The 72,089-nt window shown below is 44.6% G+C and overlaps 2 protein-coding genes across 2 annotated transcripts in view; both read left to right on the forward strand.

Moving 5' to 3' along the window:
• LOC143775521 (tropomodulin-3-like) overlaps positions 1-586 on the forward strand; it is a 57,347-nt gene extending 56,761 nt beyond the window's left edge. The window contains exon 10 of the mRNA XM_077263756.1: positions 1-586. This exon is cut by the window's left edge and continues 1,261 nt beyond it. The gene's annotated coding sequence lies outside the window, so the exon portion shown is untranslated.
• Positions 587-20,869: 20,283 nt separating this feature from the next.
• Positions 20,870-52,918, forward strand: LEO1 (LEO1 component of Paf1/RNA polymerase II complex). Its single transcript, XM_077263754.1, has 12 exons — positions 20,870-21,243; positions 23,200-24,288; positions 24,395-24,502; positions 35,947-36,044; positions 36,439-36,584; positions 49,474-49,558; positions 49,977-50,071; positions 50,151-50,285; positions 51,331-51,466; positions 51,792-51,975; positions 52,260-52,360; positions 52,733-52,918. The coding sequence occupies exons 1-12, from the start codon at positions 21,180-21,182 to the stop codon at positions 52,838-52,840; spliced, it is 2,349 nt and encodes a 782-aa protein (XP_077119869.1). The 5' UTR covers positions 20,870-21,179; the 3' UTR covers positions 52,841-52,918.
• Positions 52,919-72,089: the final 19,171 nt, after the last annotated feature.

A 72,089-nucleotide genomic window follows, 5' to 3' on the forward strand; every position in this document is an offset into this window, starting at 1 on the left:
TATAGAGGTATTTAGTATGTCTGTAGTAGGATATTTCGAGGCATGTGAGAATATTCCAGGGATTTTTTAGAGGTACTTAGTATGTCTTGCCACTTATGCCTCCAAATATCCAGGGAAATATAGAACGGGGGTCTTTGGGATCCCATGGACAAGGGAATACTTTGTACTTCACAACCTTCTGTGCCTCCAAATATCCCATCCAAGTAAACTATACTCGCAGGGTTGTGGAGGGGATTGGGGGAATCTTAACCTTTTTTACATGTCTTACTATGTGACGCCCCTCTAAGATTTAAAAAAAAGAAAATATCTTGAATAAAAGGATAGCAATACGTAATGTAGCCTTTTAGCCATGTAGATCATTGTAACATTACTCCATGTTTATCTTCGGGCCACATTTTACTTTACCATTCCTGACTTACATGCTGTATTGTATTATTTCTTTTTGTTATAGTGTACACATCATTAAAGGGTGCCAAACACTGTACTATGGCGGTATATATATATTTGTATGTAATATACATATTACTTGTTAAAGAGCCCTTCAGATTTTCAGCATTTATAAATAAAGTTTGTTTTTCAAATTGTCTGTACTGACTGATAATTGATCCGCTACCGAAACCTCCCCCCACTCCCTCCGGCATAATATCATCGAAAAAGAAATGAATTAATCTTGGTACTTGATTCATACATAGTAAAATGAGTTGTCTGCCCAAGTAACCAAGTCGGTCCTCCTCCCATCCATCAGCATTCAGAGCAGTGCTGGTCGGTAATAACACTATTGTCCTGTATCCTACAACAGCAGTTCCTCCCTCCTATCGCTTAGGTCACAGCAGGGCCTATCCTATGTCATAGCACGGTGTCCTCATTTATATAGTCCACTCCAGCAATGAGTCCTCAGCTGGTCACAATTTAATGCTTTTATTATTTTGTGAAAGACCTCTTCAACTTGCCTTGTTTAGTTAAAATAAGATTTGCCTTTTATTTTTTGGGAGGGGGAAATGTGAAAGGCGCACGCCAGCCATGCATGTGTTCCAACAATACTGTTCACCTAGTAACAAAAGATCCTTTACTTTATCGAGACCTACAATAATTGTATCATGGAGAAACAAAGTAGAAGAAAATATCTTTAGAGATGGAGCCTCCTACTTATTGTCTCAAACATTACCATACCATGTAGGTCCAGAAGTATATGGACAGTGACACAAGTTTTGATATTTGAGCTGCTTACCAAAAAATATTTGAGATAGTTGTATAATCAATATAGGCTTAAAGAGCAGACTCTCTGATTTAATTTGAGTATGAGTAAGTGTTTAGGAATTACATCTCTTTAATATGTAGCTGCTAGTGATGAGCGAGTGTACTCGTTGCTCGGGTTTTCCAGAGCACGCTCGGGTGACCTCCGAGTATTTGACTGCTCCGAGATTTAGTTTTCATCGCCGCAGCTGAATGATTTACAGCTATTAGCCAGGCTGAGTACATGTGGGGGTTGTCTGGTTGCTAGGGAATCCCCACATGTAATCAAGCAGGCTAATAGCTGTAAATCATTCAGCTGCGGCGATGAAAACTAAATCTCCGAGCACTAAAAAATACTCGGAGGTCACCCGAGCGTGCTCTGGAGAACCCGAGCAACGAGTACACTCGCTCATCACTAGTAGCTGCCTCTTTTTAAAAGAACCAAAAGTAGTTGGACGATTATTTCAAAAGCTCTTTAACCCCTTTCTGATGTCGGATGGGATAGTACTGTACGTCCGATGTCAGAAGCCCCGCTTTGAGGTAGTTAAATGCCGCTGCCAAACTCTGACAGAGGCATTTAAATGGCACTTCTGGCTATTGGGCTGGAAATACGTGCACCGCTGACCCCCGTCGTGTGATCAGGGATCAGCGGTGCATCGGCATGACAACCAGAGATCTTCTTGAGACCTCTATGGTTGTTGATGCTGGATTGCTAGGAGCACCACCAAGTGGTTGGTGCTCATAGCAATGCAGTAATTCTGCTGCATAGGGGCGATCTGAGCATCGCCTGTATGTAGCAGAACCGATCGAGTTGTGGCACCTTCTAGCCTCCCATGAAGGCTATTGAAGCATGCCAAAAGTAATAAAAAAAAAGTGATTAAAAATATGAAAAAAAAATAAGTTCAAATCACCCCCTTTCGACCCATTCAAAATAAAACAATAAAAATAAAATCAAACCAACACATATTTGGTATTGTCGCGTTCAGAATCGACCGATCTATCAATAAAAAAAGGATTAACCTGATAGCTAAACAGCGTAGAGAAGTCAAAAAGCCAAAATTACATGTTTTTGGTCGCCGCGACATTGCATTAAAATGCAATAATGGGCGATCAAAAGATCATATCTGCACAAAAATGGTATCATTAAAAACGTCAGCTCGGCGCGCAAAAAATAAGCACTCACCCAACCTGAGATCATGAAAAATGGAGACGCTACGGGTATCGGAAAATGGCGCAAAATGATTCAATCAATCAACAATCAAGCAGGTGAGAGGACTGGAGCTGATTCAATGTGTGGCATTTCCTTTTGGAAGCTGCTGTTGTAAAAAAAAAAAAAAAAAATCCATCAGAGAAATTGCAGAAATCAACAGTTTGGTACCGCCTACAAAAGAGTGCTCTGATAAGCTTGGGAATTTTAAAAGGCATGGAAGACAACAGTGGGGGAATACTTTCCATACTGAGGAAAAACCCCTTCATAACACCCACCCAAGTAAAGAAAATGCTCCAGAAAGTAGGTGTTTCAGTATCTGTCTATCCTAAAGAGAAGACTTCATGAGCACAAATACAGAGGGTTCACCACAAGGTGCAAACCATTAACCAGACCTAAAAATACTAGGCTTGATCAGATATTGCTAAAAAAAAAATCTAAAGAATCTAGCCCAGATCTGGAAAAACATTCTTTGGACAGATGAAACGAAGATCAACCTGTACCAGAATGATGGGAAGAAGAAAGTATAGGCTTGGAACGGCTCATGATTCAAAGCACACCACATCCTCTGTAAAACATGGTGGAGGCAATGTGATGGCATGGCCATGCATGGCTCCCAATTGCACTGAATCACTAGTGTTTATTGATTATGTGACTGAAGACAGAAGCAGCCAGATGCATTCTGAAGTGTACAGGGTGGTACTTATGCTCAAATTCAACCAAAGGCAACAAGGGTGATAGAACGGCGCTTCAAAGTACAGATGGAAAATTATACAAAACATGCTTTGAAGGCAAATAAGTGAAATATTCTGCAATGGTTGAGTCAATCACCAGATATCAACCCCATCGAGCAGCATTTTGCATGCTTAAGATAAATTTTAAGGCAGAAAGACCCACAAACGGGCAACAAATGAAGTCAGCTACAGTAAAGGTCTGTCAAAGTATAACAAAGGAGGAAACCCAGTGTTGATGTCCAAGGCTCCCAGATTTCAGGCTGTCATTGCCTACAAAAGATTATCTGCAAAATATTAGAAATGAACATTTTATTTATGGTAAAGTTAATTTGTCCAATTACTTATGAGCCCCTGAAATGAGGCTTTGTAGAAAAATGGTTGAAATTCCAAAATGTTTCACTGGGTATTTTTGTTAAACCCCTTTAATCCCTTCGTGCCATGCGCCGTACTAGTACGGCGCTGCCGGCACTGCATTAGTGCCAGCCGCAGTACTAGTATGGCGCATCGATCACCGCGGTCTCGCGCTGAGCGCCGCGGTGATCGGGTGCGGGTGTCAGCTGTATATGACAGCTGACACCCCGCAGCAATGCCCACGATCGGCGCTATCGCCGATCGCGGGCATTTAACCCCTCTGATGCCGCTGTCAATAGTGACAGCGGCATAGAGGGGGATCGTGCAGGGACGGGGGCTGTGTGTGCTGTGCACACTATCAGATCACCGATCTGTGATGTCCCCCCCCTGGGACAAAGTAAAAAAGTAAAAAAAAAAAATGTCCACATGTGTAAAAAAAAAGAAAAAAAAAATCCTAAATAAAGAAAAAAAATAAAAAAATATTCCCATAAATACATTTCTTTATCTAAATAAAAAAAAAATCACACAATAAAAGTACACATATTTAGTATCGCCGCGTCCGTAACGACCCCACCTATAAAACTATATCACTAGTTAACCCCTTCAGTGAACACCGTAAAAAAAAAAAAAAAAACGAGGCAAAAAACAGTGGAATAACACGCGATCAAAAAGACGGATATAAATAACCATGGTACCGCTGAAAACGTCATCTTGTCCCGCAAAAAAAAGCCGCCATACAGCATCATCAGCAGAAAAATAAAAAAGTTATAGCTCTCAGAATAAAGCGATGCAAAAACAATTATTTTTTATATAAAATAGTTTTTATTGTGTAAAAGCGGCAAAACATAAAAAAATTACATAAATGAGGTATCGCTGTAATCGTACTGACCCGAAGAATAAAACTGCTTTATCCTTTTTACCAAACGTGGAACGGTATAAACGCCCCCCCTAAAAGAATTTCAGGAATTGCTGGTTTTTGTTCATTCCGCCTCACAAAAATCGGAATAAAAAGTGATCAAAAAATGTCATGTGCCCGAAAATGATACCAATAAAAATGTCAACTCGTCCCACAAAAAACAAGATCTCACATGACTGTGGACCAAAATATGGAAAAATTATAGCTCTCAAAATGTGGTGATGCAAAAACTATTTTTTGCAATAAAAAGCGTCTTTTAGTGTGTGATGGCTGCCAATCATAAAAATCCGCCCAAAAAACGCTATAAAAGTAAATCAAATCCCCCTTCATCACGCCCTTAGTTAGGGAAAAATAATAAAATTTTAAAAAATATATTTATTTCCATTTTCCCGTTAGGCTACTCTCACAGTAGCGTCGGTACGGGGCCGTCGCGCTGCGTCGGCCCGACATACCGACGCATACTGTGCAAGCGCCACACAACGGGGGCAGCGGATGCTGTTTTTCCACGCATCTGCTGCCCCATTGTAAGGTGCGGGGAGGTGGGGGCGGAGTTCCAGCCGCGCATGCGCGGTCGGAAATGGTGGACCGTCGGCACAAAAAAAGTTACATGTAACGTTTTTTGCTGCCGGCGGTCCGCCACAACACGACGCACGACGGTTGCGACGTGTGTCAATACGTCGCTAATGTTAGTCTATGGGGAAAAAACGCATCCTGCAGATGACTTTGCAGGATGCGTTTTTTCGCCAAAACGACTCATTGCGACGTATGCAAAAAACCGCTAGTGTGAAAGTAGCGCTAGGGTTACGACTAGGGTTAGGGCTAGGGTTGGGGTTAGGGTTAAGGCTGGGGTTAGGGTTAGGGCTGGGGTTAGGGTTGGGGTTAGGGTTTCAGTTAGAATTGGGGAGTTTCCACTGTTTAGGCACATCAGGGGCTCTCCAAACGCGACATGGCGTCCGATCTCAATTCCAGCCAATTCTGCTTTGAAAAACTAAAACAGTGCTCCTTCCCTTCCGAGTTCTCCTGTGCGCCCAAACAGTGGTTCCCCCCAACATATGGTGTATCAGCGTTCTCAGGACAAGTTGGACAACAACTTTTGGGGTCCAATTTGTCCTGTTACCCTTGGGAAAATAAAAACGTGGGGGCTAAAATATAATTTTCTTGGAAAAAATATATTTTTTTATTTTCGTGGCTCTGCGTTATAAACTGTAGTGAAACACTTGTTGGTTCAAAGTTCTCACAACACATCTAGATAAGTTCAGTGGGGGGTCTAGTTTCCAATATGGGGTCACTTGTGGGGGGTTTCTACTGTTTAGGTACATCAGGGGCTCTGCAAATGCAACGTGACACCTGCAGACCAATCCATCTAAGTCTGCATTTCAAACGGCGCTCCTTCCCTTCCGAGCTCTGCCGTGCGCCCAAACAGTGGTTCCCCCCAATGTATGGGGTATCAGCGTACTCAGGACAAATTGGACAACAACTTTTGTTGTCCAATTTCTCCTGTTACCCTTGGGAAAATAAAAACGTGGGGGCTAAAATATAATTTTCGTGGAAAAGAAAATATTTTTTATTTTCACGGCTCTGCGTGATAAACTGTAGTGAAACACTTGTTGGTTCAAAGTTCTCACAACACATCTAGATAAGTTCCGTGGGGGGTCTAGTTTCCAATATGGGGTCACTTGTGGGGGGTTTCTACTGTTTAGGTACATCAGGGGCTCTGCAAATGCAACGTGACACCTGCAGACCAATCCATCTAACTCTGCATTTCAAACGGCGCTCCTTCCCTTCCGAGCTCTGCCGTGCGCCCAAACAGTGGTTCCCCCCAATGTATGGGGTATCAGCGTACTCAGGACAAATTGGACAATAACTTTTGTGGTCCAATTTCTCCTGTTACCCTTGGGGAAAAAAAAATTGCGGGCTAAAACATCATTTTGTGGAAAGAAAAAATGATTTTTTAATTTTCACAGCGATACATTCTAAACTTTAGTGAAACAATTGGGGGTTAAAAGTGCTCACCACACATCTAGATAAGTTCCTTAGGGGGTCTTCTTTCCAAAATGGTGTCACTTGTGGGGGTTTCCACTGTTTAGGCACGTCAGGGGCTCTCCAAACACGACATGGGTTCCGATCTCAATTCCAGCCAATTTTGCATTGAAAAGTCAAATGGCGTTCCTTCCCTTCCGAGCTCTGCCATGCGCCAAAACAGTGGTTTATCCCCATATATGAAGTATCAGCGTACTCAGGACAAATTGCACAACAACTTTTGGGGTCCAATTTATCCTGTTACCCTTGGGAAAATAAAAAATTTGGGGCAAAAATATCATTTTTTGTGAAAATTAATATGAATTTTTTTTTACGGCTCTACATTATAAACTTCTGTGAAGCACTTGGAGGTTCAAAGTGCTCACCACACATCTAGATTAGTTCCTTAGAGGGTCTACTTTCCAAAATGGTGTCACTTGTGGGGGTTTCCACTGTTTTAGGCACATCAGGGGCTCTCCAATCGCGACATGGGTTCCGATCTCAATTCCAGCAAATCTTGCATTGAAAAGTCAAATGGCGCTCCTTCCCTTCCGAGCTCTGCCATGCGCCCAAACAGTGGTTTATCCCCATATATGAAGTATCAGCGTACTCAGGACAAATTGTACAACGACTTTTTTGGTCCAATTTCTCCTGTTACCCTTGGTAAAATAAAACAAATTGGATCTTAAGTAAAAATTTTGTGAAAAAAAAAGTTAAATGTTCAATTTTTTTTAAACATTCCAAAAATTCCTGTGAAGCACCTAAAGGGTTAATAAACTTTTTGAATGTGGTTTTGAGTACCTTGAGGGGTGCAGTTTTTAGAATGGTGTCACTTTTGGGCATTTTCTGTCATATAGACCCCTCAAAGTCACTTCAAGTGTGAGGTGGTCCGTAAAAAAAATGGTTTTGCAAATTTTGTTGCAAAAATGAGAAATCGCTGGTCAACTTTTAACCCTTATAACTCCCTAACAAAAAAAAATTATGTTTCCAAAATTGTGCTGATGTAAAGCAGACATGTGGGAAATGTTGTTTATTAACTATATTATGAGATATAACTCTCTAATTTAAGGGCATAAAAACTAAAAGTTTGAAAATTGCTAAATTTTCATAATTTTCGACAAATTTTCGTTTTTTTCACAAATAAATGCAAGTCATATCGAAGAAGTTTTACCACTATCATGAAGTACAATATGTCACGAGAAAACAGTCTCAGAATCAGCAGAATCCGTTGAAGCGTTTTAGAGTTATGACCTCATAAAGTGACAGTGGTCAGAATTGTAAAAATTGGCCCTGTCACTTAGGTGAACACAGGCTTCGGGGTGAAGGGGTTAACTGAACCTGAAAGTTTACACTCCTCTCAGTTGTTTCATTTTAAATAGCGGCATGCAGAGCCGAAATCAAAGATTCGGTCACAGTTCAAATATTTCTGGACCTCACTGTATGTAATGTATTACTATTTAAATGGTGTTGAGCAGGGCTTCTATATGACCAAATATTATGCTGGTACAGGGATAATGGCATATTATCATTATAAAAGCCCTAACAAAAATTAGAATTACTTACTGGTAATTCCATTTCTAGCAACCCTCCACGACAACACCATAGGAGGATACTCCCCGCCTTTGACAAAGAGGTCAAATAGCCCCACCCCACTTCCTCTCTCCAGTGTTTATATAAAAGACTACGCAGATTTGAATGCTTCAATATTTATTAACATCTCCCAAATGAAACAACAAAACAATAGGGTGGGATTACCCCTGCTATCCTAGAGGGTTTCTAGAAATGGAATTACCGATAAGTCTGCTTCTATTTTCTCTAGTCACCCTCCACGACAGCATCATAGAAGGAATGCCAAAGAATCATTCTTTGGGGAAGGAGGGGGGACAATGGCCTAGAGAACCTTCCTTCCAAAGGCCAAATCGGTATTAGACTTTAAATCTAGTCTGTAATGTTTTGAAAAGGTATGGACTGAGGACCAGGTGGCAGCTCTGCAGATCTGCTCAATGAAGGTGCTTGCCCTCTCAGCCCATGAGACTGACACAGCTCTGGTGGAGTGTGCTGTAAACTTTTCTGGCGGTACCATTTCTTGGTTGCCGTAAGGTCCACAAATTGCCTTCTTAATCCAATTTGCAATCGTGCTCTTGGAAGCTCTCTTCCCTTTATTTTTCCCAAAGTATTGTATGAAGACATTCTGGTCCTTCCTCCGGGGTCTTGACCTTTTGAAGATAGTGAAGGACTGTTCTTCATACATCTAGAGTATGAAACTCCGTTTCCTTAGCATTAGACAGGTTCTGACAAAAAGAGCTCAGTACGATTTCTTGGGACCTATGGAACTCCGAGGAAACCTTAGGTAAAAAAAATGGATCTAGGTGGAAAATACTGCTGTCCTCTAAGGTTCTTAAGTAGGGTTCTCTGATTGAGAGGGCCTGTAGTTCACCCATTCTTCTTGCTGTTGTGATGGCCACCAGGAAAGCTGCTTTCCAAGACAATTTATCCAAGTCTATAGTCTCTATAGGTTCAAATGGAGGTATTGTGATTCCTTTGAGAACCATGTTCAGATCCCAGGCTGAGACCAAATTGGGAACCTTAGGTTGTAGACGACAGGCTGCAAACGTAAAACTCCTCACCCAGCGATGGTCAGCTTGGGTCTGATCAAAGTACGAGCTGAGGGCTTCAACTTGGACTTTTAAAGTGCTTGTCTTCAGACCTTTCTCCAGCCCGCTCTGTAAAAAATCAAGGATTTGCGCCACATTCGGATGTACTACATTTCGCAGTTTGGATCCGCACCAGGATATGAAGGTTTTCCATATTTTGTTATAGATAGAATTGGTCACTGGCTTCCTGCTCCCTTCAAGTGTCTTAACCACCTTGTGTGAGAGACCTCTAGCCTTTAGGATAATGGATTCAGAAGCCAGACTGCAAGCTGTAAGGTTTGAAGATCTGGGTGACAAATCTGTCCCTGCTGGAGAAGGTTGCTGGCTGGTGGGAGAACCAGCGGGCCATCTACCTTTCAATTGTTCAGAGTGCCGAACCAGCTTCTTTTTGGCCAATGAGGTACTACTAGTATGGTCTTTCTCTTGTCCCTCCTGATTTTTCTGCAATGTCCTTGGTAGGAGAGGAATCGGAGGGAAGGCATATACCAACTTGAAGATCCAGCAGTGGGTGAAACAATCCACCGCTATGCATGTGTCGTTCAGGTCTAGAGAGAAGTATTTGCTTAGATTTGTATTTAGACGGGTAACGAACAGGTTCTACCTCCAGGCAGCATGGTGGCTCAGTGGTTAGCACTGTAGCCTTGCAGTGCTGGAGTCCTGGGTTCAAATCTCACCAAGGACATCTGCAAGGAGTTTGTATGTTCTCCCTGTGTTTGTGTGGGTTTCCTCCGGGTACTCCGGTTTCCTCCCACAATACAAAGACATACTGATAGGTAATTTAGATTGTGAGCCCCATTGGGGACAGTGATGATAATGTGTGCAAAACTGTAAAGCGCTCCGGAATATGTTGGCGCTATATAAAAATGAAGATTATTATTATTACCGCTAGGAGACCCCACTTTTCTGTTAACACCTGAAATATTTCACCACCTAGACTCCATTCTCCTGGTTGTATCGTTTTCCTGCTGAGGAAATCTGTTTGAACTTTGGCAGACCCCTTTAGATGGAATGCAGGCAGGGAGAACAAGTGTTCTTCTGCCCAAGCAAAAATCCTGCTTTAAATTGCCTCCAGGCTTTCGTGTCTCGTGCTCCCTTGGTGTCACAGATGCGCTACTGTGGTCATATTGTCTTAATATATTTTTGAGTCCCTTTTACCAAGACTACTGCTGCTTTTAGTGCTTCTTCTACCACCTTCAACTCCCTGAAGTTGGAACAATCAAGACTGACGTCTTGGGATCATATCCCCTGGAATGTGGCATGGGAGACCGTGGCTCCCTATCCTCTTCCACTGACATCTGTTGTGACGTTTGATAGGGGATTTTGATCCCAAGCTGGAATGCAGGGGGTCATGGACTCTAGTGCTAACATTGCTGACCTGACAGATACTTTTCTTTGATTCCACAAGGCTGTTATCTTGGACCATATCATTATTTGTTTCTCCTTTGGCAGATGAAACATCTGGTCTTGCGAGTCCAACATTATTCCCAAGAAAATTCTCCTGGTCAATGGTAACAGATTGGATTTTTGACAATTACCATCCTAAAGATGTAAAAAGACCCAGAACTTCTCGTAGTTGGCCCTCAAGGACAACTTCTGATTTACTTATGAGAAGCAGGTCATTTAGTTAAGGCACAATACAGATATTTCTGTTCCGGATAGCCGCTATCACTTCTGCCATTATTTTGGTGAACACCTGTGGTGCTGAAGAAATGCTGAATGGGAGGACATTGAACTGATAGTGGTGTATCTGCCATCCCTGAGCTACTGCAAACCTCAGATATCTTCGATGCGTTGGGTGAAAGGGGATGTGATAGCAACCATCCCGAAGGTCTATGGTTGCCATTACGAAGTCTTTGCCTACCAATGGAATGGTGCTTTTTAATGATTCCATCTTGAACCTCTTGTACTTTATGTGCATATTTAGAGGTTTAAAATGTATGATGGTGTCTCCGCGGCTTTTCTACATGCATTTGCATATTTCCCTTTAGGGATGGGGGCAGTGTTCTGGATCACTGCGTTGAGAAACACGTGATGGTGTCTCCGCAGTGTTGGATGTTTTGATCTCCCCGAGGTCATTCATCCTTATGTTTATAGTCTTTCCACTAGGCACTGCTCCTAATAGCCAGTTTCCTACTCCACAATTATGAGGGGCAAATACCCCAAAACAACTGTCTGTGGGATGGATACCATGTTTTGGCATAGGTGGTTTTCCTTTATTGGATGCTGCCCTTCCCGTGGTTGTTCCTTCCCGGTGAAAGACCTGGCTATTCATTGCTTGCGTTGAGAAACACGTGATGGTGTCTCCGCGGCTTTTCTACATGCATTTCCATTTGTTTTTTGTTTTTTTATTTGTTTTTTGTTTTTTTATTAGGAACACGCGTGAAAAATATCCTGTTCCGCACTCTGTTTTCGAAACTCGGGATACCATCCTACCGAAGAGTAACTTTTGGAGACCAGTCATTAAGGCGCTTTGTAACACCTGAGATGGCAGGGAAGGTTACTCTGAATATCTATGGAGGTCTGGAGGAGGACTCGATCTTTTCCCCGGTTTGGACTGATTGTCTCATCCATTGATTGGGGGGTAAGAAGTTCCCACTGGGGGAGGAACATGGAGATCCCACCCCCTACAGATTCGACGTCATTGTTTTTCTTGATGATGTCCCTGGGAGAGCAAGATGTTTCTGCCTCTACCTCTCTTTGGATAGCTCCAGCATCTGGTTTTCCCCTATATGAGGATGGTTGATTCTGAGGGGGACGAAAGGATGTCTTGTTAGCTACTTTGGTTTCTGGCAGTACTTTCTTTTTGTCCATTGCCTTTTCCAACAATTCGTCCAGGGCTTGCCTGAACATACAGCTCTGGCAAACAAAAATTAACAGACCACTGCAAAATTTTCTGTTTGTCTCATTTTTCTCTTTATATGTATATTTTTTAGTAAAATGTGAATTGTTCTTTTATTCTGTAAACTACTGACAATATATCTCCGAAGTTCCAAGCAATTAATTTTGTATTTTCTGAAAATGAGAAATTGTCAAAATAACAAAAAATGCATTGCTTGCAGACCTCAAATAATGCAAAACAAAAACAAGTTCATAATCATTTAGAAACAACAATACTAATGTTTTAACTCGGGAAGAGTTCACAAATCAATATTTTGTGGAATAACCATGATTTTTAATCACAGCTTTCATGCGTCTTGGCATGCTTTCCTCCAGTCTTTCACACTGCTTTTGGGTGACCTTATGCCACTCCTGTTACAAAAACTTAAGCTGTTCTTCTTTGTTTTATGGCTTGTGAATAGCCATCTTCCTCTTGATTACATTCCAGGGGTTTTTAATGGGGTTCAGGTCTGAAGATTGGGCTGGCCATGACAGGGATTTGATGTGGTGGTCCTTCATCCACACCTTGATTGCACCATGCCACACAGCTAGGTCATTGTCCTGCTGGCAAAAACAGTCCTCAGAGTTGAGGAACCTTGCCTGAGCAAAAGGAATCAACTGTTTTTCCAGGATAAACCTGTATGCGGCTTGATTCATACGTCCTTCGCAAAGATTAACTTGCCTAATTCCAGCCTTGCTGAAGCATCCCTAGATCACAGGCTTGTCCTTAAAACACACTCAAAAATAACAACCACGTAAGAAAATCTGCATAACCAGACTTGGCCAAAAAACAATAGATGCACATGTAACACCCCAGGGTCCTGGTTGTTACAGTAGCATTGCTTTCCTCACGGGGAGAGTGATGTCACGCTTGGAAGTGATGAAAGATCTCTTTTATCAGGTAATCATATACACACATTGTTCGTACTCCAGGCCAGAAGGGGGAGCTCTGAACCCGGATTAAGGGCGAACTTCCCTTATATAGATTCTGGTCGGGAGGGAGTGAGTGCTGGACAGCAGACTGAAGCAGTCTGAGGCAGAGAGACGTGTTTGGGGCCGTGCAGCCAGAGTTGATGCAGCTCCAGGATTGAGATCCCGAAGGAAGAACAGTGTTAGTGAGCGTGCAGGAGAGTGGAGCACAGGAGAGAGACACCAGGGGGAGAATAGCAGCATTTGAGCTACCTCCCTGGCCGAGCGCAGATTCCGGTAGCCGGAAGACCGAGGTTGTGTCGGACTCTAAGAGGCACAGCAGAAACTGGCAGGACAGCTGGATTACATATCACCTGTTTGCTCTAATACCCTGGAGGCACAGTGACACACAGAGCTCGGGTCGTGATAGAGACCCTATAAAAAGGCTCGAGCCACCTGTCATACGGGTTTGTTTCCTAACTAGTGATGAGCGAGTGTACTCGTCGCTCGGGTGACCTCCGAGTATTTATGACTGCTCGGTGATTTAGTTTTCATCGCGGTAGCTGAATGATTTACAGCTACTAGCCAAGCTAAGTACATGTGGGGGTTGCCTGGGAAACCCACATGTAATCAAGCAGGCTAGTAGCTGTAAATTATTCAGCTGCCGCGATGAAAACTAAATCTCCGAGCAGTCATAAATACTCGGAGGTCACCCGAGCAATGAGTACACTCGCTCATCACTAGTCCTAACCTTCATGGAGGAGAGAGAGAATTGTGAGGACCTTGCCAGAAGCCACAGGCAGTAAGGGACTACAACATTACCGTGCTAATAGGAAGGCTTCTAACTCTACCTGGTAAAGGAGACTCTGAATTTGCTTCCAAGCCGGCCGGATCCTGCCTGTACCTGTAATCTGGTGCCCTGGACTGCGGTTGCCTGAAGCCTTCAGTAAACCGGGTAAAGAGACAGCAAACCTGTGGCCTCCGTTCTTTACTGCACTACTCACCATCCTCATCTATACACCGGGAGCCCTGGGGACCTACTTCACCTGTGGGAAGTTATACCATCTAGCTGCCATAACATCACCCCAGAGGACCCATTTATGCAGCGTCGGTCCTCACTGACCGAACACCACAGGTGGTGTCATGAACACAAACTTTATTCCAAATCCCCTTTAAAGACCTTCCCTTTTAAGTGCCACTGTGACATCCCCTTTAAGTACCGGACCCGGTACCGAGTATCCCACGGCCCTGGCGTGGCGACTCACACAGGTAAAAAAAGAATAGGTGAATGAGCGAATCCGCTAAGCAAGTACAACCCCTGGCAAAAATTATGGAATCACCGGCCTTGGAGGATGTTCACACAGATGTTTAATTTTGTAGAAAAAAAGCAGATCACAGACATGGCACAAAACTAAAGTCATATCAAATGGCAACTTTCTGGCTTTAAGAAACACTAAAAGAAATCAAGTACAAAAAATGTGGTGGTCCGTAATGGTTACTTTTTTAACCAAGCATAGGGGAAAAATTATGGAATCACTCAATTCTGAAGAAAAAATTATGGAATCACACTATAAATTTTCATACCCAAAAATAACACCTGCATCAAATTAGATCTGCTCGTTACTCTGCATCTAAAAAGGAATGATCACACCTTGGAGAGCTGTTGCACCAAGTGGACTGAGACAAATCATGGCTCCAACACGAGAGATGTCAACTGAAACAAAGGACAGGATTATCAAACTCTTAAGGCCTCTTTCACACTTCCGTCGGGAGTGTCACGTCCCAATGCGTCGGCGAGACGTACCGACTGATGGTAGAAAATATTGGTAAAACGTATGCAACGTTTCCAATATTTCAACGGAGGCGTCTCCAGAATTTGCATAGTGTAGAAGCAGGATTTTCTATGAGAGAGAGAGAGACTTTTCCCCAGGTTGAAATATGCTTCCAGATATGCTTCCAGGCATGCTCAGATGTAAAAACTGTTTTCTCAAAAAACGACGTATCTCGACGGGATACAAAGACGGAAGTGTGAAAGAGGCCTAAAAGAGGGTAAATCATCACAATGTTGCAAAAGATGTTGGTTGTTCACAGCTGTGTCTAAAATCTGAACCAAATACAAACAACATGGGAAGGTTGTTAAAGGCAAACATACTGGTAGACCAAGGAAGACATGAAAGCGTCAAGACCGGAAACTTAAAGCAATATGTCTCCAAAACAGGAACTGCATAACAAAACAAATGAGGAACGAATGGCTGGAAACTGGAATCAACGTCTGTGACTGAACTGTAAGAAACCGCCTAAAGGAAATGGGATTTACATACAGAAAAGCTAAACTAAAGCCATCATTAACACCTAAACAGAAAAAAACAAGGTTACAATGGGCTAAGGAGAAGCAATCGTGGACTGTGGATGACTGGATGAAAGTCATATTCAGTGATGAATCGCGAGTCTGCATTGGGCAAGGTGATGATGCTGGAACTTTTTCCTAGCAACCAGGCAACCCCCACATGTACTTATGCTGGCTATCATATGTAAATCATTCAGCTGTGGCAATAAAAACTAAAACTCCGAGCACTAAAAAATACTCGGAGGACCCCCGAGCATGCTCGAGAAATCTCGAGTAACGAGTATATTCACTCATCACTATTAGGGACCTGATCAGTTTTGAAGAGATTGTGTGTCCTATATATTGGAAACCCCCAAATGTGATACCATTTCAAACCTTTAATGTATTTAAGATTGCTTTCATGTAGTTCATTAACCCTTTGGGTGGTTTTTTAGGAGTTAATGCAAAGTGGCATAACAGGAATGAAATGTTTGTTTTTGCTACCTATAGTGGAAGTATTCAGACCCCTTTACATTTTTCACATTTTTGGTGAATTCAAAAAAGATTATTTTTTTCTCATTAATGTACACTCTGCCCCCCATCTTGACTGAAAAAAACAGAAATGTAGAAATGTTTGCATATTTATTAAAAAAGAAAAACTGAAATCACATGGTCATAAGTATTCGGACCGTTTGCTCAGACACTCATATTTGTCACATGCTGTCCATTTCCTTGTGATCCTCCTTCATTGGAGTCCAGCTGTGTTAAATTAAACTGATAGGACTTGATTTGCAAAGGCACACACCTCTCTATATAAGAGCTCACAGTGCATTCCAGACCGAAGGAGAATCATGAGCTCAAAGGAACTGGCCAAGGAGCTCAGAGACAGAATTGTGGCAAGGCACAGATCTGGTCAAGGTTACAAAAGAATTTCTGTAGTACTCAAAGTTCCTAAGAGCACAGTGGCCTCCATAATCCTTAAATGGAAGAAGTTTTGGGATCACCAGAAGTCTTCCTAGACCTGTCCGTCCAGCCAAACTGAGCAATCGTGGAAGAAGAGCCCTGGTGAGAGGTAAAGAAGAACCCCAAGATCACTATGGAAGAGCTCCAGAGATGCAGTAGATGGGAGAACCTTCCACAAAGTCAATTATCACTGCAGCCCTCCACCAGTTGGGTCTTTATGGCAGAGTGGCCCGACGGAAGCCTCTCCTCAATGCAAGACATATGAAAGCCTGCATAGAGTTTGCTGAAAAAACACATGAAGGACTCCCAGACAATGAGAAATAAGATTCTCTGGTCTGATGAGATGAAGATAGACTTTTTTGGTGATAATTCTAAGCGGTATGTGTGGAGAACACCAGGCACTGCTCATCACCTGCCCAATACAATCTCAACAGTGAAATGTGGTGGCAGCATCATGCTATGGGGATGTTTTTCAGCTGCAGGGACAGGACGACTGGTTGTCATTGAAGGAAACATGAATGCGGCCAAGTACAGATGTCCTAGATGAAAACCTCTTCCAGAATGCTCTGGTCCTCAGACTTGGCCGAAGGTTCAACCCTCCAACAAGACAATGACCCTTCGCACACAGCTAAGATAACAAATGAGTGGATCAGAACAACTCAGTGACCATTCTTGACTGGCCCAGCCAGAGCCCTGACCTAAACCCAATTGAGTATCTCTGGAGAGAACTGAAAATGGCTGTCCACCAACGTTCACCATCCAACCTGATGGAACTGGAGAGGCTCTGCAAGGAAGAATGGCAGAGGACGCCAAAATCCAGGTGTGAAAAGCTTGTTGCATCATTCTCAAGAAGACTCATGGCTCTAATAGCTCAAAAGGGTGCTTCCACTCAATACTGAGCAAAGGGTATTTCAGTTTTTGTTTTAAATAAATTTGCAAAAATTAAATTTCTGTTTTTTTTTCAGTCAAGATGGGGTGCAGAGTGTACATTAATGAGAACAAAATGAACTTTTTTGAATTTACCAAATGGCTGCAATGAAACAGAGTGAAAAATATAAAGGGGTCTGAATACTTTCCATACCCACTGTAAAATTTGATAACTTTTCAACATGCAACTATAGCTGGAAGACTTTAAGGCAGTGAACTGCCATGACAAACATCAGGTCTAGAGATGAGCGAATATGTTTGGAAAATGAGTGCCGAATCCAAATTTGCCATATTAGTGCCAAATTTATGTTTGATGATTGTTTGCGAACATATTTGCTCATCCATATTTCCATTGACTCCAATGGTGTTCAGCGAATATTGCAAATACGGCGATATTAATCCGAACCGAATATTGAAATATTCGCTTATCTATAATCAGGACTACACGATCAAGATCTCAGGGTGCCAATGGGGTTATAGAGGGCCCCCCCCAAACTGTTAACCATTTAGATGTCGTAGTCACTATTGACAGAAGCATTTAAGGGGTTAAATGACCATAGTCGGTCCCAACACTGATGCTGCCAGTTGTCAGTTATAGTGTACAGCTGATAGCTGCTGAATTGTCACCCGTCGGGGGATGCTATTCTCTTATATGGCAGGTCAGTGAAAAGTATTGGTGGTCACTAAGGGGTTAATTCAGAACTGGACTGACAAGCTCTCACATAACAGCATGCACAGAGCTGGGCCTATGGGTGTAGCAAGCTGCATCAAAATACAAGGTAAGATCTTTTCACACAAAAAAAAAACCCCTGAAGAAAATTATGAAAAAAGAGTATGCAATAGCAGAGGGGAGTAAGTGTTGGGGGGGGGGGGAGCAACAACTAGATGAAGTAGCCAGAGACAAAAAGAACAACCCCTTTTGATTTGCTCTTAGAAGGTTCAGTCATTGTGCTGTGGCCGCCTGTTTCCTGCAGCCGGCATGTGGCACAATAGTGTAACATCACCGCCTGGAATGGCGCCGCTGTGGGTCCTGAGTTGATTAATCTAGGGTTATCTATTAGTGGACAGCCCCTTTACACCCAGAAACACTTATCATAATGTGAACATATCTGAACTGGGACGTTGATGTAAATTCCTGATTATTCTGTATGCAAATTGCCTCTTCTGAGAAAAAGAGGACTTAACTCTATAAGCGCCACCTGTTGGAAGTAGCGATCCTACAAGTCACAATCAACCCTTTAACGAGTCGTGCAATATGACTTAGGATAAAAGCCAAATCAGTATCTCAATTCGCAGTCACGGTGTTCTGTAGTTATAAGTCCTCTGGGCGCTCCAGTGACTGACAATTGTAGCCATGTGCCAGGAAGGCCGTCAATGATTGATGTGACATGATTGTCCATGATGCTGGTAGAATATGGCACTAATGTACGGCATCATTATGTATGATGGAACCATTCACTTGAAGCCAACAACTGCCTCGCTGTCTATGGTATTTCTTTGCTGTCAGATGTTCTGGTTGCCTGCGGCTTCCATGCCATTCTCCCTCACTGCTCCATGAGAAAGCACATGGCTGAGGTGTCGGACGTAATCTATCCCGGTATAATATCACATGTCACCTCCCAGGTGAACAGACTGTTTTAAAAAGTCACAAATGCGTCAGGTGAAAATATGCGCAAAGGGCAAGATTAACCCCTTACCGACATCGGGCGTACATTTACACCAATGTCGGTCTCCCTCCCTTTGGTGTGGGCTCCGGCGGTGAGCAGACATCTTTCTGGGAACATGTCAGCTGTTTTTAACCAGTTAAATGATGCTGTCAAACTCTGACAACGGCATTTAAATTGCGCTTCCGGCCATCAGGCTGGAAATACGCACATTGGTGACCCCGTCACAAGATCACGTGTCACTGATGTGTTGGCATGACAACCGGTGGTCTCCTGGAGACCTCTATGGTTGTCAGTGCCGGCTTGCTGTGAGCGCCAAACAGTGGTCGGTGCTCATAGCAAGTCAGTAAATCTGCTATACAGAGGCGATCTGAATATCGCCTGTATGTAGCAGAGCCGATCGGGCTATGGCAGCTTCTAGTCTCCTATGGAGACTATTGAAGCATGCCAAAAGTAAAAACAAAAATCACGCCCCATTCAAAATAAAACAATAAAAATAAAATCAAACCTACACATATTTGGTATCATCGTGTTCAGAATTGCCCGATCATTAAAAAAAATGATTAAACTGATCGCTAAATGGTGTAGTGAGAAAAAAAGTCGAATGCCAAGATTGTTTTTTTGGTCACCACGACATTGCATTAAAATGCAATAACGGGTGAGCAAAGTATCTGCACCAAAATGGTGTCATTAAAACCATCAAACAATAGAGAAACTTGGCACTCAAAAATATCTTTAGCGTGGATAGATATTTATTCAATGTGCATCCATGGAGACAAAAGTTGAACGTTTTCAGTCCACATCTGGACCTTCATCAGAACAATTACACTGGTATACTGGGAAATACGTATATCCTGTCAAAACTGGTTCCAACAGAGTTTTCAAAAGAGCCTGGATGCGAAGAGGAATCCTGAGTGTGTCCGCGCACAAGGAGGGCGACGGGTCGCGTGGTGAGTTGCGCAGTTTTGACAGGATATACGTATTTCCCAGTATAATTGTTCTGATGAAGGTCCGGATGTGGACTGAAAACGTTCCAACTTTTGTCTCCATGGATGCACATTGAATAAATAACTATCCACGCTAAAGATACTTTTGAGTGCCAAGTTTCTCTATTGTCTGGATTGCTTTGGGCTGGATGCCCTACTTGAGCACCTAACTCGCATGATAGTATGAGTGCCGTGTTGTACCGCTACAAATTAAAAACATCAGCTCGGCATGAAAAAAATAATTCCTCACCTGACCCCAGCTCATGAGAAATGGAGACGCTACCGGTATCGGAAAATGGCGCATTTTTATTTATTTTTTTTAGCAAACTTTGGATTTTTTTTTTCACCACTTAGGCTACTTTCACACTAGCGTCGTGTGGCACTGCGTCGCTATGCGTCGTTTTGGAGAAAAAACGCATCCTGCAAAAGTGCTTGCAGGATGCGTTTTTTCTCCATTGACTTGCATTAGCGACGCAGTGCCACACGTCCCATCCGTCGTGCGACGGATGCATCGTGTTTTGGCGGACTGTCGGCACAAAAAAAGCTACATGTAACTTTTTTTGTGTGACGTGTCCGCCATTCCCGACTGCGCATGCGCGGCCGGAACTCCGCCCCCTCCTCCCCGCACCTCACAATGGGGCAGCGGATGCGATGTAAAACTGCATCTGCTGCCCCCGTTGTGCGGCGCTTTCAACGCTAGTGTCGATGCAGTGCACAACGCTAGTGTGAAAGTAGCCTTAGATAAAAGACAACCTAGACATGTTTGGTGTCTGTGAACTCGTAATGACCTGGAGAATCATAATGGCTGGTCAGTTTAGCATTTAGTGAACCTAGCAAAAAAGCCAAACAAAAAACAAGTGTGGGATTGCACTTTTTTGCAATTTCACGGCACCTGGATTTTTTTCCCCGTTTTCTAGTACACGACATGCTAAAACCAATGATGTCGTTCAAACTTGTCCCGCCAAAAATAAGCCCTCACATGGCCATATTGATGGAAAAATAAAAATGTTAGGGCTCTGGGAAGGAGGGGAGCGAAAAACGAGGACGCAAAACTGGAAAAAGCTCCGGGGGGTTAAAGCCACTAAAAGGAGCGATTCCAGAACAGGGGAGAGAAAACCACCAGGAGCAGAGACTACAGCTCCCAGCTGCCACCGCGGCTCCTAAACTAATTCCCGGCATGCTTCACTCATGTGTATGGCAGAACAGCAGGCGTAGGACGCCAGAGGCGCACAGGTCAGGTCCGCGGTCACTGTGCTGCACATGGTGACACTCACAGGGCGGAACAGCGCGGCCTAGTGAGACACTAGTCCTGCGCCGGCTCCTACGCCAGGTCCCCTGCCTCCGCCCCGCAGCGGCCAGCCACATCCGCTCCTGCGCAGTGCGCACTTCCTCTCAGACTAGTCCCGGGCAGACATGGACGCGCTGGAGGGGCTGTTCGGGAGTGATCCGGAGTCCGATAATGAGCAGAAAGGTGACGGTGAGTACCGCGCCCACAGCGGGTCCAGTAGGTGGCCGAGCAGCAGACCTGCGCTGCAGCCCTGACACGGACGGTCACTGCGCCCACCCTGCACCTCCATGTTGGAGAGCATTGCAGCAGCTCAGTGTGGGACATGACATCACTAGTCGGGACTCTCCTGTCACATGACGTGGTGTGACATCACCAGGACGCCATCCCTGCCCCACACAGTGGGTGGCCATATTGGTCTATCTCCTGGATTTTGCCCCATTAATGCTGGAGCTGCACCTCAGTCAGTAGAAGGGGGCCGGTGCTGATAATGTTCAGGGAAGGGTCCCAGCGACCATCACAGCGGTAACACCTGGTCACACGCCGTCTCTCTATTAAAGGGAGCCTGTCAGCAGGATTGTGCTCAGTAACCTACACACAGTGTCCGGTCGGCGCCGTTATACTGATTACAGTGGTACCTGGTGATGAATTCCGCCTTGTGGTTGTTGTGTAATCTGTATTTTCAGTTAATGATATGCTTGTGCTCCGGGGCGGCCTGTGGGGGGTCTTCATGAGGTGCTCTGCTTAGGTATTCATCAGTATGGCTTCTGACAGGTCACTGATCCCTCACTGACCTGCCCCCTACTTTACATAATGAATATACTATTGTGGGGTTACAAAAAAATTACTTTCATCATGCTGGCTATCTGATAAATGCTGTAGCACAGGCTCAGCTGGCGCCATTTTGGCGAGACATTTTTTTTTCTTCTAGCAAAATGGCGGTGGCGCCTGCTCAGTAGCATCTATCACGTTCTGAATTATGCTAATGACTTGTGGCCGGCACCATTTTGAGGTGTACATTTTTTTTTTTTCCTCAAAAAATGTATATGACTAAATAAAACAAATATGGATATTATAGTTCCGATCATGCTACAGCACCGCTGCCCGCATGATGAATGTAAGTTTTTTTTTCCCCCAAGCAATAAGATGTACAGTATGTAAAATAGGGGTCAGGTCAGTGAGGGGTAAATGACCTGTCAGCAGTCTGCATTATGAATACCTAATCAATTAAAATTAAGGATATACAAACCCTTTTAGAGGGGTTTCCGCCTTCAGAAAACTTTTTGCTATCAGCTGCCGTAGTTACTAAAAATCCCTCCAAAAACCATATTATTTACCCTCATCGTGGCTAATCCTGTGTCTGCCATTGCCCTGGTCTCTGTTCCTTGTGTGAAATGCTAATGTCACGTCGACAATGCTGCTGCTGATCGATGAGCTCCACATCTACACAGGCAGAGCGCCTGAACTCGGTGATGGGCTGCAGCGCTGTCAACATGATGTCCACACTGCAGACAGAAACCAGTGCAGCTTTGGATACACAGCGTTAGACCTTGGGTTCTGCAACTACCAGAGCTTATTGTTCTGAAAGGAGACAACACTTTTAAGGGGGTTGCCCACTACTAGGACAACCCAGTCTCCATGTGAATGTTTGCCTCCATTGAAATAAAAACACTTACACTCTCCTCCGGCACTGTTCCAGTGGAGTTGGCACTTGTGTTCCCGGAGCTCAGATCAAGTTTTTACATCTTGGGTTGCATGACATAAAAACCTCATGTGACGCCTCAGCGCTGGCGTCACTGTCGGACAAAATAGTCCTGGCTGTGCCTGCTCTCTGATTTCCTCTCAATGTTCGATTTGTCCGAAGGTGAGGACAATGACACCGGCGCTGATTGGGCATCATATCCTCATGGGAGCCCCGGGAACGTGAATGCCGGTACCGCTGGAATGGTACCGGCAAAGAGTATACGTTTTTATTTTAACCGAGGCAGACCTTCAGATTGGGAAAGGGTTGTCCTAGTAGTGGACAAGTGGACAACCCCTTTAAGTAGAATTTGTAGGCTGATGTAGATTACAGCTGTGGAGTTAGCACTTTCTGTGTATTGTAGAGCTGATGATGAGGTAACCTGACCTGTTATTTCCACCTTTTAGAAGTCTCACACTCTGGATCTGGCTCTGATTCGGAACCAAGGAACGCCGGCTCCGTGAGTAATGCTTCTGCTAGTGACAGTGAGCACGACGACAATGATGATGGACATTCTGCTTTAAAACCCAGCAACAGAGAACTTTTTGGTGATGATAGTGAGGATGAAGCTGGGTCCCAGCACAGTGGTAGCTACCATTCAGAAAGGTCCGATAATCAGTCTGAAGGTAACATCCCCTCTGAGCAAGAGGTAAATGATCATTCAGATGCCGAGCAGCATAGTGGCTCTGAAAACTTTCAGGATGAAGATGACGATGGAGGACACCAATCTGACAATAGCAGTCACCACTCTGAAGCCGAAGGGTCAGAAAAAGATGCCCATTCAGAGGACGAAAAATGGGGCAGAGAGGATAAAAGTGACCAATCTGACGATGAGGAGAAAATTCAAATGTCAGAGGATGAAGCACAGCATTCAGATGATGAGAGAACCATGAGATCAGATGAGGAGATGCATCAGCAGTCTGATGGAGAAGACATTGAAAATCATCAGTCTGACGAAGACGATCACAGACTTCACTCAGATGACGATGACCATGATCGGAGACATTCTGATGATGAGAGACAGCATTCAGATGGAGAAGAACAGGATCATCAACGATCAGATGATGATGAGGAGGAGGAGCCAAAGCTTCAGAATTCAGATGATGAACATGAACGGCTGCGATCAGATGATGAGCTGCAACATTCAGATGATGAAGACCAAGAGCGGCAGCATTCAGATGACGAGCATAGACAACATTCAGATGACGAGCATAGACAACATTCAGATGACGAGCATAGACAACATTCAGATGACGAGCATAGACAACATTCAGATGACGAGCATAGACAACATTCAGATGACGAGCATAGACAACATTCAGATGACGAGAGGAGGCACCATTCAGACGACGAACGGAGACAGCATTCAGACGACGAGCGGAGGCAACATTCAGACGACGAGCGGAGGCAACATTCAGATGATGACGAACTTGACAGCCATCACTCTGATGATAAGCAGCAACATTCAGGTGGTGAAGAACAAGAACACAAATCAGGTCTGTTTCACTCCTAGGTTTTATAAAACAACAACATAGTGTGTGTGTGGTACGTTACAATGACGGATTTTGTGCGAAGAGTAACATTTTCTGATTTCTTTCATAGTATCTGGAAAAGGGAGCGACAGTGAAGAGGAGATTGTACGACAGAGGCATAAGAAAAAGAAACCCCAGTCAGACTCAGAGTTAGACAGTGATGGGGAAGCACCCAAAGGTACGGGGACCTTCTATAAGACTTTTACGTTTATGCCTTTACATTAACCCGTTACCGACATCGGGCGTAATAGTAGTCCGATGTTGGTATCCCTCCCTTTGATATGGGCTCCGGAAGTGAGCCCACATCTTTTCCGGGACATGTCAGCTGTTTTGAACAGCTGACATGTGCCCGCAATAGCCGTGGGTGGAATCACGATCCACCCGCAGCTATTAACTAGTTAGATGCCGCTGTCAAACTCTTGACAGCGGCATTTAAATGGCGCTTCCGGCAATCGTGCCGGAAATAGGCACACTGGTACTGGTGACCCCTGTCACATGATTGGGGGTCATCGGTTCATCGACATGACAACCTCTGGTCTCCTGGAGACCTCTATGGTTGTCAGTGCCGGATTGCTATGAGCGCCACCCAGTGGTCGGCACTCATAGCAAGTCAGTAATTCAGCTACATACAGGCAATCTGATCATCGTCTCTATGTAGCAGAGCCAATTGAGCTATGGCAGCTTTTAGTCTCCTATGCAGGCTATTGAAGCATGCCAAAAGTTAAAGAAAAATGTTTTTAAAAAATATATAAAAGTTCAAAACACCCCCCTTTTGCCCCATTCAAAATAAAACAATAAAAAAATCAATCCTACACATATTTGGAATTGCCCGATCTAGCAATAAAAAAAAGATTAACCTGATAGTTAAACGGTGTAGCTATAAAAAAAAAAAAGTCAAAATGCCAGAATTCCTTTTTCATATCTGCACCAAAAAACGTCAGCTAGGCACGCAAAAAATAAGCCCTCACCCGACCCGAGATCCCCAAACATGGAGACGCTACGGGTCTCGGAAAATTCCATCATTATTTTTATTTAATTTTTTTTAAGCAAAGTTTGGAATTTTTTTTTCACCAGTTAGGTAAAAAATAACCTACACATGTTTGGTGTCAGAACTCGTAATGGCCGGGAGAATCACAATGGCAGGTCAGTTTTAGCATTTAGTGAACCTGGCAAAAAAAGCTAAACAAAAAACAGTGTGGGATTGCACTTTGTTTGCAGTTTCACTGCACTTGGGAATTTTTTTCCCATTTTCTGTTACACAACATGGTAAAACCAATGGTGTCGTTCCAAAGTACAATTCGTCCCTCAAAAAATAAGCCCTCACATGGCCATATTGATGGAAAAAAGTCATGGTTCTGGGAAGGAGGGGAGCGAAAACCGAAAACGCAAAACCGAAAACCGCTTTGGTCATGATGGGGTTAATATTGTTTTTCTATTCAGTTGCTGACATTGATAAGATATTAGTAACAGTGTAATTTTCCTTTCCTCGAGATATTGTATCTCCTGGCTGAACAGACTGTCTTTAACCCCTTTACCCCCAAGGGTGGTTTGCACGTTAATGACCAGGCCAACTTTTACAATTCTGACCACTGTCCCTTTATGAGGTTATAACTCTGGAACGCTTCAACGGATCCCAGTGATTCTGACATTTTCTCGTGACATATTGTACTTCATGATAGCGGTAACATTTCTTTGCTATTACCTGCGTTTATTTGTGAAAAAAAACGGAAATTTGGCGAAAATTTTGAAAATTTCGCAATTTTTTAACTTTGAATTTTTATGCAATTAAATCACAGAGATATGTCACACAAAATACTTAATAAGTAACATTCCCCACATGTCTACTTTACATCAGCACAATTTTGGAACCAAAATTTTTTTTAGTTAGGGAGTTATAAGGGTTAAAATTTGACCAGCAATTTCTCATTTTTACAACACCATTTTTTTTTTAGGGACCACATCTCATTTGAAGTCATTTTGAGGGGTCTATATGATAGAAAATAACCAAGTGTGACACCATTCTAAAAACTGCACCCCTCAAGGTGCTCAAAACCGCATTCAAGAAGTTTATTAACCCTTCAGGTGTTTCACAGGAATTTTTGGAATGTTTCAGTAAAAATGAACATTTAACTTTTTTTCACAAAAAATTTACTTCGGCTCCAATTTGTTTTATTTTACCAAGGGTAACAGGAGAAAATGGACCCCAAAAGTTGTTGTACAATTTGTCCCGAGTACGCCGATACCCCATATGTGGGGATAAACCACTGTTTGGGCGCATGGCAGAGCTCAGAAGCGAAGGAGCGCCTTTTGACTTTTCAATGCAAAATTGACTGGAATTGAGATGGGACGCCATGTTGCGTTTGTAGAGCCCCTGATGTGCCTAAACATTGAAACCCCCCACAAGTGACACCGTTTTGGAAAGTAGACCCCTTAAGGAACTTATCTAGACGTGTGGTGAGCACTTTGACCCACCAAGTGCTTCACAGAAGTTTATAATGCAGAGCCGTAAAAATAAAAAATCATATTTTTTCACAAAAATGATCTTTTCGCCCCCAATTTTTTATTTTCCCAAGGGTAAGAGAAGAAATTGGACCCCAAAAATTGTTGTGCAATTTGTCCGGAGTACGCTGATACCCCGTATGTGGGGGGGGGGGAACCTCTGTTTGGGCGCATGGCAGAGCTCGGATGGAAGGAGCGCCATTTGACTTTTCAATGCAAAATTGACTGGAATTGAGATGGGACACCATGTCGCGTTTAGAGAGCCCCTGATGTGCCTAAACATTAAAACCCCCCACAAGTGACACCATTTTGGAAAGTAGACCCCCTAAGGAACTTATCTAGATGTGTTTTGAGAGCTTTGAACCCCCAAGTGTTTCACTACAGTTTATAACGCAGAGCCGTGAAAATAAAAATTCACTTTTTTTCACAAAAATTATTTATTAGCCCCCAGTTTTGTATTTTCCCAAGGGTAACAGGAGAAATTGGACCCCAAAACTTGTTGTCCAATTTGTCCTGAGTACGCTGATATCCCATATGTGGGGGGGGGGGGGGGGGAGCTCTGTTTGGGCGCATGGCAGAGCTCGGAAGGGAAGGAGCGCCATTTGGAATGCCGACGTAGATGGATTGGTCTGCAGGCGCCACATTGCATTTGCAGAGCCCCTGATGTACCCAAACAGTAGAAACCCCCAAGAAGTGACCCCATATTGGAAACTAGACCTCCCAAGGAACTTATCTAGATGTGTTGTGAGAACTTTGAACCCCCAAGTGTTTCACTACAGTTTACAACGCAGAGCCGTGAAAATAAAAAATCTTTTTTTCTCCTTCGCCTCATTGGGGGACACAGGACCATGGGTTATGCTGCTGCCACTAGGAGGCTGACACTAAGCTGAGACAAAAAAAGGTTAGCTCCTCCCCTGCAGTATACACCCTCATGCTGGCTTCCAGAGACCCAGTTCAAGCTTATTGTCCGTAGGAGGCACACTGGTTTTTTAATTCTACCCGGACGAAGGGGGCGACGGATTCTTTCATGGTCCGATCTCCCCCGAACCAACAACAGGCGAGCACGGGAGTTTCACCTCACCGTATCCTCTCCTGCGACGAGGGAGCCACTGCCTGAGCTGACCTTTTTGGGGCGACGGTTTTTTTCCCAATAGGGCACCGATCTCCCCACTTTTGTCCAGACGAGCACTGGTGTTTACCTCCAGTACCCTCTTCTGCAGCCAGGCCTTTTTATTGCCGGACTGCCCTGTCCACCAGGTTTCACCCTCGGCTGTACAGAGGCACTAGTACCCGTGGCGTCCGTGCAGCACTCCCTGCATCACCACTGCATGCTGCTGATTCAGGTGGTGGACGGTTCCTCTCCACCTCCCTTTTTCTGGGGCTGGTGGATGGAGGCTTCCCAACACCTGCACCGTCCCTGTTTTTTTCTTCACCCCAGACACTCCTACCTCAGCCCCTGGTGCGCTGCTCCTCAGGGTAAGTGTCTTGTGGAATGGGGGGGGGGATGGCGCCGGCTCTGCGGTTCGGAGGGCTCCCCCTGTCTAGTGGCACTTTTTCCCTGGGCCCCCTTTTGTGTTCCCGGCATCGGCGGCCGCGCTCCGGGCCGAAGTCGCAAATTTAGTCCCCGGCTTCGGCCTTGCCGGCCGGGGATCTGGCGCTTCCCGATAGGCTCCGCCCCCTTTTTCGCGTCATCGCGCAGCTCCGCCTCCGGTCCTGGCGCTTCTCGCTGTGTGCGAGATCTCTTCCCCAGGTCTCGGCGGCCATCTTGGATTCTCTGCACGCCGGCAGCTCCTGGTCTTCCAACCGCAGCGTCCTCCACGTGCAGCGCTGTGCACGCCAGCGGTCGCCTAATCCTTCTGCCGCCTCTCTCTCTCTGTCTTCTTCCTCTGTGGGACACAGGACCAGGGTAAGGAGACCGTCAGCTCTCTCCTGCAGCGTCGCCCTCGCTTCCTTAGGCTAGACCCTATCTGGCATCAGTGTACACCATGTCCCACTCAAGGTCCAAAAAATCCTCTAAGGTGCATATGACCTTTTTTTCTGCGTGTACCACCTGCCAGGCCCCACTCCCTAGGCCTCAAAGCTCTCCCCTCTGCTCTGCCTGCGATGCTCCATGTGCCCAGGAGCCCACCACCGCCACCGACTCCGGCGTACCTAATCGCCCCCCGTGGGCCGTTTCTCTTTCGCAGTCCGTGGATTTTTTAGCCAACGCCATCAAATCCATTCAAAATCCTCCCGGGGAACGAGGCAATCCGTTACAGGTGTTCAGAGATCCCTCCTCAGCAGGGGAATCGTCGGCAGGCAGGGGCTGCTCTCCATTTAAAGAGGCACGGTCATCCAGAAAACGGACCCGTACTACCTCTCCTGAACGTTCACCTCGCCACTCAGACTCTGGCGGCTCCACCTCTCGCTCACCCTCTTTGGGGGCTCGCAGCGTTCATGACTCTGAACATGAGTCCGAGGTATCATGGGACCCGGAGGCTCCGGAGTTCAGAGCTACGGTTGACTCCCTCATTGTCGCAGTCAATCACGCGCTTAAGGTGGATGATGACTCTAATTCCGCTCCGGAACACGCGGTCTCTTTTACCAGAACCAAGCGTTCCCACAAAACTTTTGCCTCTCACCCAGCTTTTCTGGATATAGTCAGACGACACAGGGAGCGTCCAGATAAGCGTTTCTCGGGTAAGAAGGATCTGGTCTCAAAGTATCCCTTCTCAGCAGATCTCGTGAAAGACTGGACGGATCCCCCCATAGTAGATCCCCCGGTATCACGCTTGGCTTCCAAGACACTTCTTTCAGTCCCAGATGGAGCCTCAATTAAGAGTCCCTCTGAACGTCAGCTAGATTCTCTAGCTCGCTCAGTGTATGAAGCCTCAGGCTCTTCCCTGTCCCCCTCCTTCGCCGCGGCTTGGGTGACTAAGGCAATGGTTTCCTGGGCGGATGCTCTAGCGAAATCCATTCACGAACAGGACCTCCCGTCTGAGATGGCGGACCTGGCTAAACAGATAGCCATGGCTAGCGATTACGTGATGTACGCCTCCCTTGATGCAGCGAATTGCGCAGCATCGGCGGCTTCTAACGCCATCTCTATCAGAAGGGCTCTTTGGCTCAGAGAGTGGCGCGCAGATTCCTCCTCTAAAAAATCACTGATCTCTCTCCCTTTTCAAAGTGGGCGCCTTTTCGGCGAAAAGCTTGACCAGCTGATTTCCGACGCTACAGGGGGAAAGAGCAAGTTCCTTCCCCAACAGAGGCCCAAGGCGGCCTTCCAGCGCCAGCCTTACTTTCGTTTTCGGCCCTTTCGTACCAGCCCAGCCTGGTCCACTCCTACCGGTCTTCCCAGATCAGACCGATCCGCCCGCACAGAGACGCTCGTCCATCCTTCAGGCCGAATCCTTCCTGGCGAGGGAAGCCGAGGCAGTCCAGAACCAGAGGTTCGAGACCCCCCAGATTCCCGTCTCAATGACTCGGGAACGGCGCCAGTCGATACCACCAGAGTAGGAGGACGTCTTCTCCTTTTTCTACAAACCTGGCTCTCCGTCATTCACGACGAATGGGTCAGGGATCTGGTATCGTCTGGCTACAAAATAGAGTTCTCCTCGCCTCCTCCAACTCGGTTCTTCCCCTCCCGTCTCCCCAGCTCGGGAACTCAGTCTCGCGCCCTCCTTTGCGCCATTCACTCCCTCCGCCAAAGCGGGGTCATTGTTCCGGTCCCGGAGCACGAGAGGTTCAAAGGTTTCTACTCAAACCTCTTCGTCGTGCCAAAGAAGGACGGAAAAGTGCGCCCCATTTTGGATCTGAAGCTCCTGAACAAGTGCGTAAGAGTACGGCACTTCAGGATGGAATCGCTCAGATCGGTCATCTCGTCGATGGAACGGGGGGAATTCCTGGCATCGATAGACATCAAGGATGCCTATCTTCACGTTCCGATATTCCCGCCTCATCAGAGGTTCCTCCGCTTTGCCGTTCGAGAGGACCATTTCCAGTTCACGGCCTTACCCTTCGGTCTTGCCACAGCGCCCAGGCTATTCACAAAGGTCATGGCGGCTGTCATGGCCATCCTTCATTCTCGAGGAGTCGTCGTGTTACCTTACTTAGACGATCTCCTCATAAAGGGCCCGTCGTTTCAGGCCTGCGAGTCAAGTGTCCACATTACCCTGGATTCTCTTTCGCGTCTGGGCTGGTTGATCAACTTGGACAAGTCCTCTCCCGTTCCTGCCCGTCGGATCTCCTTTCTGGGAATTATCCTGGACACTTCAAGGGGTCTGGTCTTGCTTCCTCGGTCCAAGGCCCAAGCGCTTCAGCAGGGAGCCCGTACGCTCTGCCATCCTCGCCCGAGAACCATTCGGTTCGCCATGAAGATTCTGGGAAAGATGGTTGCAGCAATCGAAGCGGTCCCTTTCGCTCAACTCCATCTCCGCCCCTTGCAACAGGCTTTGCTGGGCAACTGGGACAGGAGCCTCCCATGTCTCGATCGCCCTTGTCCCCTGTCCCCGCGGGTCAGACAATCCCTTGTATGGTGGACCCTGGGTCAATCTCTTCTCCAGGGGAAGTCCTTCCTCCCTATCCGCTGGTTAGTGGTAACTACCGACGCCAGTCTTCTCGGCTGGGGAGCGGTGTTTCTTCACCACTCTGCCCAGGGCCGTTGGACAATTCAGGAATCCAGACTCCTCATCAACATCCTGGAGATTCGGGCTATCAGACTTGCCCTGAGTCGCTTTCACACCCTGCTCGCGGGTCACCCAATACGAGTCCAATCGGACAACGTCACGGCGGTGGCTTACATCAACCACCAGGGGGGTACCCGCAGCGGGGCGGCGATGAAGGAAGTCTCCCACATCCTTCGTTGGGCCGAAACCAACCATTCCATCATCTCTGCGGTGCACATTCCAGGAGTCGAGAACTGGGCGGCTGACTTCCTGAGCCGCCAGGGCCTTGCCTCGGGGGAGTGGGAACTCCACCCAGAGGTTTTTCGACAGATCTGTCTTCGCTGGGGGAGCCCGGACGTGGATCTGATGGCGTCCAGATTGAACACCAAGGTTCACAACTTCATTGCTCGTTCTCGGGATCCCCAGGCTATCGGAGTGGACGCGCTGATTTTCCCGTGGCATCAGTTTCAACTCCCATATGTGTTTCCTCCTCTTCCCTTACTGCCGAAGGTGATCCGAAAGATCAAGACGGAGGGGGTTCCGGTCATTCTAGTCGCCCCAGATTGGCCACGCCGCGCTTGGTACGCGGAACTCGTTCAGCTCGTAGCCGACGTCCCCTGGCGGTTACCAGACCGCCCAGACCTACTTCGCCAAGGTCCGATCTGCCACCAGAGCTCAGGGGCCCTACGTTTAACGGCGTGGCTGTTGAAACCTGGATTCTAACTCGTGCCGGTTTCTCCCAGCAGGTCATCTCCACCATGTTAAGTGCTCGAAAGGCGTCTTCCACCTCCATTTACCACCGCGTCTGGAAATCATTCTTTTCATGGTGCAGGCTCCGAGGGCTCCCTCCGCTCGTTTTCTCTATCCCTTGCATCTTGAGTTTCCTTCAGTCCGGTCTTGACTCCGGACTGGCTCTGAGTTCCCTCAAAGGCCAGATCTCAGCGTTATCCGTGCTCTTTCAGCGCAGGATCGCCGCCAACCTTCAAGTCAAGACCTTCATTCAGGGAGTCTCCCATGTGGTTCCTCCTTACAGGATGCCGTTAGAGACCTGGGATCTCAACTTGGTCCTGGGGGTTCTTCAGGAGCCTCCGTTCGAACCCCTTCAAGATGTTCCGCTCTCTGTCCTCTCATGGAAGGTTGCCTTCCTGGTAGCGGTGACGTCCATCAGAAGGGTTTCAGAGCTCGCCGCTTTGTCCTGCCGGGCACCGTTTCTGGCCTTTCATCAGGACAAAGTGGTCCTACGCCCTTCCCCGGCGTTTCTTCCGAAGGTGGTCTCATCTTTTCATCTTAACGAGGACATCATCCTTCCTTCTTTTTGTCCGCAGCCCAAGCATAGGGTCGAGAAGGCTCTCCATACTTTGGACGTGGTACGGGCCCTCAGGAGGTACATTTCCAGAACGGCTCATTTCAGGAAATCGGACGCCCTTTTCGTGCTCCCGGAGGGTCACAGAAAGGGTTTGGCTGCGTCTAAATCCACGATAGCCAGATGGATCCGATCTGCTATCCAGGAATCCTATCGGGTCAGAGGCAGTCCTATCCCGGCGGGGATTAGAGCTCATTCCACTCGGTCGATGGGTGCTTCCTGGGCCATCCGGCACCAGGCAACAGCGGAGCAGGTTTGCAAGGCCGCAACGTGGTCTAGCCTGCACACCTTCACAAAGCATTACAATGTCCACATTCACTCCTCTGCGGACGCGGCCCTTGGCAGGCGTATCCTGCAAGCGGCCGTTGCGCACCTGTAGTCAGATGGTACACGGAGTTATTTGGTTGTATTGTTTCCCTCCCAGGGACTGCTTTGGGACGTCCCATGGTCCTGTGTCCCCCAATGAGGCGAAGGAGAAATAGGGATTTTTGTGTGTACTCACCGTAAAATCCTTTTCTCCGAGCCACTCATTGGGGGACACAGCACCCACCCTGGTAGCCTTACGGCTCGTTGCCTTTTTCTTTTTGGTCTTTGACTGTTTGTTTGACATGTTATATGCTAATGTTATTTGTTATATTGTTATTATCCTACTGCTTTTGCACTGAACTGGGTCTCTGGAAGCCAGCATGATGGTGTATACTGCAGGGGAGGAGCTAACCTTTTTTTGTCTCAGCTTAGTGTCAGCCTCCTAGTGGCAGCAGCATAACCCATGGTCCTGTGTCCCCCAATGAGTGGCTCGGAGAAAAGGATTTTACGGTGAGTACACACAAAAATCCCTATTTTTTTCCCACAAAAATGATTTTTAGCCCCCCAAATTTTTATTTTCCCAAGGATAACAAGAGAACTTGGACCCCAAAAGTTGTTGTCCAATTTGTCCCGAGTACGCTGATACCCCATATGTTGGGGGTAAACCCCTGTTTGGGCGCACGGGAGAGCTCGGAAGGGAAGGAGCACTGTTTTACTTTTTCAACGCAGAATTGGCTGGAATTGAGATCGGACGCCATGTCGCGTTTAGAGAGCCCCTGATGTGCCTGAACAGTGGAAACTCCCCAATTCTACCTGAAACCCTAATCCAAACACACCCCTAACCCTAATCCCAACCCTAACCCTAACCACACCCCTAACCCTGACACACCCCTAACCCCAACCGTAAATGTAATCCAAACCCTAACTTTAGCCCCAACCCTAGCCCCAACCCTAGCCCTAATCCTAATGGGAAAATGGAAATAAATACATTTTTTTTATTTTATTATTTTTCCCTAACTAAGGGGGTAATGAAGGGGGGTTTGATTTACTTTTATAGCGTTTTTTTATATCGGATTTTTATGATTGGCAGCTGTCACACACTAAAAGACGCTTTTTATAGCAAAAAAGTTTTTGCGTCTCCACATTTTGAGACCTATAATTTTTCCATATTTTGGTCCACAGAGTCATGTGAGGTCTTGTTTTTTGCGGGACGAGTTGACATTTTTATTAACATTTTCGGGCACATGACATTTTTTGATCGCTTTTTATTCTGATTTTTGTGAGGAAGAATGACCAAAAACCAGCTATTAATGAATTTCTTTTGGGGGAGGCGTTTATACCGTTCCACGTTTGGTAAAATTGATAAAGCAGTTTTATTCTTCGGGTCAGTACGATTACAGCGATATCTCATTTATATCATTTTTTTATGTTTTGGAGCTTTTATACGATAAAAGCTATTTTATAGAAAAAATAATTATTTTGGCATCGCTTTATTCTGAAGACTATATAACTTTTTTATTTTTTTTCTTATGATGATGTATGGTGGCTTGTTTTTTGCGGGACAAGATGACGTTTTCAGCGGTACCATGGTTATTTATATCCATCTTTTTGATCATGTGGTGTTCAACTTTTTGTTGAGCGTTATGATAATAAAGCGTTGTTTTTTGGCTCGTTTTTTTTTTCTTACGGTGTTCACTGAAGGGGTTAACTAGTGGGACAGTTTTATAGGTTGGGTCGTTACGGACGCAGCGATACTAAATATGTGTACTTTTATTGTTTGTTTTTTTTTATTTACATAAAGAAATGTATTTATGGGAATAATATATATATTTTTTTCTTTATTTAGGAATTTTTAATTTTATTTTTTTTTACACGTGGATTTTTTTTTTTTTTACTTTGTCCCAGGGGGGGGACATCACAGATCGCTGATCTGACAGTTTGCACAGCACTCTGTCAGATCAGCGATCTGACTAGCAGCGCTGCAGGCTTACCAGCGCCTGCACTGGACCCGGAAGTAATCCCTGCAGGACCCGGATGCAGCCCCGCGGCCATTTTGGATCCGGGGCCTGCAGGGATAGGAGGTAAAAGATGCTCGGAGCAACGCGATCACATCGCGTTGCTCCAGGGGTCTCAGGGAAGCACGCAGGGAGCCCCCTCCCTGCGCGATGCTTCCCTATACCGCCGTCACACTGTGATCATGTTTGATCGCAGTGTGCCGGGGGCGGTCCGTGACCACTCCTGGCACATAGTGCCGGATGTCAGCTGCGATAGTCAGCTGACACTCGGCCGCGCTCCCCCCGTGAGCGCGGCCGATCGCATATGACGTACTATCCTGTCACTGGGAATTAAGTCCCAGGTCACCTCGACGGGATAGTACGTCATATGGGATTAAGGGGTTAATTTGTGCTCTTTTAATTCTGCCTTTGCAAGTTTATGAGCTGAAAAACTGCTGAAAAGTTTAAGCAGAGGGATCCTATTGATTATTATTGGACCGGTTTTTAGAATGTATGACAACGCACCATATGCAGAATCTTTTCTTCCATTCTGAGAAAAAATTCAAATAACAGACGTCATGCGGACACCAGACAGACTCCCATAATGCTCAGTAGGGTGTCTCTGCTTCAGTTTACTGTACTTGGCAAACGGACACACAGCATATCCAATCCGACTTGGGGACAGAGCCTAATTTTTGTCTGTTAATAAAATATTGTAATCTCTATCTCCTGTTCTGTGTCTGATACCACATTTATCTAATTAATCCCATTTAAATGTTCTGAATAAAATGGCATATTTAATCATGTCTTTTAATAGATGGAAAAAAGGGCTCCTCTGATTTGTTTGGAGACGCAGATGATATTTCTTCAGACAGCGATGGTGGAGAAAAACCACCAACTCCAGGCCAACCAATGGTATGTACCCATAGATGTAGACTTGCTAGACTTCCTTATTCTAGATCTTCCCTTTATTCTCTACACACATTCTGGATTAAAGGCAGACCATAGAATATGCATATAGTGCAGACCTCGGAAAACTGCAGCCTGGACAGCCAAAGGGCTGGAAACTGGCGCGCATCGCCCATGATTCAGGTGTCTACTGTCTCGATTTCTACAGTATCTGCATCCTCTGAATGTGGTTGTTTTTCACTGTTAATTCATGTGAATATATTATCGTGTAATAACAAATCACTTGGCAATGAAAGAAAAATGTTATTGTTTGTGGATTGGACGCATTCTAACATTATATGTATATTTGTAATATGTCGCATCAGGAAGACTGACATACTCACCTTTTTTGATTCTCCAGGATGAAGATGGAATGGACCACGATCATCAAGAAGAGGAACCCGTTCCTGAGACCAGAATAGAAGTAGAGATCCCTAAAGTGAACACAGACCTTGGAAACGACTTGTATTTTGTGAAGCTTCCTAACTTTCTCAGTGTTGAGCCCAGGTAAGGCATATTCAGTTAAAATGTGAAATGTAAATCCCACTATAATTCAAAAGTTCAGTATTCAGATTGTAATTGCCAACATCAATCCCTAAGCTTAGGACATTGCCCTGTGATCCTGGGGCAGGGCTAGTGCTGTGTAAGTAACCACAGTGTGCTCCATATAGAGTAGTACTCCCACAGAACAGATGATTCCTTATCCACAGCATAGGCGATGCATGAAGAGTAGTGAATCCCCACTAATCACTAGAATTGAGTTCCTGAACGCAGGGCTTCTCTGCATACATCACTCCTACAGATATTGAATGGAGCTAAAGTCGCTTTTTTTTTTCTTTTTCCATCTCTTCTTCCAAGAGCTGTAACTTTTTATTTTCTTGGCTACATGGCCCATATGAAGTCTTGTTTTTTGCAGGACGATTTGTACTTTTTATTGACACCACTCACTCTACCATGGGATGTACTGGAAAACGGGTAAAAAAATCCAAGTGTGGTGAAATTGCAAAAGAAAACCACACAGTTCTGTGATTTGGAGTTTAGTTTTCTCCCACTCCTCATTGGGGGACACAGGACCATGGGTGTTATGCTGCTGCCACTAGGAGGACACTAAGTAATACAGATCGAATAGCTCCTCCCCTGCAGTATACACCCTCCTGCTGGCTCTCAGTGAACCAGTTCTTGCTTAGTGTCTGTAGGAGGCACTTGGGTCTGCTTTCAGACCCCACCGTTTTTATTTTAGCTTTTTACTTTTTATTCTATTTTTCCTTAACAGAGCAAATGGGGGCGACGGTTCCTTTCTAAGTTCTGATCTCCCCCGAACCCATCAACAGGCAAGTACGTGGAACGTCCCTCCTGTATCCTTTCCTGCAACGTTGGATGCCAGCCCTGAGCTCATATTACGGGCGACGGTTCCTTCGCGTTACGATCTCCCCCCTCCATAGCAGGCGACCACATGGAGTAGCCCTCCATCTACCTCTACTGGAGCCAGGTGCATAGCCAGACATAATATATATGGCGTCTGTGCAGCCCCCCTCTGCATCACCACTGATAAAGCGGATGACGCATGGCGGCAGAAGCTGTCCACCCCCTCCCTGACTATGGCGGCGGTGGATTGAGCACCGGCCCACCGCATCTACCGTGAGTACACTGCGGGGGCCGAGGCGCTAGGGGGGTCCTGGTCCCCGGGGTATGGGAGGTCCGCACCTTAAGCCTGTGTCCGTGGGTGGTCCGTAGTGCGGCAACCCCACGAAGGAGTGCAGCTAATGTTGGCGCTAATAGCGTTCCCGGCGCTGCAGACCGCAACCGCAGAAAGAAGAAGAAAAAAAAAATTTCCCTCAATACAGGCCGGAGTTTTGGCCACGCCCACCGGCAGTTAGCCCCGCCCACTTTTCCTGGCTCTTCTCGTTCCCTGTGATGAGCTCCCACTTCCTGGTCTCGGCGGCCATCTTGGGACACCCACAGCCCTGATGCTGCAGCACTGCTCCAGCGTTTCCTATCACAGCCCTCAGGACTAGCGTTTTTCTCTGCCTACACTGCAGACCTGCCCTGGGGACTCAAGGCACAGGACCTGGGTAAGCTGCAGACACATAGCTTAACCCTTCCCCTGCTAGTAAGCGCTTTCCTCTAGGCTTTACTATGTCTCAACCAAAGCCTCACAAAAAGTCTGGGAAAACCCACACTGTATTTTTCGCTGCTTGTACCTCTTGTAAGATCATTACCCCGGGGTCACAATACTGCATTGTGCACAGATTGTGAACCGGTGACTGCTCAGGAACCACCTGTTGCTGATACTGAACCCAGTGAGCCTAATCCCCCTGAGTGGGCTACCTCCCTTTCCCGGTCTATGGCATCCCTGGCAAAAGCGTTAGACTCGTTCTGAGACCCTTCCTTTAACCAGGGCACTAATACGGACGACGCTTCCGATGGTCAGAACCCCTCGTACTCCAGGGGTCGTACCTTGCCAAGGAGTTCTCACTCTTCCAGGAAAAGGACTCATGCCATATCCCCAGACCATCAACGGTTTTCAGGTTCTGAGAGCTCCATTTCTCACTCCCCTTCCATTGGGGCTAGTAGAGAACCTGTTTCAGAGGACGATTCTGATACGTCCCTAGATCAGGAATTTCATCACGATCAGGAGACTCTCGACTCTCTAATTGTGTCAGTGAATAAGGCTTTGAGACTTGAGGAGGAACCCTTATCTAAAACGGATCATGCCGTGTCCTTTAAGAGGACCAAACGAGCTCACAGAGTGTTCGCCCCTCATCCCGAGTTTAGGCAAATTGTTGAATCTCTCAGGATCCGTCCAGATAAACGATTCACAGGGCAGAAGCCCATGGAGTCCAAATATTCCTTTGCCCAGGATCTAAGAAAAGATTGGTCACAATCTCCCCCAGTAGATCCTCCGGTATCGCCCCTAGCTACGAAATCTGTTTTATCCTCCTCGGAGGTCGCCTCTATTAAAAATCCAACCGATCGTCAGATCGACAATATGGCGCGTTCAGCCTTTGAAGCCTCAGCGGCCGCACTCTTTCCATCTTTTGCCGCTATGTGGGTGGCTAAGGCTATGATCCACTGGGCTGAGGTCTTGTCTTCAGCAGTACTGGATACCAATCTTCCCCCCGAGATAGCAGACCTCGCTACTCAGATAGCCAGAGCTTTTGTAGTGACCGCGTCCCTGGATGCCGCTGACTTTTCTTCTCAAGCAGCAGCAGCAAATGCCATCACCATCCGGAGGTCCTTATGGCTCAGGGACTGGCGTGCGGATTCTACTTCCAAAAAGTCGACTTCTCTCCCATATCAGAGTGGTCGCCTTTTTGGCGAAAAGCTCGACCAGTTAATTTCTGACGCCACTGGAGGGAAGAGTAAATTTCTTCCACAACAGAGACCCTCTCGGACCTTTCGGAACCTGCAACCACAGGCTCGGTCCCGATTTTTTTTCGTTACAACTCAAACTGGTCCTCCACTTCCACATCTCCTGGTTCCGGCCGGGCACAACGTGGAGAAAGAGGTTCACAGGCCTCTTTTAAGCCTTCCCCTTCATGGAGAGGCAGGCCAAGGCAGCCGGGATCCAGAGGCGCCAGAACGGGCAGACCTTCCACACAGACTCCCTACGGTATCCGGGGGACACCCTCAAAGTAGGCGGCCGCGTGGCTCTCGGTCGTTCATGACGAGTGGGTCCGCGATCTAGTGTCCTCCGGATACAAGATAGATCTCTTATCTCGTCCTCCAAACCGTTTTTTCCTGTCTTCTCCTCCCAGGGCAAAAGCATCAGAGTTCTTCAAAGCTATAAGCTCTCTGGGAAAAGACGGAGTTATTATTCCGGTCCCTCAAAGCGAAAGGTTTCAAGGTTTTTATTCAAACCTCTTCATTGTTCCAAAGAAGGACGGTACAATACGGGCCATACTGGACCTAAAACTGCTGAACAAGTTCGTCAGGGAATGACTGTTCCGGATGGAATCGCTTCGTTCTGTTATCGCCTCCATGGAAAAAGGCGAGTTCCTGGCGTCTATAGACATCCAGGACGCATACCTCCACATTCCTATTTTACCTTCTCACCAAAGGTTTCTTCGCTTCGCAGTTCAGGAAGATCACTTCCAATTCGTTGCTCTGCCCTTCGGCTTCGCCACCGCTCCCAGGGTATTCACCAAGGGCATGGCGGCTGCCGTGGCCATACTCCACACCCGAGGAGTGGTAGCGCTCCCGTATTTAGACGATATCCTCATCAAAGGCCCCTCTTTCCGCTCCTGCAAGGAAGCCGTGGCCATCACAATAGATACCCTTTCTTGCCTGGATTGGAAGATAAACTTCAAAAAATCTTCCCCAGTGCCAGCTCAGCGAATTTCCTTTCTAGGAATGATACTCGACTCATCTCGGGGGTTGGTTCTTCTTCCCCCGGAAAAGATCTCTTACAGCGAGAAGCTCAGAAGCGCTCTCAGCCTCGCTCTCACTCATTGCGCTTCAGTATGAGAGTCCTCGGCAGGATGGTAGCAGCAATGGAGGCGGTTCCATTTGCCCAACTACACCTCCATCCTCTAAAGCATGCCCTCCTGGCTGTTTGGGACAGGAACCCGATCTCCCTAGACCGTCGGTTCCTCCTTCCCCAGCGAGTCAGACAGTCTCTCAGGTGGTGGACATTGAAATCCTCCCTGAATCAAGGGAAATCTTTCCTTCCAGTACACTGGCTGGTTGTGATGACAGACGCCAGTCTTCTAGGCTGGGGAGCGGTGTTCCTTCATTACACTGCTCAGGGCCGCTGGTCCCCCCAGGAATCACACCTTCCAATCGACATCTTGGAAATCCGGGCGATCAGGCTGGCACTTCTCCAGTTCCATCCCTTCCTAGCAAGTCGCCCAATCAGGATTCAGTCCGACAACGCCACTGCAGTGGCATACATCAACTGCCAAGGGGGAACAGGCAGCAGGGCGGCCATGACAGAGGTAGGCCACATCCTCCGATGGGCCAAGGAAAACCGCTCAATGATCTCTGCGGTTCACATCCCGGGAGTGGACAATTGGGAGGCAGACTTCCTCAGTCGGCAATGCCTCGACTCCGGGGAGTGGTCTCTCCATCCGGAGATCTTCCACCAGATCTGCTGTCGTTGGGGAACCCCGGATGTGGATCTGATTGCCTCACGGCTGAATTCCAAGGTTCCCGACTTCATGGCTTGGTCCTACGATCCGGCAGCCATCGGGGCAGACGCTCTTGTTCTCCCATGGCATAATTTTCGGCTTCCGTACATATTTCCCCCGCTTCCTCTCTTGCCGAGAGTCATCAAGAAAATCAGAGCAGAGAGGGTAGCGGTAATCTTGATTGCGCCAGATTGGCCGTGCTGGGTGTGGTACGCGGAACTAGTTCCACTAGTTGCCGACGTTCCCTGGCACCGATTCGCGCAGATCGGCTATCTCAAGGCCCCTTTAACCACCAGAACTCAGAGGCCCTGTGTTTGATGGCATGGCCGTTGAGTCCTGGGTCCTAACCCAGGCAGGTTTCTCTCCAGAAGTCATAGCTACCATGAACAGCGCTAGAAAGCCTACGTCTATGCGTATCTATCATCACACTTGGAAGACTTTCTTTTCATGGTGTAGCGACCGAGGACGTTCTCCTCTACATTTTTCCATCCCTTCCATTCGCGAGTTCTTACAAACGGGTTTGGACTTGGGCCTCGTCCTTAGTTCTCTCAAGGGGCAGATCTCAGCCCTGTCTGTTCTCTTCCAACGCAGGATTGCCAACAGATTACAGGTCAAGACGTTTATTCAGGGAGTCTCCCATCGGGCGCCCCCCTATAGGATGCCGTTGGAACCATGGGATCTTAATCTGGTCCTCGGAGTCTGGCAACAGGCTCCTTTCGAACCTCTACAGGAGGTTTCCCTGTCTTTTCTTTCATGGAAAGTTGCTTTTCTAGTTGCAGTCACCTCTATAAGATGAGTCTCCGAGCTGGCTGCTCTGTCCTCTCAAGTTCCGTTCCTGAATTTTCATCAGGATAAGGTGGTTTTGAGGACATTCCCCTCTTTTCTACTGAAAGTTGTATCCTCTTTTCATCTCAATGAGGAGATTGTCTTACCGTCACTCTGTCCGGCACCACTCCATCGCATCGAGAAGGCCCTTCACACACTGGATTTAGTGAGAGCTCTTAGGAGATACATCTCGCAGACAGCGTCTTTCCGCAGGTCAGATGCCCTATTCGTGCTCCCGGAAGGACCGAGGAAAGGGTTTCCCACTTCCAAGGCAACAATAGCCAAATGGATCCGTTCGGCTATTCAAGAGTCCTAACGAGTCAGAGATCTTCCTGTCCCAGCAGGGATTAAGGCTCACTCCACTCGGTCAGTGGGTGCGTCTTGGGCCATCTGGCACCAAGCTTCGGCAGCACAAGTTTGTAAGGCTGCGACTTGGTCCAGCCTGCATACCTTTACAAAACATTACCACATTCACTCTCAAGCCTCGGCAGATGCGACCGTCGGCAGACGAATTCTGCTGGCGGCTGTGCCGCATCTGTAACTTGTGGGTGCAAGTAGCAATTGCAGTTAATTGTTTCCCACCCAGGGACTGCTTTAGGACGTCCCATGGTCCTGTGTCCCCCAATGAGGCATAGGAGAAAAGGAGATTTTTGTGTACTCACCGTAAAATCCTTTTCTCCGAGCCAATCATTGGGGGACACAGCACCCACCCTGTTAGCCTATTGGATTTGGTTTTTGTTGAGTTAACTTGGTTTTTGACATAGTTCATGCTTGTTAAATATTAAGCTCCTACTGCTTTGTTACCGAACTGGTTCACTGAGAGCCAGCAGGAGGGTGTATACTGCAGGGGAGAAGCTATTTTTTCTGTGTTTACTTAGTGTCCTCCTAATGGCAGCAGCATAACACCCATGGTCCTGTGTCCCCCAATGATTGGCTCGGAGAAAAGGATTTTACGGTGAGTACACAAAAATCTCCTTTTATGGCATTCATTGAGTAGTGAAAATGACTTGGAATTGCAATTCTCCAGGTCAGAACTATTATGGCAATAGCAAACGTGTGATTGCGTGCGTGTATTTGGTCTATAGAGGTATCATGTTTTTTATTGATTGTATTTTTGGGGTACTTAAGGCTGCTTTCACACTAGCGTCGGCACGGGGCCGTCGCTATGCGTCGGCCTGACGTGCCGACGCGCGTTGTGAAAGTGATGCCCAATGTGGGCAGCGGAAGCAGTCTTAACGACGCTTCTGCTGCCCCATTGTAAGGTCCGGGGAGGAGGGGGCAGAGTTTCGGCCGCACATGCACAGTCGAAAATGGCGGACACGACGCGCAAAAAAAGTTACATGTAATTTTTTTTTTTGTGCCGACGGTCCACCAAAACACGACGTGGCGATATGTCGCAATGCGTCGGTAATGTAAGTCTATGGGGGAAAAAACGCATCCTGCAGACAACTTTGCAGGATGCGTTTTTTCTCCTAAACAATGCATTGCGACGTATTGCAAACGACGCTAGTGTGAAAGTAGCCTAAAGTGTTTTCATATTTGCGCACATATTTTTGAGGAAGTTGCGGCAACTGTAACTCTGGTTCTTCAATTTTTTTTCTCTTTTACATTTTTTTTACCAACCGGGGTAATTTTTATTTATTTATTGATCAGACTTTTTTTTTGTCTCTCATATTTAATAAGGGCAAAGCAAGGGTCATTAGAATATATATATATATAAATATATATATATATATATATATATATATATATATATATATATATATATATATATATATATATATATATATATATATATATATATATATATATATATATATATATATATTTATATATATATTATATAATTTGTAATTGCATATGCGGTCTTGAACCTCCCTGCGATCGTATGATTGCTGATACTGTATACCGTAATACACAATGCGGAATATAGTTTAAAAAAACCAGTTCTCTGCGATTGTGTTGCTGGGATGGGAGAGTGATGGACTCTTGGGATGGTATGTCCTCAGGCTGCACTCTGTAAATCCTGCTTTCGGAGATTGACGGTGGAATTTAATAGGTTAATGGCAGCATGCGAGGCTCAGCTACACCTGCAGCTCTTAGTGGCAGATAATGGTTAAATAAAGCAACCATCATCTGCCAGGAATGGTGCAAGATCATCTCCAGAGCCCGTACCATATACCTGCTCTTGATGAGTGCAATGCATGTATGGCGCTCTTTAAGGGGTTAAAGAGGATCTATCACCAGGTCAGTAGTGACCCATTTTTGCTCTTTTATTCCCGCTGCTCCCCTGAGTAATCAGTTATTTATTTTCTAAAACCGCCATAGAGTTCCAGAGATATAGGCCTTTTATACAGCTCTGGCAAAAATTAAGAGACCACTGCACAGTTTTATAAAAATCAGCTTCTCTACATTTCTGACAGCCATTCCATTCCAGTGTCAGTTGAATTCCAACCAGAGTACACCTCATTCTACTTAATGTGCTTCTGATTAGGTGATCATCTGAACCAAATCTTATTTAATGAAGGAAAGTATAAAAAACACCGCTGTGGTGTTCACACTCCTCTTGCAATAGGGCAAGCTGGATGGCAAAACAAGTGCTAGTAATATCCCAAAAGTAATAGGAATGAAAAACTAACTTTTAACCATGCCCAAGGAGTTGAAAAGAAAAGTCTTGAGTGAGGAAAAGAATGGCTCAATTGTGGCTTTACTAGCAGAGGGACACAGTGAGCGTCATGTTGCCTCCATCCTTAAAATTTCTAAGACTGCAGTCCATTACAACAAGGTCAAGCAGCAGACATTGGGGACAACAAAGCTACAGACCGGCAGAGGGTGAAAACGACTCTCCTCTGACCGGGATGACCGTCATCTTATTTGAATGTCACTTAGCAACCGCAGGATGACATCAAGTGACCTACAAAAGGAATGGCAAATGGCAGCTTGGGTGAAGTGCACGGCAAGAACAGTTCATAACAGGCTCCTAGAGGCAGGACTCAAGTCATGTAAAGCTAGAAAAAAGCCTTTCATCAATGAGAAGCAAAGGAGAGCCATGCTGAAGTTTGCCAAAAACCATAAGGATTGGACCATAGAGGACTGGAGTAAGGTAATCTTCTCTGATGAGTCTAATTTTCATCTTTGGCCAACAGCTGGTCGTCTAATGGTTAAACGGAGACCTGGAGAGTAGGGTTGAGCGAAACGGATCGGACAAATTCAAAAATCGCCGACTTTCGGCAAAGTCGGGTTTCATGAAACCTGACCCGATCCTAGTGTGGGATCGGCCATGAGGTCGCCGATCTGCGCGCAAAAGTCGCGTTTCATATGGCGCTTTCAGCGCCATTTTTCAGCCAGTGAAGGAGGACGCAGAGTGTGGGCAGCGTGAAGGCACAGGTCTCTGTCCCCACCATCTTAGAGAAGGGCATGGCAGTGATTGGCTTGCTTTCTGCGGCGTCACAGGGGCTATAAAGGGGCGTGCACGCCGACCGCCATCTTACTGCTGCCGATCTTAGCATAGGGAGAGGTTGCTGCAGCTTCATCAGAAGAAGGGATATAGTTAGGGAGGGAAGATTAACCCCCAAACCTCTTTTGCTGTAGCGATTTCCACTGTCCAACACCACCTTTTCTTTGCAGGGGCAGTGGAGGCTAGATTTTTGTGCATCAGCTCTGTAGCTTATAAGGCTCCCTGATGGCTGCATTGCTGTTTGCACGCTGCTGTGCAAACCAACTGCTTTTTTTAAAAGCAAAAATCCTGTTGTTCCTTTCTGCACAGTTATCTTGTTTATTTGCCCACACTTTTGTGTGCAGCAGTCCTTTTTATTGCTGCCATACTTGTCCTGAGATCATTGTAGGGAGATTGAAATTGTACTACAGTCCTTGTATTTTTTTCATATATCTTCCAGCCACTTTCTGCCGCTTACATTGTGTTGTTTTATTCACAGGGCCTGAGCTTTGGTTCAGTCTCCCCCCAAAAAAAGGGAGATTTAAATTCTCAACAAGTTTATATTCACCTTCTGCCTTGTTTTACAGTACCATATAACGGTTGTTATTTTGGTTAGATTTTCCTAAAAATGAGGAAGTCTGGTGGAAGAGCCCTGAATTGGCAGAATATGCATTACAGGAGCTCGCTTGCCCTGCTGCTAGTGTGCTATCAGAATGAGTCTTCAGTGCTGCTAGTTCAATACTGACCGAAAAAAAGGACATGTCTAGCTACCCAAAATGTTGATGATCTAACCTTCATTAAAATGAACCAATCATGGATTTCAAATTATTTTGCCCCACCTTCCCCTGCTGACACGTAGCTTGCCTGAAAAATGTTTTGCTTTTGGCCTCCTCTTACTGACTTCTCCAATTCCTCCATTTGCAGCTGCTGAATGTAAACCATAGGCCATTTTTATATCTCCCTAAATGGGCTGACTCCCCCCACAGGGCCGTGGTCACCACCTGGCGCAAGCACCCGTGCGAGTGCCGTTTGCCTGGACAGGTGGGTGTGCCCACTCTTGGGCGACGGCACTGGCACAGGGTCCCTCATAGTACAATGAAGTGTCTCTGACGGTGGTGGTGCACAACCAACGTCACACACTGTCGTAATATGAGGGGCCCTGTGCCAGTACCAACGCCCACGAGAGTGTTCCCCCCCCCCCCCCCTCCCCCCAGCTCGAACAGTGCTCTACCACTTACAAAACGTACCTCTCCCTGCTCCACCACTGTGTAGTCTGTGCTGTTAAATCCTTCAATGGCACTGCCAATACAAATTTGTTGAAATGATAGATGATAGTTAAAATATACAGGGGCCCTGGCCTCCATTTAGACCAGTTAATACTTTGCGCCTACTACCGCTGTCTGCTACTCAGCAGAGGAGCCCACCCCTGTACCTAGCTATGCCACCTGTTTATTTCTGAACAATTTTTGGGCAGACATTTAGCCCACTTTATTATTTGGGCCTACCAACTGTGTCTGCCACTCATTACAGTTTTCCTCCACTGAACAAAGCAATGCCGCCTGTTTAGTCCTGTTACCACATTTGAACTGCATTCAGCCTACTTTATTATTTGGGCCTATATCTGTGTTTCCTCCTCATCCTGCCCATTGCCCAGCCACTGCTAGATGAGTCTGCTGGTACATTGACCCAGACCACTACATTCCCCTTGCACTCTACACAGCCAGAATCTGACCCTGCTGAAAGTCAGTTCCCCTTCCCACATACTATACCACCTTACACGGGGACAAAGGGGAAGGTGCAGATGAAAGTGCAGGTTCCTTCATCAGGTGGGGGGGGGGGCATACTCGTTGGCGACGTCACTGGCACAGGGCTCCTCATAGTACGCAAAAGTGTCTCTGCCAGTGGGAGGCGCCACCCGCCGTCAAACACACCGCCGTACTATGAGGGGCCCTGTGCCAGTGCCAATGCCAACGAGTGGGCCCCCACTGCTTGCTCAGGATCACAGCACTTGCAAAGTTGAAATACTTACCTCTCCCTGCTCTACCGCCGTGACGTATTGCGCGTTTCCTGGGCCCACGAAAATCTTGAGCCAGCCCTACCCCCCCACAACTTTAGCCAAATGACCCCCAGTTTTCAATGCCTAACTATTATTATAAAGTAAATTAAGATTGATAAGCTTCAGTAATAAGAATTGATGTTTTTGGCATTAAAATGGGCACTGTAGGTGTTTTCCTGTCCTCCACTCACTGCCGACTTTGATTCCCCATTGACTTGCATTGGGTTTCGTGTTTCAGTCGGCCCCCGACTTTTCGCAATAATCGACCGATTTCACCCGACCCGACTTTTGACAGTCGGGTTTCGCGAAACCCGACTCGATCCGAAAAAAGTAAGCCGCTCAACTCTACTGGAGAGGCGTACAAGCCACAGTGTCTTGCACCCACTGAAATTTGGTGGAGGATCGGTGATGATCTGGGGATGCTTCAGCATGGCTGGAATTGGGCAGATTGTTCTTTGCGAAGGACGTATGAATCAAGCCGCATACAAGGTTATCCTGGAAAAACAGATGATTCCTTCTGCTCAGGCAATGTTCCCCAACTCTGAGCACTGTTTTTTCCAGCAGGACAGTGCGCCATGCCACACAGCTAGGTCAATCAAGGTGTGGATGAAGGACCACCACATCAAATCCCTGTCGTGGGCAGCCCAATCTCCAGACCTGAACCCCATTGAAAACCTCTGGAATGTAATCAAGAGGATGTTGGATAGTCACACGCCATCAAACAAAGAAGAACTGCTTAAATTTTTGCACCAGAAGCAGTGTGAAAGACTTTGTGGAAATAATGCCAAGACGCATGAAAGCTGTGATTATTCCACAAAATATTGAATTCTGAACTCTTCCTGAGTTAAAACATTAGTATTGTTGTTTCTAAATGATTATGAACTTGTTTGTTTTTTGCATTATTTGGAGTCTGCAAGCAATGCATTTTTTTTTGTTATTTTGACCATTTCTCATTTTCACAAAATAAATACAAAATGTGTTGCTTGGAACTTCGGAGACATGTTGTCAGTAGTTTATAGAATAAAAGAACAATTTACATTTTACTCAAAAATATACCTATAAAGAGAAAAATCAGACAAACTGAACATTTTGCAGTGGTCTCTTAATTTTTGCCAGAGCTGTATAGTGCTAATTTTTATGGTCTTTACCAAGGGGGCAGTTCTCTCTGTATTTTCTTGGGGGGGGGGGGGGGGGGGGTTCAGCTGTTCTGTATTATTACCCTGTGAGTAATTTAATTAAAAAAACAATAATAACTCTCCCAAGCTTCGAGAATGAAGTGGGGGAAAATTGGCCTTTTTTAATTAGATTATAATGTTGATAGTCCCAACAGTGGGCACCATCAATCTGTCCTGCTGTGAATCAGTGACAAATTTATTCTGTGGGGGGAACCCTAACCCAATTTATTGAAGGTGTTCTCTCATCAAAATAAAAATCCTTCTAATGAAAAAATACTTCCAGAATGTGAGCCAATCAGTTCTTCATTGCAGAGGGTCCTTAGTGGGAGAATTCCCCCCCCCCCCCCCAATAGTAATAATAATAATCTCTTTATATAGCGCCAACATATTCCGCAGCGCTTTCCAGTTTTGCCCACATTATCTAATGTCCATATGCCTGAATGAGGCAGCTGGACAGGGTTTATCTTTCTGAAATGGCCCCTGTAAGGGTTCCTGTGAAGAGTAGCTCTTTCTCGGCAGCCAGCGTACGCCGGTGATCAGCCTGCCGTCCGGGAGCTGCCTAGAGAAAGGCGTGAATGTGGTTCACACTATCCTGTAGATTGGTATACTCCGAGTATGGGAGGAAGCGGTATTAATGTGGTGGAAGTGAGGAGCGGCATTATAGGACTACGTGGAGACATTGGCGCCCTGTTTTTTACTTTGTCATATACCGTTTCCATGTGACATTAATATTAGTAGTCATATTTCTTATACTTATGTACATGTTTGTTTTTAGACCCTTTGATCCACAATACTATGAAGATGAGTTTGAAGATGAAGAAATGTTGGATGAAGAAGGTCGAACTAGGCTGAAACTAAAGGTATTTTTCTATTAATCTGGACGTTATTGATATTTAAAGTGAGAGAGCAGCAAATAAGATTGATTTTAATGGAACAAGTATATAAAGGATAGATTGTTGGTCAATCTGTTGCAGGTACTTGATGTGTAAATGTAAGACTTGGCCTGTGCTGCTTTTGAGTGATTCTAGTGATGGGTAAAGTTTATTAGGTGAGGTGAGCCTTTACCCCTGTCCCATCATTAGATAATAGGTGCCACCTCCTCCTGCCGACACATATTTGGCTGATGTTGTGTTTTAAGCTAAATAAAATCTTTGTATTTGACTACCAATCTCACTAGTCTTCCTTCACTTTATCAGTCCACTGCCCGCCGTTTGTAAGAGCAATACAGGTATATTGCAGCATGTCCGTGATGGGAATTGTTTCCTTTCTTACAAATAGGTAGAAAATACCATCAGGTGGAGAACACGCAAGGACGAGGAGGGAAGCGACGTCAGGGAGAGTAATGCACGTATTGTGAAATGGTCTGATGGCAGGTAAGCATCAGGATGCCGTGCTCCTCTGCTTGGATTTGGTGACTGGGCTTTTGTGTAATGTTTGCCTCTTTTCTCGCAGTATGTCCTTACACTTGGGTAATGAAGTATTTGATGTCTACAAAGCTCCATTGCAAGGAGACCACAACCATCTTTTTATCAGACAAGGAACAGGTTTACAAGGTCAGGCTGTATTCAAGACCAAGCTGACATTCAGGTAACAACTTTTTTTTTTTTTTGTGTGCCTTTGACAGTGTGGATCCCAGCATTAGGTTGTTATTTCCTGTGTATTTTTAAGAGTGAGTGCAATAATGGGATATTTAATAAGAGGGGGTACAAGATTTCATGAATACGATCCATGTTAAACAGAGCTTTAAAGCGAATCTCAGCAGGTTTTTGCTATGTAATCTGAGTGGTAGGGGCTAAAACAATAAATTCAACTATGTGTCAGTGATCAGGCTCTGTGCTGTTAACTTGAAGGTTTTATCGCTAGGACATTATCATTGCTGTGACTAGTGTTCATGTGCCTCCTGGTCTGACTCCGCCCCCTCCTGTGATAAGCAGCTCACTGTCAGACTATGTACATGGAGGGCCTGGGTGGGTGGGATTAGCTTTCTTGGCTCTGCTTCATGCTACATCTAAGAACTGATTATGTCTCAACTGCTGCATGCAGTGATCTGATAATCGTTGGATTCAGCTTCTCTTTTCCTACATTATGCTACTCTCAGATGTGGCAGCAAAAACCAGGTGACAGATTCCCTTTAATAGGGTAGCTCTAGTAATGCTGGGGGAGTTCATTTTTTGTCACATTTCATGTGGAGGGATGTAGATGTTTTTTTCCTTCTGGTTTCTGTATGTATCAGACGACAACAACAACAAAAAAAGTACAGAATTTTTCTGCCTAAAAAGTTTTGCTTCTATTTCTTAATGACCCCTATACATACGGCCCGCGTTGGAGCATTCTACATCCGGACTATGGAGACTGCTCATGTAAAGCCGTGCCGTGTGTGAGGCCTAATAGAGAGATGCTGGATAACTTTTCAGGGTTCTTCTATATGGAAGTCTTTACTATTTGCCCCCTAGACATGTGATCAAAATAGTACAGCAATTTGCCACCCCCTGGCATACAGCTATTCTGTTGGTAGGTACATTGGTATAGACTACAAAGTCAGATAAACCTTTGTTACCATCCAGTTACACCTATTAAAAGCAATAAAACAAAGTAATCTAATATACTTCTATTAATCTTTATTGTCCTTCAGACCTCATTCCACCGACAGCGCCACTCACAGGAAGATGACCCTGTCCCTTGCAGACAGATGTTCTAAGACTCAGAAGATCAGGATTCTGCCAATGGCCGGACGTGATCCCGAGTCTCAGAGAACGGAAATGATTAAGGTAGAATATGTGACCTATTAGAGCTTGTAAGTAGCATTATTCTGTAAAATAACATGTCACCATCAGAGATGCACAGGCTGGGCTTGCAGTATTTCTTTAGCCATCGTCTTTGTATGCAGGACTGATATTTGGGGTCCTGATACAGATTACACATTACCTTACTGTATAGCTGCCACTACATAACACACAAGCTTCATGGGAACCTAACACTACCAGAGTTGTAAGCCATGAATCCTGGATCCACTGTTGGAAATATCCTACCACAAGCATAGACAGCACCTAGAAGCTTTCTACAGAACTAAAACATGTTCTCGTTTTTACGTAGAAAGAAGAAGAGAGGTTAAGGGCTTCAATCCGCAGAGAGTCCCAGCAGCGCCGAATCAAGGAAAAGCAGCACCAACGTGGCCTGAGTGCAAATTACCTGGAGCCTGACCGCTATGATGACGATGACGAAGGAGAAGAGGCAATCAGCCTGGCTGCTATCAAGAACCGATATAAGGGAGGAAGAGGTAAAAAAAAACACCTTTCATGTCCCATCTGCACTGTGGAAGTATTAGTCACTCTATGCTTTTACAACACGCATCCACCAGGGGGCATTGTGGAGCTTCTGAATGATAGGAATCTATCTCACACCGCAGCTTTCAATGAATAAACATGATATGGTGCAGTGTCTGGTAATTTGTGCTTTCCAGTTTGATACACTTCTGTAGCACTAGATAATCACTTGCTGTTTTACTCGTGCTGCAGGGATCCTTGACTGTGGAATTATATTGAGCCTTAATATGTTTTACAGAGGAAAGGGCCCGGATCTACTCATCTGACAGTGATGAAGGCTCAGATGATGACAAAGCTCAGAGACTACTGAAAGCAAAGAAACTGAACAGTGATGAGGAGGTGAGTCCAGGATGGTGCATGTAGACAACTTCCATTACATACTTTCTGATGGCCAGTAACAAATTGTCACCAAAGTCCAGCATCATCGGTCTGTAGTCATCTTATATTTCTTAGTGCATGCTTTATTGGATTCCTCAATGTCAGCAAGGCTTACATAGCCCATAATATCCAGCATGTATCATTTCACATAAGCCTCCGCCATACATGAGCAGAAATGAGTGTCAGCAGCACAAACGCTTATCACACTAGAAACTATTGTTTGATTGCAATAGCAGCTTTCAGAGTAATTGTGAATTTATCAGTGTCCTGTACTCGGAATGGTCAGAAAGTGTCTGATATGTGTGATCATTGGAATGTCCTTCTCATGTCTAGGAGGGAGAACCATCGAAGAAGAGGAAGTCGGATGATGAAGACAAAGCCAACAAAAAGCACAAGAAATACGTCATAAGTGATGAGGAGGATGAAGACGAGGACTTGTAACATGTCTATATATTTTTCATTCTGTACATAGTTTGGATTCTGTTCATTGAATAAATTTACAAAATACTGCGGTCCTTACATGGTTGCATTAATCTGGTACAACATAAAACTGAATCTCTGTTTTAGGTCTTATACTCCTCTACGAGGAAAACTGACGAACGCAATCTCATAAAAAAATCGGATTGTGCTCTGACAAATGCGTCTAATCTATGCGTCTCTGCTCAGATCGGGATGAGGAAATCGCAGCATGCTGCGATTGTCCTCATATCTCGGACAAGACTCGCCGATGCAAGTCAGTGGGTGTGATTAAAAAAAATCACACTGCGCGCGGACCATGCAAGTACTGTCTGAGTTTTACACACCCATGTCCTTTGAAAAGCCGGCAATTCATCTGCCACATACAGTAAAATCACCGCGTGACCTCACAAAATAGAATAGATCTAAAGATGTCTGTAACATGTATAATTATGTGTAGCTTACTGTACACGTATCTTCTCGGTCTCCCATGACAGCACTATGGAGAGAGAGGGGAGCCGCCCTTCAGGGACAGGAAACCTACAGATAAAAAGGGCGGTACCTCTCCCTCACATCAGTTGGTTTCCTGTCCCTTACAGGGAACCTCTTTTCGGTGGTACCTGTAAGAAGACGCCGTATCCAATGGACCGGGACCGGACAGTCGGGTTCCGGCAGCGAGGAGGCTCCTGCCGCGGCTCATCCGGTGCCCGAAGCCGCCATCGCTGGAACCGAGGGGTTCTTCAGGGTGTGCGGGGGGAGAATCGCCGCCACTCTGAAAGAGGAAGGGGCGCTGAGACACCCGGAGCTCCTGTGCCGACAAGCGCACGCTCCGGGTGTACAAAGATGGCCGCCGCTCCGGAAATGCGGCAGGACTTCCGGGTCATTGCCGCACGCATGTGCGGTACCTTTTTCTCCCCGGGGGACGTGACGTAGGACCGGAAGAATGCTGGACGCGGGGAGGTGGCGCCAGATTCAAATAGGGAGATAGTGCACAAATGGTTGTTGCACAAATGGTGGTTGCACTATCTCCCTGGAAACATGGAGGACAGCGACTTGCAGCAGCACCAGCACCATAGGAAGCAGGCGGACCCTAAGGCCAGGAGAAGTGGGTCTAGCAGCCATTCCATACAGCGCAGCAGATCTGCTGCATTGATCAACTCTCCTCAAGAGTTTCCTCTACCAGACCCGGGCCCTCTTCAACAACCGGGAAAGAAGAGGTTGGAGAAAAAGAAAAAGAAATCCTGTCCCACCTGTGACAAAGCTTTGCCGGTAGCCTGGAACAAAAAGCTTTGTAAATCGTGTATTCAACGATTATTATGTGAAGAGACCCCCGATTTCGCATCTGACCTAAAAACGATAAATCAGATCTGAGGTTCAGAATGCGCTTATATCTTTCAAAAAAGGGAAAGATAAGAAAAAAGAGACAGTATATTCCCACTCTGACCAGTCTTCATCCGAGGACACAGATTCTAACAAATCTGATTCCTCATCTTACTCCGACGAAGATTCAGGCTGTCACTGTTTCCCACTAGAGGAGGTAGATACTCTAGTAAAAGCAGTTAGAGCTACTATGGGGGTAGAGGATCCCTGTCCCGATAGAACGGCTCAAGACCTAATGTTCGGTGGTCTAGGGCAGAAAAAGCGGAGAACATTTCCCCTAAATTCCAACGTCCAAACGCTGATTAAAAAAGAGTGGGAGAAACCTGATAGGAGAAACTCCTCAGTACCCTCGCTTAAAAGGAAGTATCCTTTCGAAGATGAGGCGTCTACTTCCTGGGACAAGGCACCTAAATTGGATGTCGCGGTAGCCAAGGCTTCGAAAAAATTTGCGCTCCCGTTAGAGGATATGGGTACCCTTAAGGACCCTTTAGATAAAAAAGCGGATACTTAAGGGGGTGTGGGAATCGGCTGGAGGTAGCTTGAGACCTGCGGTTGCGGCGACATGCACCTCCAGATCTTTAATGGTGTGGATTGACCAATTAGAAAAACAGATTAAAGATGGGTCACCCAGGAATAAGTTGCTGGATTCAATCCCTGCAATTAGAGCGGCAGCAGCATTCTTAGCGGATTCCTCAGCAGACTCTGTGCGCTTAACATCCAAAGCCGCTGCCCTTTCCAACGCAGCCAGAAGAACTTTATGGCTTAAAAGTTGGCCGGGGGATCACCAGACGAAATTAAAATTATGTTCCATTCCATGTGAGGGAAATTTCTTGTTTGGTGAGACCTTGGATGACATCCTTCAGAAAGCTGGGGATAAAAAGAAAGGTTTTCCAAACCTGGGACCAGCTCCATTCAGACAGTCCTTTCGGAGCCGGAGATTTTTTCGCCGAAGACCCCCCCAGAGAACAGAGTAAATGGGAAGAAGGAAGAAGAAAAGATAGGGGTTACCTTTTTGGCATCACCTCCCGTGACAAAAAACCCTCCAAATGACATTTTCCCTGTGGTGGGGGGAAGACTCCCTTCATTCCTTCCCGCCTGGAAGAAAATATCCAACAATACCTGGATCCTAAATCTAATTCACCACGGTCTAAAAATAGATTTTCCGTCTTTACCCCCCCCAAAATTATGTAGTAACAAAGACCAGGTCTTCAGCAGCAGAGCAAGCCGCTCTAGAAAAGGAAATTATTTCCCTATTACAAAAATCTGTAATTCAAGAGATCTCCCCTCAAGAAATAGGGTAGGGATTTTACTCCCCGCTATTTCTAGTGCCAAAACCCGACGGCTCTTTTCGAACGATAATAAATCTAAAAAACCTGAACAAATACGTAAAAAATTCTAAATGGAAACAAAGTCTACCATAAAATCCTTTTTCCGAACTGCTACATGGTCGTGAAAGACCTAACCGACGCATATTATCATGTACCCATCCACAAACAATCTCAAATTTCTCAGGATGTCGGTACCCATAGAGGGTCAAATAAGAAATTTCCAATACAGAGCCCTCCCGTTCGGGATCTCAATTGCTCCGCGAGTGTTCACAAAAATAGTTGCGGAAATGATGGCCCACATGAGGGAACAAAATATATTAATAGTCCCTTACTTGGACGATTTTCTTATTGCAAGCGACTCGGCTCAAAGTTGCAGGGAACAGCGGGACTGAGTGATAAATATTCTAATGGACTTGGGTTGGCTCATAAATATAAAAAAATCAAAGTTGGAACCCTGTCAAATTCAGGAGTTTCTGGGACTAACATTAGACTCCCAGGTCCAAGAATGCCGACTCCCAGTGTCCAAAAAAGACAATATGACTATGATAGCACAATCTCTACACAACCCCTCCATGACTCTTAAGAAGGGGGATGTCGCTACTGGGCTCTCTTCATGTCTGCCAGCAGTACCTTTCGCACAATTCCACACGAGAGAGCTTCAATGGCTTATACTGGAATGGCAGTCAATGCTAAAAGACAATTTAGAAGGTCGCATCATTCTAAATTCCTCAGTTATTCATTCCCTTCTCTGGTGGGGAAAGAGCCAAAACCTTTCAAAGGGAATTCCTTGGGTACCAAAAATATCTCGGGTAATAACAACCGATGCGAGTCCCAGGGGGTGGGGGGCTCACATGGAAAACAGGGTGGCTCAGGGAGACTGGACAGTTCAGGAACTATCAGCATCCTCGAACCAAAAAGAACTAAGGGCGGTGTATCGAGCGCTTCTATTTTTTCTAACCTATATTCGAGGGCATCATGTCCGAATTTTTTCAGACAACAAGGTGACAGTAGCGTATATAAACCACCAGGGAGGAACAAGGTCTCGATCACTGATGAGTTCCTCCACGAAAATTATCAGTCTTGCAGAGGAAAATCTATTATCCCTTTCGGCACTACATATTCAGGGGTCACACAACGAAAAGGCAGATTACTTGAGTCGGACTCAGTTAAAACAAGGCGAGTGGTCCCTAAACCAATCCATCTACAATCAGATTACGGAGATGTGGGGAACCCCAACAATAGATTTATTCGCCAATTCCAATAACAAAAAAGTAAACATGTTTTGCTCACTAAACCTGGAAGGGAACCCCCAGGCTCTGGATGCTTTTCTGATTCCATGGACCCACAAACTAACATATGCTTTTCCTCCAATTGTTCTGATCCCGGCAGTCATTCGGAAAGTCAGAGAGGACAAAACAAAAATGATCCTTGTAGCCCCATTCTGGCCAAAAAGGACATGGTTTTCCTGGCTAAGTATGCTATCGGTCTCGGACCCATGGATCCTACCGAATATACCAGACCTACTACAGCAAGGGCCGATCTTTCACCCACAGGAGTCGAACTTATATTTAACAGCCTGGATTTTGAACGGAGACTATTGAAACAAAGGGGTTTTTCGGACAACCTAGTAGCCACGTTGTTAAAAAGTAGAAAACCTATTACTACTAAAGCATATGGGAAAACGTGGAAAAAATTCTTATCCGTCTCCAAAGTAAAAGTCCAGGATGGGCCTTCTATTGATAAAATACTTGAATTCCTACAAAAAGGTCTGGAACAGGGGTTGGCGGGTAGTACTCTGAAGGTGCAAATAGCAGCTCTGGGAGCACTCTATAATCAAAATATTGCAGCCAATCCACGGGTAGTAAGTTTTATTAAAGCGGTAACCAGGTCAAAACCTCTAGTTACTCAAAAAATGCCCTCATGGGACCTAAACTTAGTTCTCTCTGCACTAACGGGTCCTCCATTCGAACCCATAAACACAATTTCCTTTAAAACACTATCACTTAAGACTATTCTTCTGGTAGCTTTAACATCTGCGCGCAGAATAAGTGACATTCAAGCACTGTCCTCTAACCCACCTTTTACCAAAATATTAGATGACAGTCACTCTTAAACCCGACCCGGCCTATTTGCCAAAAGTGGCATCAAAATTTCATAGGTCACAAGAAGTATCCCTGCCGTCCTTTTGCCCAGACCCTAAAAATGAGAGAGCGAAAATTCCATAATTTAGATGTCAGAAGATGTCTAGTCCAATATTTAGATTCCACCAGGGAGTATAGGAAGGAAGGTTCTTTATTTGTCTGTTTTCAGGGTCCCAGAAAAGGATTCCGGGCATCCAAAGGTACCTTGGCAAGGTGGATAAAGGAGGTAATAGCCTTGGCATATTCATCCACGGGGAATACAATCCCGGGTGGTATAAAAGCGCATTCCACAAGGGCAGTAGCTACCTCATGGGCTGGGAGGTCAGAGGTATCAATTGAGCAAATCTGCAAAGTGGCCACCTGGTCGTCACCATCAACCTTTTTTAGACACTACAGATTCAATCTAGCCTCTGTGTCTGACTTGACCTTCGGGCGAAGGGTTCTCAAGGCTGTGGTCCCTCCCTAAGCTTAATCTCTGTAATTCTCTCCGTAGTTACTCACCAATAACGGCGTTTCTCGGAGCCCATGACAGCACTCGCTTATTCCCTCCCATCACGAGTGCGGTGAGCACTTTTCTTATATATACCTTATCTAACATAATATAGGCACGGTGTTCCTCTAATAAGCAATGTTATAATATGTTTTTTCTGTTGTAACTAACCTGGAGGTCCTCCGATGCTCTGTAAACCAACTGATGCGAGGGAGAGGTACCGCCCTTTTTATCTGTAGGTTTCCTGTCCCTGAAGGGCGGATCCCCTCTCTCTCCGTAGTGCTGTCATGGGCTCCGAGAAACAGTTATCTGTGAGTAACTATGACTTTTTTTTTAACTTACTAAATTTTCTGGAAAAAAAATGGTGTGGGATCCCCCACCATTTTATTAACCAGCAGATGGAAAGCAGACTACTGGGGGCAGATGTTTATAGCCAGGGAAGGGGTAATACCCATGGTGTGGTGGCAAGTGTGGGTTATAGTTGAGGGGGTTGATGTCACCTTTGTGTTACCAACATTACTAACCCCATAGTGATATTGTGTAAAAAAATAAATAAATAAATAAAAAAATAAAAAAACACACCCAGAATAAAGTCCTTTCATTGAGATAATGTCAGACTCCTTTAATGAATCTACATTTATCAAAAGTACACATACCGCAATGCCCAGTCCACTGAAGCCAATGTCTCCTGTAACAGAATTAAAGTAATAATTATATCCCTCACCTGTCCACCGAGAAGATAATCCAATTGTCTCGCAAATGCGACTATACAGCCTGCCATCCAGCAGAGACACTGAGCTGTGCGTGAACTCCTTTCACCACACTGACGTCACCGCTAGTGTGAGAGAGGTTCTGGGAGTTTACAGCCAATTAACTCAGTTTAACTTGCTAACATCAGCCCGAGCGCTGTGGGAAAAGTTCTGCGCTAGTGGCAGAGATCACCATTTTCCCAGGTGAATCCTCTGATATGGACCTAAATAAATTTTCCACTTTCTCAGTTGTGGGTAGGAGAGAAAGGAGTGTACTAATATTAAATCTGAAAGAGTCAAGTGCGGTGGAGAGTAACATGAATACAGTGTAGTTGATGGATGTTACTCTCACCAAGCATCTATAAAAGTAACATCTGCCACTGTGAGTTGCAGAGTAGAAGGTAAGGTCGTAGCTACTCCTGGCTGCATACATTGGAGCAATCCAAACAACTATCCCATACTGAATTTAAATCACTCAGCCAAATACACTAGATCTGCAGGTTAATAATGTTTTTGAAATGACAGGTTCCCTTTCAATACACAGTATAGAGATGGCCGACAGCACTCACTTATCTGGGGCGCCTGTTCCAAATCCAGGGAACCCTCCTGGGTATAGCATAAATTCCAGAGTAAAAGGACAGCGCTCCAACCAGGTGTTTATAGTCCAATAAGAAAAATCTTTATTTCAGCCATGGTAAAAAAGCAGCAACGTTTCGACCGATCAACCGGTCTTTTTCAAGCATAAAACATAGTGTGCTGGGCAATCTTAAGTAGTGTGGACACCACACAGGGAGCCAATCATCACTAAGTGCCCACCCATTTTCACTTATCTTTATATACAACTTTAAAAACACATAAATAACAAACATCAGACCAATGTATATATATTGGTAAAATAAATACATTTCATCACCGTGCAGAAAACTACAATATCAAAACAGTACTCCTGAAAAAACGTGGTGTTTACCTCCCAACTTCCATGCGCTTATATGTTACGTCTCTGTTGTCATGGTATTCAATAGCCAATGTATTAAACTTCCTCCCTAAATCCTACCAATTAAAACAAGTGGCGCCAAGTTCCAAATATGGCCAATCCTGGCTCTTAATATATTAACTATGGATCCTATCTTCCAATCCCTTCCTTTGTACTTAATTTAAATCAATACAGGCACTCACCATTCAGGAACTAGTCACGAGAAGCAGGCACAGGCTCCGGCGCCACGGTGTATGCATCAGCGCACCACGTCACTCCTGCATCCGATCACATGATCGGGATGAAACCACGCCCCGACGTGATGCGCCTCTGCATCACCTACCACCGGCTCCATATGACCGCAACTCCGACCCGTTACCTAGGGAACGCCATTATACAGGAAAAAGCGCATACTCTATTAGTGATTAATCTCTTATAATACTGTATGGCTCAATAAAATCGTGGCTTAAATAAGGCATAGTTTAAACTGTTTTATGGCCTTACATTTTAGAGAAGCGATACCATATTTGGTTAGAACATAGCAACATCGCACTGGAAGTTGGTGATATTCTCCACCATCTTCTTATTAAAAAAATAACACCAAAAAATCAATAGTGCACCCTAATAGGTAAACAAATGCATAAAATATAGATGGTATGTATAATGGGACAGTCGAAATATAGATACAGATGAAATCACATAGCATATCTCTTTATAATATGTCTATATCATATTTTATTGTGCTAATCTTGCACTTCATTTAATCATATTTCATCATATTTTACTCCATCACTGTCATCCATCTATAAAAAACAAAACAATCATTAGACATATAGTTTAAAAATACTAAAACAAGATAAAAACAAATGACACTGACGACAATGTTCTGAGGGGGGAGAAGTCATTATAAGGCATCACATCATTTAGATGCACATATAGATAGATTATATTCTATATTTAAACCTTTAGGTTGTAATGTATCTAAGGTATAAATCCATCTCATTTCTTTACTTTTAAGTAGCCTTACTCTATCACCACCTCTTCTTAAACTGGGGACACTGTCAATAACTCTAAACCTTAGCTGATTCACATGGTGTTTTTTCTCCAAAAAATGTTTAGGAACCGGCAATTCTGTGAGGCCCGTTCTTATGGTACTTTTATGTTTACTAATGCGGGTCCTCACTTCAGTGGTAGTCTCTCCAATATATGCTAACCCGCAAGGGCAAGTAATCATATAGATGACAAAACTTGAGGCACATGTGTACCTTTCTTTTATCTGGAATTTCTTACCAGTACACGGGTGGTAAAAAGAATCACCTTTAAGTAAGTTATTACAACTAGCGCACCCAAGGCATGGAAAATTACCATATCTTGGTGTGCTTAGGGTCTGTTGACATTGTCTCTTTGATGTGCCAAAGTCCGATTTTACTAATTTGTCACCTAAATTTTTCCCCCTTCTGTATGACATCATAGGGAATGACTTAAAATTAGAGACATGGGGTAGGCCCCGTTGTAAAAGGGCCCAATGTTTTTTAATAATCCCACTGATCCGGTTGCTAACGGGATTAAAAGTTGAGACAAACGGAATTCTGTCACTATTCTGTTTTTTTGAGGATTTCTTTCTGACACTTTCACGTGAAAGATTAGATGCCTTAGCTTTAAAATCATTAACATTTTTCCCAGGATATCCCCTTTTAACAAATTTGGAACACATCTCGTTCAGCCTTTGATTTACTGTGTTCTCATCAGACACTATCCTCCGTACTCTTAGGAGCTGACTCCATGGGAGTGAATCAATCATTCTTCTTGGATGATTGCTATCATATAGCAATAGGCTATTTCTATCCGTTTCTTTTATGAAGATGTCTGTCCTCAACTTATTATCTTCTTTATAAACTAAAGTGTCCAGAAATTGTATTTTGACAGTTGACCATGAAAGGGTAAATTGTAATTCTGAGTATATCCCATTTAGTTCCTGATGGAAAACTTCTAGTTCTGTCTGATTGCCATTCCAAATTATAAAAATATCGTCAATATAGCGCCACCAGGCTCTGACGTGGCGCCAGAGGATGGATTTGTACACAAACCTGTCCTCGAATACCGCCATGTAGATATTAGCATATGTTGGGGCCACATTGGACCCCATGGCGGTACCCCTCAACTGAAGGTAGTACTCATCCCCAAAGAGGAAGTAATTCCTCCTGAGGATGAGCTCCAACAGTGTGAGGACAAGCTGTGCACACTCGGGGGCCACGTCAGAGCCCGATAGCACACTAGAGACGGCTTCCAGTCCTTTATCATGTTCGATCGACGTATAGAGTGACGTCACGTCGAATGATGCCAAAATGGCACCATCAGGCACCATTACCTCTTCAATTTTATCAAGGAAATCATTAGTATCTCTGATATAGGATTTTGCTGATACCGCAAAGGGTCGTAACACTCGGTCTAAAAAAATGGCAGTCTTACTAAATAAAGATCCCCTCCCTGAGACTATTGGTCTACCCGGGGGGTTAAACACATCTTTATGAATTTTAGGTAGTACGTATAATACAGGTGTAATTGGTGTATCTACATTCAAAAATTCAGACAGCTTGTGGTCAATGAGTCCCGTGGATAGGGAGTCATTGATCACAAGCTGTAATTCCTTCTGGAAACGCACAGTAGGATTTTGGGACAATTTCTCATATATCAAATTATCATCTAGTTGTCTAAGGATCTCTGCTTTATATTTAAGGCTATCCATCACAACTACTGCCCCACCCTTATCTGCTCTTTTAATGGTGAGCGTAGTATTATTCATCAGACTGTTCAAAGCTTTCCTCTCTATAGATGTTATATTTTGATGTAAAGGGGATTTATAACTACTTTTTAATTTATCTACCTCTTTCTGAATTAATTCAATATAAGATTCTATAAAATGGTTTTTAATGGGAGGTTGAAATGTACTTTTATTGTATAAACCCAACTCCTTTAGAGAAAAGCCTTGTATGGGATCTGTTGGAACCAACCCTGTATCTACCATTTTTTCAGAGAAATAAGCAGATAACCTTAGCCTTCTATAGAAAGCTTGTAAATCAATTTCTATTTCAAACCAGTCTGGTTTATTAGATGGACAGAAGGATAGTCCTTTAGATATCAGTTTCAATTCAGTCTCAGATAGTATAGTAGAAGAAATATTTACCACCAAATCTTGATTCATTAGCGGTTGTTCTTCGTATTCCTCGTCCTCATTGTAGCTGTCCTTACTTGTCTCTGTTCCTTGGACCTTGTGCCTCCTATGTTTCCGGCCCCCTCTCCGACCACGTCTCCTGGATTCGTTACCTCTAAAAAATGGGCCCCTTTATTTTCGGTCATGGTGGAATCATCCGTTGAATCTGATTCAGCCGTAGTGAAACCAAAATTAGAGTGTTTCCTTTCCTGTGGTCTTCTATGTCTCCTAAATGTTGAAGATCTTCCTCTTTTAGTATTGGAGAACTGACCAGAGCTATGATGCCAAGATCACTAATAGAGTATGCGCTTTTTCCTGTATAATGGCGTTCCCTAGGTAACGGGTCGGAGTTGCGGTCATATGGAGCCGGTGGTAGGTGATGCAGAGGCGCATCACGTCGGGGCGTGGTTTCATCCCGATCATGTGATCGGATGCAGGAGTGACGTGGTGCGCTGATGCATACACCGTGGCGCCGGAGCCTGTGCCTGCTTCTCGTGACTAGTTCCTGAATGGTGAGTGCCTGTATTGATTTAAATTAAGTACAAAGGAAGGGATTGGAAGATAGGATCCATAGTTAATATATTAAGAGCCAGGATTGGCCATATTTGGAACTTGGCGCCACTTGTTTTAATTGGTAGGATTTAGGGAGGAAGTTTAATACATTGGCTATTGAATACCATGACAACAGAGACCTAACATATAAGCGCATGGAAGTTGGGAGGTAAACACCACGTTTTTTCAGGAGTACTGTTTTGATATTGTAGTTTTCTGCACGGTGATGAAATGTATTTATTTTACCAATATATATACATTGGTCTGATGTTTATTTATGTGTTTTTAAAGTTGTATATAAAGATAAGTGAAAATGGGTGGGCACTTAGTGGTGATAGGCTCCCTGTGTGGTGTCCACACTACTTAAGATTGCCCAGCACACTATGTTTTATGCTTGAAAAAGACCGGTTGATCGGTCGAAACGTTGCTGCTTTTTTACCATGGCTGAAATAAAGATTTTTCTTATTGGACTATAAACACCTGGTTGGAGCGCTGTCCTTTTACTTTGGAATTTATGCTATACCCAGGAGGGTTCCCTGGATTTGGAACAGGCGCCCCAGATAAGTGAGTGCTGTCGGCCATCTCTATACTGTGTATGCTACTTTGAACCCAGACTGACGTGCACCTAAGCTCACAATGGAAGCTGCTATAACTGCAGAGAAAGGTGACTCTGATATTGCCATGACTTTTACATACACTGACGACGATGCTGCAAGGATATTGTCATGCTCTAATGTGGATATTGCCTTTCTGAGTAGACCCACAAACGAGATGATAAGAAGGAAATGGGAGAATGAAAGGAGGAGATTAATCTCATCCGAATTACATGCTATGACTCTGACAGAATATTTCAGAGCTAGGCGGATCCCACGTGGATTACGCCCACATCTAAGACCAACTCTGTTTCCTGAGAACTTACAATTCTGTACGAAATTCGAAGCCATTTCCAACAAATTTGCATTCGATATTATGCTGCTGAATATTGAATTTTTAAATAAAGAACTGGATATCATTAGAAAAAATATCTCTGATTGGGAGGAACAACTAAAAACGCAGCTGACAGGACATGAATGGAGTTCCCTTAAAAACAAGACTGATGAAAACCTTATTAAATTTAGAACTGACATTGAAACCACAAAGAGGACTAAGTGGTTTAGAGACATGGAGGACTATAAGACAGGCCGTGTATTCTCTTGGCATCATAGCTCTGGTCAGTTCTCCAATACTAAAAGAGGAAGATCTTCAACATTTAGGAGACATAGAAGACCACAGGAAAGGAAACACTCTAATTTTGGTTTCACTACGGCTGAATCAGATTCAACGGATGATTCCACCATGACCGAAAATAAAGGGGCCCATTTTTTAGAGGTAACGAATCCAGGAGACGTGGTCGGAGAGGGGGCCGGAAACATAGGAGGCACAAGGTCCAAGGAACAGAGACAAGTAAGGACAGCTACAATGAGGACGAGGAATACGAAGAACAACCGCTAATGAATCAAGATTTGGTGGTAAATATTTCTTCTACTATACTATCTGAGACTGAATTGAAACTGATATCTAAAGGACTATCCTTCTGTCCATCTAATAAACCAGACTGGTTTGAAATAGAAATTGATTTACAAGCTTTCTATAGAAGGCTAAGGTTATCTGCTTATTTCTCTGAAAAAATGGTAGATACAGGGTTGGTTCCAACAGATCCCATACAAGGCTTTTCTCTAAAGGAGTTGGGTTTATACAATAAAAGTACATTTCAACCTCCCATTAAAAACCATTTTATAGAATCTTATATTGAATTAATTCAGAAAGAGGTAGATAAATTAAAAAGTAGTTATAAATCCCCTTTACATCAAAATATAACATCTATAGAGAGGAAAGCTTTGAACAGTCTGATGAATAATACTACGCTCACCATTAAAAGAGCAGATAAGGGTGGGGCAGTAGTTGTGATGGATAGCCTTAAATATAAAGCAGAGATCCTTAGACAACTAGATGATAATTTGATATATGAGAAATTGTCCCAAAATCCTACTGTGCGTTTCCAGAAGGAATTACAGCTTGTGATCAATGACTCCCTATCCACGGGACTCATTGACCACAAGCTGTCTGAATTTTTGAATGTAGATACACCAATTACACCTGTATTATACGTACTACCTAAAATTCATAAAGATGTGTTTAACCCCCCGGGTAGACCAATAGTCTCAGGGAGGGGATCTTTATTTAGTAAGACTGCCATTTTTTTAGACCGAGTGTTACGACCCTTTGCGGTATCAGCAAAATCCTATATCAGAGATACTAATGATTTCCTTGATAAAATTGAAGAGGTAATGGTGCCTGATGGTGCCATTTTGGCATCATTCGACGTGACGTCACTCTATACGTCGATCGAACATGATAAAGGACTGGAAGCCGTCTCTAGTGTGCTATCGGGCTCTGACGTGGCCCCCGAGTGTGCACAGCTTGTCCTCACACTGTTGGAGCTCATCCTCAGGAGGAATTACTTCCTCTTTGGGGATGAGTACTACCTTCAGTTGAGGGGTACCGCCATGGGGTCCAATGTGGCCCCAACATATGCTAATATCTACATGGCGGTATTCGAGGACAGGTTTGTGTACAAATCCATCCTCTGGCGCCACGTCAGAGCCTGGTGGCGCTATATTGACGATATTTTTATAATTTGGAATGGCAATCAGACAGAACTAGAAGTTTTCCATCAGGAACTAAATGGGATATACTCAGAATTACAATTTACCCTTTCGTGGTCAACTGTCAAAATACAATTTCTGGACACTTTAGTTTATAAAGAAGATAATAAGTTGAGGACAGACATCTTCATAAAAGAAACGGATAGAAATAGCCTATTGCTATATGATAGCAATCATCCAAGAAGAATGATTGATTCACTCCCATGGAGTCAGCTCCTAAGAGTACGGAGGATAGTGTCTGATGAGAACACAGTAAATCAAAGGCTGAACGAGATGTGTTCCAAATTTGTTAAAAGGGGATATCCTGGGAAAAATGTTAATGATTTTAAAGCTAAGGCATCTAATCTTTCACGTGAAAGTGTCAGAAAGAAATCCTCAAAAAAACAGAATAGTGACAGAATTCCGTTTGTCTCAACTTTTAATCCCGTTAGCAACCGGATCAGTGGGATTATTAAAAAACATTGGGCCCTTTTACAACGGGGCCTACCCCATGTCTCTAATTTTAAGTCATTCCCTATGATGTCATACAGAAGGGGGAAAAATTTAGGTGACAAATTAGTAAAATCGGACTTTGGCACATCAAAGAGACAATGTCAACAGACCCTAAGCACACCAAGATATGGTAATTTTCCATGCCTTGGGTGCGCTAGTTGTAATAACTTACTTAAAGGTGATTCTTTTTACCACCCGTGTACTGGTAAGAAATTCCAGATAAAAGAAAGGTACACATGTGCCTCAAGTTTTGTCATCTATATGATTACTTGCCCTTGCGGGTTAGCATATATTGGAGAGACTACCACTGAAGTGAGGACCCGCATTAGTAAACATAAAAGTACCATAAGAACGGGCCTCACAGAATTGCCGGTTCCTAAACATTTTTTGGAGAAAAAACACCATGTGAATCAGCTAAGGTTTAGAGTTATTGACAGTGTCCCCAGTTTAAGAAGAGGTGGTGATAGAGTAAGGCTACTTAAAAGTAAAGAAATGAGATGGATTTATACCTTAGATACATTACAACCTAAAGGTTTAAATATAGAATATAATCTATCTATATGTGCATCTAAATGATGTGATGCCTTATAATGACTTCTCCCCCCTCAGAACATTGTCGTCAGTGTCATTTGTTTTTATCTTGTTTTAGTATTTTTAAACTATATGTCTAATGATTGTTTTGTTTTTTATAGATGGATGACAGTGATGGAGTAAAATATGATGAAATATGATTAAATGAAGTGCAAGATTAGCACAATAAAATATGATATAGACATATTATAAAGAGATATGCTATGTGATTTCATCTGTATCTATATTTCGACTGTCCCATTATACATACCATCTATATTTTATGCATTTGTTTACCTATTAGGGTGCACTATTGATTTTTTGGTGTTATTTTTTTAATAAGAAGATGGTGGAGAATATCACCAACTTCCAGTGCGATGTTGCTATGTTCTAACCAAATATGGTATCGCTTCTCTAAAATGTAAGGCCATAAAACAGTTTAAACTATGCCTTATTTAAGCCACGATTTTATTGAGCCATACAGTATTATAAGAGATTAATCACTAATAGAGTATGCGCTTTTTCCTGTATAATGGCGTTCCCTAGGTAACGGGTCGGAGTTGCGGTCATATGGAGCCGGTGGTAGGTGATGCAGAGGCGCATCACGTCGGGGCGTGGTTTCATCCCGATCATGTGATCGGATGCAGGAGTGACGTGGTGCGCTGATGCATACACCGTGGCGCCGGAGCCTGTGCCTGCTTCTCGTGACTAGTTCCTGAATGGTGAGTGCCTGTATTGATTTAAATTAAGTACAAAGGAAGGGATTGGAAGATAGGATCCATAGTTAATATATTAAGAGCCAGGATTGGCCATATTTGGAACTTGGCGCCACTTGTTTTAATTGGTAGGATTTAGGGAGGAAGTTTAATACATTGGCTATTGAATACCATGACAACAGAGACGTAACATATAAGCGCATGGAAGTTGGGAGGTAAACACCACGTTTTTTCAGGAGTACTGTTTTGATATTGTAGTTTTCTGCACGGTGATGAAATGTATTTATTTTACCAATATATATACATTGGTCTGATGTTTGTTATTTATGTGTTTTTAAAGTTGTATATAAAGATAAGTGAAAATGGGTGGGCACTTAGTGGTGATTGGCTCCCTGTGTGGTGTCCACACTACTTAAGATTGTCTAGCACACTATGTTTTATGCTTGAAAAAGACCGGTTGATCGGTCGAAACGTTGCTGCTTTTTTACCATGGCTGAAATAAAGATTTTTCTTATTGGACTATAAACACCTGGTTGGAGCGCTGTCCTTTTACTTTGGAATTTAGGTTCCCTTTCAATGCCACTGTCCGAGATTGACAGTTGCATCTAAATGGATAAACCACAGCAATCGGAGCTAACTCCAGTCACTGCTGCTAGGCATGTACTGGCTGTATAACACCGCTTGCATCACCTGGGTGTGCTGCGGGCTTAGCTTCTCAGCCCCCTCCAAACATGTGGACCCCAGTGAGTCCTGGTACATCTGATTCCACTTGGGTCAAAAAAACATCACTCACTGATGATTATTTAAAAAAAATCCCTTTATACACAGTGAGGCGTCACCTTACTTTCTGTATACAGACAGCCTTTTACATATATCTGCCCTGGTGTACACTGTATCAAAATCCTGCATATAAATAAAGGCACAGGTTCTTCTCTAGAATTCAAAATAGTAAAGGTAATCATTATTGAGACCTCATTATACTAGAAATGAAGACAAACTGTATTGTGATAGCCTAATAATAAAACACAAGTGATTCTGTGTCCCCAGCATAATAAAGTTCTGCCTGGAAGAATAGAGTTCGTCCCTATCAATGTAGAATACGCTTCAGGAAACCGATTGTAACATGTCCAAAACAAAATAAAGTTTACAGATGACTAGACAGGCCACTGTGAGATCATCACAATAGAACACAGCCTATAAATGAAGACACATTATTTTGACATCCCTGTAATGAACAGCTTGTAATTATTACGTAGTCTAATCTGACATAAAAGGAAATCTCATGGAAACCGGAAAATAGAAATTAGGAGAAAGTAAGAAAATGGTCTTGAAAAAAATACAAGCACTTCTGTAACTTCAATTTAGGAATCAAGACACTGACTATTGTGACTTTACCAATGCAGAATACGGTCTCAGAACATCACATCATACGAAACACAGCCTAGTAATAGACACATACAGCATAAATTGAGGTTTTTGTTTCTTACTTTTCTAGGATCTGTTCATATGTTTACCTTCTGCCAGAGATGTAAAATATTACATGTTGTTCAGTCTCTTTTTATATTTTAGGATAATTTATTATATATTTTCACAGCATAATGACTACAGGGGTTGATGGTTGTGGATCTAGCTTTGAGTAAAATGCAAAGTTGCATCCGGTTTCACAAAAAGTGCAAGTGTAACTGTACTGACATCATGTATAAAAATGTAATAACGTTCTTCATTCTAGAGGTATCAAAGGTTATAAAAACCCAAGAAGTGCTGCAGTCCTCATTCCATGTAATAATGAGGCCCATCCTCTGTGGGGCAGTACTACACCAAGATTCTCCATAGTAAATGTCTCCATAATACTCTTCTGTGTAGTTTATCAATACAATACAGTATTTTACCAGGATACACTGTAAATCGGTATAGGTGGGAGATCATCTCTCAGGAGAACAAGGGTACCCCCTGTCCCCAGTTTGCTTATTAACAGCTAAAATCTCACAGAACTCTAAATTGAAGTCTATGGGAGTGATGAGAAAAGCCAAGCATTGATTTTATTTATTTATTATGCTTTGCTTACATGGTGCCATCGTATTTCACAGCGCTTTACAGACATCATCATCACTGTCCCTATTGGGGTTCACAATCTACTCCCTATCAGTGTGTCTTTGGAGTGTGGGAGGAAACTGGAGAACTCGGAGGAACCCACGCAAACACGGGAAGAACATACAAACTCCTTGCAGATGTTGTCCTTGGTGTGATTTGTACCGAGGACCCCAATGCTGCAAGGCTGTAGTGCTAACCCCTGAACGATAGTGCAATTGAAATAGCGGAATCCCAGGATCATGTTTTAACACTTGAGGTTCCAGATGAGAATTTTTCGGAATTCATGTACTGCTGTAAGTGTTCTTACGTCATCCTATATACTTCAGTGATTCCCGACTTTATTATTATTATGGAGAAACACCTGGAGAGTTTGTTCATTCCTTGGAAACCTAAAAACAGCCTGGTGTAGAGAGAGAAAGTATTCTAGGATTCTTGCCCAGCATTGTATTCCTTGCAGTTTGACACTTATTAAAAATCACCTCTGCTCTAAAGAACGGAGATATTTTTTTAATTGTGTGTGCTGCTGATTTTGCCTAGGATATTGGCCACCTCTGCAGTCTATTAAAAGTGGTGGGTTTCGTAGACAAACTGTGAGTGCTCCTAAGCTATTTTGCTAGCTCTCTCTGAAGTTATCCGGATGGCTTGATCCAACCACCTGCAGTGGCCTTGGGCTTCCCTGATGCTGCAGAGATAAAGCTGCCTGTGCCTGGCACCATGAGAGCATACAGTTTGCGCCTTTGGGGTGACAATGCCACTGGTCATCCAAACTGCCAAGCAGGAAGACATGAGGCTGTGGAATGATGCACTCCTAAAAACCATACATGAGAATACGGTCCTGCTCACCATTATTGGCACCACTTCATTTTTCTCATAGACTGGTACACATTTCCATTTATTTTGGAAGATTGTGTACAAAGTAATACAGGTCCTTCTCAAAAAATTAGCATATAGTGTTAAATTTCATTATTTACCATAATGTAATGATTACAATTAAACTTTCATATATTATAGATTCATTATCCACCAACTGAAATTTGTCAGGTCTTTTATTGTTTTAATACTGATGATTTTGGCATACAACTCCTGATAACCCAAAAAACCTGTCTCAATAAATTAGCATATTTCACCCGACCAATCAAATAAAAGTGTTTTTTAATACCAAACAAAAAAACCATCAAATAATAATGTTCAGTTATGCACTCAATACTTGGTCGGGAATCCTTTGGCAGAAATGACTGCTTCAATGCGGCGTGGCATGGAGGCAATCAGCCTGTGACACTGCTGAGATGTTATGGAGGCCCAGGATGCTTCAATAGCGGCCTTAAGCTCATCCAGAGTGTTGGGTCTTGCGTCTCTCAACTTTCTCTTCACAATATCCCACAGATACTCTATGGGGTTCAGGTCAGGAGAGTTGGCAGGCCAATTGAGCACAGTAATACCATGGTCAGTAAACCATTTACCAGTGGTTTTGGCACTGTGAGCAGGTGCCAGGTCGTGCTGAAAAATGAAATCTTCATCTCCATAAAGCATTTCAGCCGATGGAAGCATGAAGTGCTCCAAAATCTCCTGATAGCTAGCTGCATTGACCCTGCCCTTGATGAAACACAGTGGACCAACACCAGCAGCTGACATGGCACCCCACACCATCACTGACTGTGGGTACTTGACACTGGACTTCAGGCATTTTGGCATTTCCTTCTCCCCAGTCTTCCTCCAGACTCTGGCACCTTGATTTCCGAATGACATGCAAAATTTGCTTTCATCAGAAAAAAGTACTTGGGACCACTTAGCAACAGTCCAGTGTTGCTTCTCTGTAGCCCAGGTCAGGCGCTTCTG

This window comes from Ranitomeya variabilis, chromosome 5 (genome assembly GCF_051348905.1).
Source record: "Ranitomeya variabilis isolate aRanVar5 chromosome 5, aRanVar5.hap1, whole genome shotgun sequence".
NCBI classification, from domain to species: domain Eukaryota; kingdom Metazoa; phylum Chordata; class Amphibia; order Anura; family Dendrobatidae; genus Ranitomeya; species Ranitomeya variabilis.

Coding starts and splice junctions, on each gene's coding strand:
- LEO1 (XM_077263754.1), top strand. CDS start 21,180: ATGGACGCGCTGGAGGGGCTGTTCGGGAGTGATCCGGAGTCCGATAAT. Junction 51,467..51,791: donor AGAGAACGGAAATGATTAAG/GTAGAATATGTG, acceptor GTTTTTACGTAG/AAAGAAGAAGAGAGGTTAAG. Junction 51,976..52,259: donor CCGATATAAGGGAGGAAGAG/GTAAAAAAAAAC, acceptor TATGTTTTACAG/AGGAAAGGGCCCGGATCTAC.